General features: G+C 38.9%; 1 protein-coding gene across 1 annotated transcript; it reads right to left on the bottom strand.

The window, feature by feature from the left end:
• Nucleotides 1-30,157: 30,157 nt before the first annotated feature.
• On the bottom strand, nucleotides 30,158-43,823 carry LOC131637579 (uncharacterized). The gene is made up of 3 exons (XM_058908179.1): nucleotides 43,050-43,823; nucleotides 31,492-32,493; nucleotides 30,158-30,178 (listed from the first exon to the last, which is right to left on the bottom strand). Exons 1-3 carry the CDS (start codon nucleotides 43,821-43,823, stop codon nucleotides 30,158-30,160), a joined length of 1,797 nt encoding a protein of 598 aa, XP_058764162.1.
• Nucleotides 43,824-72,089: the final 28,266 nt, after the last annotated feature.

Below are 72,089 nucleotides of genomic sequence, written 5' to 3' on the forward strand. Positions count from 1 at the left end.
TTTATGAGCTATTTATATGAAGTAAATGTGATATCCCAAATGCTTGTTGATAGTTTTTAAAATACTCTGATTTCTCGCATGATATTTTCGGGTAGAATTTGGGGTGTTACATAGATTATACGCAATGCCTGATAAGTCTCTTCTTTCTGAAATATGAATTCTCTTTGTGTTGATATTTACTTTTGTGCTTTTATGCTTTAAACTATTGTTAAAAATCATAGGATAAGTATTTCTTTTATAGTCTATTCAAGGATTGATGCGATACTATCACCGTTCTACAATTTAGTGTATTTTGAGTTAAGGTTGGGTAAAAGTTTGGTGACATAAAATATAGAGAGTATGAAAAGTAAGTAAAGACAATAAAATAGGGTTTGAAAACGATTTGAGAAAATTGTGCCAAGATTAGTGTTCATTAGTTTTCTTCATATGTACTCTGATGATCATGTATATGAACCTATTAATGATTAATACAACCACGTATCCTCTCGATACCGTTTATCTCTAAAGCAATATCGTGATTATTATCATATTAACCGTCAGATGATCTCTCATGCCGATAATCAACGTGATAATCTTAAAAGCTTGATACAAGTGATTACCAACTCACAATAGTGATAGATGAATATCTTTTAGGTCTAGATTTGAAACATATCTCTCAATAGTGATCCAAAACAACAAATGAAACATGAATAACAAGATATTCACCATATATTAATCATCAACCAAGTTCATACATAAAAGATCAAAGAAAATACATACTTACAAACTAACTACCTCTAATCTTGACACAAGATGAAACTTAGCTCTCCATATCCATAAAAGCTTCAACAACAAGCAACAAACCAAGATTTAGTAGCATCAAACTCAAGAAGAATGAAGAAAGATGCTTAGAAATCTTGAAAATACACTTGGAATATGGTTTTCTCTCTTCTTCTCTTTGCCCTAGCTTTTTTGTGTAAAAGTAACTTATGAATGAGGCACTTAAAACCACACAAATATCATGTTTAAGTGGCTAATCACAAGATATCAAAAAGTAGGTCCACTAAGCGGCCTAGGTCCGCTAAGCGGAGTCACCAAAATATCTATTTTGTCTTCAGGGTTCGCTAAACGGAGGGGGTCCGCTAAGCGGACTCACATTTGATGTTCGCCTCTGCCAAGCTCCGCTAGTGATCCGCTAAGCGGACTTGGATTTGCAATTTTTTTTGCCAGTCTCCGCTGGTGGTCCGCTAAGTGGACCTTCTGGTGCATTTCTTCTTCTTTAAGTCTTCCAACCTCCTTGTAAGCTTGTTCCAATCATTCCTTTCATTCTAAACTTGCTAAAATGATTAATACCTATAAAATAATGTACGAAAGTCATAAAAATAACTTATATACAAAATAAACAAAATGTTATTTATTTACATACTATTACATCAAAAGGAAATCAAACTTGGTGAAAGAGTTAAGAAATACCACAAAATTTATATACAAAATATATACAAATAGGATTCTAACAACTATTCAATCCAAACTCATAACTTTGGAAACTATTGAACGGAAGTTCAATGCACTAGTCCCTGTGGAGACGATAAATTTCCCGGATAAATATTTCTAAATCTTTTGTTGCTTGTCGTTTCACCGCTTCAACACGTGATCAATAAAATCCCTAACTTTTATTTGCTTGCAGATCAAGTTACTATACCTATTGATAACATGGTTGATAACAAGATATGGATTCGTTCTAGTTCTGGTGATCTATCTCTTATAGACGCCTATAACTTCAAGTATGAATATGCTTCTTCTCACCCTTGGACCAAGCAGATTTGGAATGTTGGTATTCTTCCGTCCACGATGTTCATTCTCTGAAGGATTTTTCCCAATCACTTGCCAAGAGATAATAATATCATGTTGAGAGGTTATTACAGTCCTTTGATGCGTAGTCTTTGCAATTCTTATCAGGAACCTGCAGAGCATCTTTTCTTTCACTACACTTTTTCTTTGCATCTTAGCACTGGTTTTTCAGTATGATAAAGCTCCCTCCTGTGTCTAACTTTTTAAGCATTCTAATACTTGTGACAGGAACTGGAGCCCCCAATGTAGAATAAATATTCAAGCTTTCATTGTTCACATTGTCAGCAGCATTTGGCTGGCCGCAATCATGTCTGATTTTGCAATTACTTTAAGCATTGAAAAAATACCCTCATTCAAATCCTTATTGAGGTTGCATTCATAGGAAATATTACCACAAAAATGGCTAGTTCCTTCATTCATAAGTTCACTATTATTAAGTCCTTCAATGTTAATCTGCATCTGCCCCAGGCTCCAACAATAATTGAAGTTTCGTGAAAGCTTCCGGCTCTTGGTTGGTTGAAATGAAACACAGACGATTCCTTCTCCTCTGGTAGGGCCTCATGTAGTGGTCAGTTCAGAAATCATTTTGGTGATTTTGCTGAAAATTTAGATTGCTCTTCTTCAATCTTTACGGAGCTTTTTGGTGTGATTAAGGCTGTTGACTTTTTCATTTCTTTTGGTTGAACAATGTTTAGCTTGAAACTGCTAAGATTAGACATTTGAGATTTCATATATCTCATATTTTTAGAAAAAGTAATTAGTGTGTGGATTTGTTAGCATCTTTTAGCTTTCAATTCTCCTATTCCTTTGTCTTCGGATGTGTCGTCTGAGATCTTTAGAGCTTCCTAATTATATATTGGGAAATGATATTTTACACTTATTAATGACATCAACACCGTATTTTATACGGTTTTGTTTTCTCTATCATGTTTAATATTTATTTTTTTCCTTTTTTGTGACACAAATAACACATGCCTAAACTATATTTAAGAGGGTGTAAAGATACGGTGTTTAAATTCTGGTGTCAAAATAGCAACACTCTTATAAATTTGTTAATAATTAAGAGAATCTTGAATGTATCTTCGTTTATTCTAATATATTGTTCCTTTTTTGAAAGAAAAAAATACAAAGTATTATGAGACATGTTATTAAATGTTATTTAACGGAAAACATATCTCTCATAAGTATTATATAATAAATAAATAAAAAGTGAATATTTATTTATTTTATTTCTTAAAAGAAATTTTTAGTAAATCTTTGTGAAAATGAATAGTACATATTTTGTTTTATCTCTTAAAATAAATTTTAAGCAGTAAATCTTTGTGAATCATAAATGAATGATATCATAAAATCTTGAAAAACTAGTAAGTTTAAAGGTTTGAATTATCATTTTTTTTATTATTAATAAATAATTAAATCAATCAAATATGATTTGAATTCAAATTTAATCTTTATCACATTCAAATAATTAACATAAATCAATATATATATATATATATATATATATATATATATATATATATATATATATATATTTGAGTTAATTACAATTTTAGTTTCTCTATTTCACATGATTGTGGTTTACAATTGGGCAAAGTTAAATCACAAAGACCTAACTCTATCGAGCTCTCGCGAAATATGACCGTTAGCACACTATTCATCTCCTTCCCAAATTGGTAATTCCTTCCTTCACCATGAACGACTCTGACTTCCTAACTCTATTCCCAGAAGCAGGGAAACCTTCCACTCTTGATAACAACCTCGCTCAGCAAGCACAATGTCCTATGACCCATACTCACAAAACGTTTGCACAGGTGGTCAATAATGTCTGTACCATTCCAATGAGTCAATTTCCCACACCATGCGTTAAGGGTGATCGCATAGAAAGTTCCATTCCGGAATATGAATACTAGTTGGGGCTCGCCTCATGCAAACTGAACTTACTTGGCAGAATCATTTGACCTAAAGGAAACTCTCCACTCACGGTGGTAAGTTTAAGAGCCAAATTGAATGAACTAAGGAAGAACATCGGAAAATGGGGTATAACTTCGCTGGGAAAATGATACTTTGAATTCTCCTTTTCAAGCATAGAAGATGTCAGCAAGGTGAGATCTGTCGCAACATGGAACCTAAATCCAGGTACTCTCAAACTTTTTGCCTGGACAAAAGACTTTGTCCCTTCTAACATGAACCAGTCATCGGCTCAGGTATAGATTAGAAATCATGGATTATCCCAAGAATATTGGAGACCTAAAATTCTATTTGCTATTGCAAGTAGCATAGGTACTCATATGTATTGATTCTGCTTCCTACAAACCTTCATTTGACTGTGCTTTTGGTCATTTTGTTAGAGTCCTTATAGATCTTGTCTTACAGAAAGAGTTAACATATAAAGTGTTAGTTGAGCGTGTTGGATTTGCTTTCTTTGTGGAAGTAGATTATGAAAAAATCTCTGACTTTTGCACCTATTGTAACTGTATTGGACATTCTTTGGCTAACTGCAGAAAAAGTACCCTAAAAGAACAACAATATAACATAAACAAATTCATAGAGGTTAAGAAAAAGATTTATGTGGAGAAGCATAAAGAGGTGGAAGAACCTGATCCAATTGTCCCAAAGGAAGTACAAGGGCAAATAGAAATTGGTGAAACTAATGGTGTCCCCAAAAGCAGTGAAGAAAATATAGAAGAAGAGAAAAGAAAGCAAATTATTGTTATTAATGAAACAGAAAAAGATAAAACTGACTTTGAATCCAAATATGAATTTGTGGATGCTGCTCTTGAAATTGAAAGAGTGGAAGAAACACAAATGATTTTGCAGGGAAATACACACATTGTTACTGAATTCCTTGCTGAATCTTGGGCCAATTTGGGTGAACAAGAAGATGAGCAAAATCTTGAGGGTTTCAAACAAGTTACAGCTAAGAAGAAAACAAATACAGTGAAAGGGAAAAGAATTACTAGGCATAGGCCTGGTGTTACACATAATTCCTTATGAAGTGCATTTTCTGGAACATAAGAGGCATTGCCAATGCCTCTTCCAGACTGACCTTAAAAAGGCTTATTAGTTCTAACAATCCTGACTTGGTTTTCATTGCAGAACCTTGGATGGACTTTAAAAAATTTCCTTCCAATTGGCTCAAGAGGCTAAATCTTAAGCTTTTTTCCATGAATGACTGGCTTGATAAGCATTCAAATCTTTGGTGCTTATGTAAAATTGATTTAAATCCTTCTATTTTAAATTTTTATGATCAACATATATCTTTCACTATTGATTCTAAAAACTTGGTTCTAGGTTTCTCTGTTGTCTATGCAGCCACCAATTACATAGATAGAAGAAGACTTTGAAGTAGTCTTAATCCAATTATTAATGACACTCATTGGTGTTTCATTGGTGATTTCAATGCAATCTTAGAAGCTGGTGAACACAAAGGTGCTAGATGCCCTGCTTCTACTCCTATGAAAGAGTTTCTCAATTGGTCCGATTCTCATCATCTGGTTCATGTTCCAACCATGGGAAATCAATACACCTGGAACAATGGCAGGAAGGGTAAAAAACTTACAGAAAAGAGGCTGGATAGGGCCATTTGCAACTTCAAATGGATAGACTCCTGCATCAAAACTTCTTGTCACACCTTAACAAAAGCCAATTCTGATCACTATCCTATTCTTCTCCACTTTAATTTTAATGATATCCAACATATTTCTCAATTTAAATTTAAGAACATGTTGACTAACCATTCTGATTGCAGGGATATAGTGGAAAACCCTTGGAACACCAGAATCTATGGTTACCCTATGCATATTGTAAACCCAATTAATAATCATAAACAAACCATGAAACCCTGAGATGTCTTCGATTGATTGGAAATATTGTGACTGCCTCATTTTTTGATTTACGAGGGATGACCATTGTGGTATTGACTTTTCCTCAATATTTTGAAGGATAGCCATTGTTGTATCTTTGGATGTGTGCTCCTGATGAATGTTGAATGCTCGATCAGGTTAACTGAACACTACCCTACCCCTAGGTTAAATATGAGGGTTTTTCATATAGAAAAGAAAACTCCTACTTCAAGGCTCAAAGGGGTTGACAAGGGATTAACTTCCTTATATCTCCAGTGTTTGGGAATTTTAAACAATGCATGTACATCATCAACAGGGTTTTACTCGAAAGAACACTATTTGAGATTATGAGTATGATGTGTTCGTCATTCTCCCTTCAGAGTGATCATGCTTTATCACCGAGAGTTTGGTATCACAAACAAAGAGAAACAAGTTGGAGCGAGAGCGAATGAATTTTTTTCAAGACAAACATATTCAATGCATCATTATTATAGTTCAAAAACAAACAAGTATGACATATAAGCAATATTGAATCAAAACAAGAAAGATTACGCATGAACATGCATGATGATATAGAGATTTTCAAAGTTGAGGAGATTTTCCCCGTATGGACTTATTGCTTCAGAAGATCCGTTAAGTCGAAGGAGAACTTCAAATATGGCTTGCAGGTGCAAATGATGATAACCTTTGTGTCGATCAGGCTTTGAACCTTGTCTCAGAATGGCTGACGATCATCAATTAAATGGTCAAGTGCCCCAGAGTGGAAAACAAACTGAGCGTTAGTGGCTGAACTTGCAGTACACTTTAGATTACTTCTAAGAAGAAGATTACAATGAAGTCACACAAGATTTGTAAGAATCCAGCTTTAGGGATTTTAGGAAGAAGATGAGAAAATCATTGTCTAGTTCGCAACATTAGAACTGACTTTGGTTGCAGCTTTGTCTGAAGAAACTTTGACTTTCATCTTTGAACGTCTTTCTATGAAAATCAAGCTCACCATATCCAGTGGGTCATAGCCTCTGATTCGGGGTACGGTACTTTTGATTGTGAAGGCATATAGCTAGAGGAAAATAAATCCCATTGCCCCTTGATAGGAACTGTACCTTTGAGTTTGAAGGTATCTGGCTAGAGGAAAATAAATCCTCCTGCCCCTTGTTAGGAATTTGGCTCTTGATGATGGCACTTGGAATTTCGCGCTATAAATACTTGAGATCCATGAAAAAGGTTAGTTAGGTGATGAGGACGAGTAAGTCCTACAAATCCTGCAAGAAAACCAAACGGTTAGGGTATAAACAAATCCTGCGAGGAAACCACACGGTTAGATAATGAACACAAACAAGTCACACAACTAGCCTTAGGTTTAAAGGCTTGTATGAAGTTCATAGGTAAGTACCCTACCCACTGAAGTTAAGTTGGTTCAACCTGTCCTAGATAAAGATCGGGTTCTAGGGAACTCATATCATTGACCTTTCTCGAAGGCATTATTTCAGTTAAGCAATCGAATCGCCGACCGAAAACATCCTGAAAGTTCAGTCCATATGAGTGTAGCTTCGAGTATCAACCAACTTCAGTCGGAACCAAAGTCGGCCATCTCGCTACGTTCTATAGGCCAAGGTCAAGTTCAACTAGGGTTCTAGGGGAAAAATAGTGCTTAATGACACCACGCGGTAGCCAAATGTTTCCCCAGGCTGGATCCCGAGGAACATCAGGACAAACCAAAGCGTCACACTAACGATGGCTACCATATCAACCATAGTGGTATACGCCGTATAGTCTCCTTGGTCTCTTGCCATATACCTAAGGTACACTAGATTCGGGTGTAGGATCTTTCACACAATAACAAACCCAAGTATTTCCCTTAAAAATAAAGCACACAAACAAACAATTTAAAAACATTTATAATGAACTAAGCCCTAAGGTAAACCCCTCTTAAAGACTCCCCAGCAGAGTCGCCAGTTCTGTAACTCGGTGAACTGACTTTTATTTTAATAAGCAACAATGTTGCGGTGAGCAAGAGTCGCCACCGACTTTTATTTTGTCCAATTTTAGGAAAGGTAAAAAGTAAAGAAAAAGACCTTTTAAAAAGAAAACGGGCTCGGGGGGTAAGTTATGAAAAGGGAAGGTGTAAGCACCCTTTTCATCCGTAGTTATCTACGGGCTCTTAATTTACTTAGATCAATGTTTGTTTGATTTAAGTTGAAAGGAGACTTAAGGACTTTAGCGTAAATGCGTAGCCTTAGTTTTTTTTGAAAGAGTATTGGAAAGATGTTTTTGATTGAGCTAGGCATATTAAGAGCACTACCCTATATAGTTGGTCTTTTTCTATGCTTTTTAAAGTTCCTAGGACTAACCATACTATATAGAAGTAGGTAGTCCTTTTATATTGGACGTACGGGTCATCGAAGGGTCATCGTATGGTCGTTGAAGGCAATAAGTAGAGGTACTTTTAGCAATTTCGAAGGGGCGATCGTCACTTTTTCGTAGGCAACAGTCGAGGGTCATCGAGGGACTTAGAGTTTGTGTTTTGCAGGTGTGAAAGTGTTGTGTTGATGACAATATGTGGTTTGGTTTGTAAGAATCAGTGGGATCTTTGTACAGATGAAAGTGATGGAATGGGCGATTGTTGGTTTGTTTTTACAGTGAACGTGAGAGTGAGGGTTCTTGTGTAATGAGAAAAGAGACTGTGTACAAGGGAAACTTGAAAGAGATCAAGGTTTGTGTGAGTTTGTACGTGAAACTGGTTAGAAAAATCAGGTCCCCTTTCTTCTGTGAAGCTGTTGTTCTTTTATAGTGATATCTTTAGGTCTAAAATAATAACACAATTGTCTTGTTTTTGGAAAGGTTTGATAGAGATTTGAATTGTGTATTTGTAACCGAAACAACTTGAATGAGGATTGAAACTGATATGGAAAGATTTAAGTGAGTTTTGAAAAGATACAGTTTTTTTATTTTGGAAGAAAGAATAACCTGAATTGATCTCTCTTCTTGGCTTTTTGTTCCTTCTTTGATCTTTTTGGTTAATAACACAATAATAACAAATTTAAAAAGTTTACCTAAAATAACATAAGACAAACATACTTGAAAATTTTAATATCCTATTTTTTTATGATTTTTATTTCTAAGTAAAAAAGTATGAAATGAAAAATAAATTATTTTTTTTCTTTTGTTAATAGCATGAATAATAGCACCTAGAATACTAATCTTAATAATAATAATAATAATAATAATAATAATAATATATTAAATTTAATAATTACTAATAAACTAATCCTAATATAAAAATTAATATCCTAAAAATTATAATATATATATATATATATATATATATATATATAAGTTAGAACTAAAAGGTAAAAATGTTAGAAGTGGGATTCGAACCCGGGACCTCTCGCTCTTGTACCTTTATGCTCAAATCCTTACCAATTGGACTACGTCAATTAGTCGAAATAAAATGACATTTCCAAATGTATGAGGGCAAATTTTGGGGTATGACAACTACCTCTGTTCAGTCTTCTTAAACCTGAGGGTGTAGATTGGCCTATGTGCCGGTCGGAATCTGAAGGTGGAAGAGGATTGAACATTAGAATACCCAGAAATTTGCCCTTACTGGTACAGGGACTTACGGTGGAGATGGGCTTACAGATGCCATCTGGATGTTGATAGAAATTTATTGGAGATGGGCTTACAGATGCCATCGAGTAGGTTGACAGAGTGTCGTCAGAGATGGGCTTAGAGACGCCCTCTAACTGAGATGCTTGTCAGCAACCTGGGGGGTCATGCTTCATATGATTGATCTTCAGAATGTTTGGGGTTCAAGCTTCCAAACGTGTATCTGGCATAGAGATTCAAGGATATCTGAGGTTCGAGCTTCCGAAACATATCTATCATAGAATTCAGATCATCTGGGGTTCAGGCTTCCGAAACATATCTGTCGTAGAATTCAAATCATCAGGGGTTCAGGCTTCCGGAACATATCTGCGTAGGACATCAGAATGAGTTATTCATTAAACCATATCTGAAGAAGAATACCATAACGGGTCGTACATTAGACCATATCTGGAAGTAGGACATCAGAACGAGTTATTCATTAAACCATATCTGAAGAGGAATACCATAACGGGTCGTACATTAGACCATATCTGGAAGTAGGACATCAGAACGAGTTATTCATTAAACTATATCTGAAGAGGAATACCAGAACGGGTCGTACATTAGACCATATCTGGAAGTAGGACATCAGAACGAGTTATTCATTAAACCATATCTGAAGAGGAATACCAGAACGGGTCGTAAATTAGACCATATCTGATGAAGGATGTCAGAACGAGTCGTACATTAGACCATATCTGATGAAGGCTGTCAGAACGAGTCGTACATTAGACCATATCTGGAAGTAGGACATCAGAACGAGTTATTCATTAAATTATATCTGAAGAGGAATACCAGAACGGGTCGTACATTAGACCATATCTGGAAGTAGGACATCAGAACGAGTTATTCATTAAACCATATCTGAAGAGGAATACCAGAACGGGTCGTAAATTAGACCATATCTGTTGAAGGATGTCAGAACGAGTCGTACATTAGACCATATCTGATGAAGGCTGTCAGAACGAGTCGTACATTAGACCATATCTGGAAGTAGGACATCAGAACGAGTTATTCATTAAACCATATCTGAAGATGAATACCAGAACGGGTCGTACATTAGACCATATCTGGAAGTAGGACATCAGAACGAGTTATTCATTAAACCATATCTGAAGAGGAATACCAGAATGGGTCGTAAATTAGACCATATCTGATGAAGGATGTCAGAACGGGTCGTACATTAGACCATATCTGATGAAGGCTGTCAGAACGAGTCGTACATTAGACCATATCTGATGAACGATGTCAGAACTAGTCGTACATTAGACCATATCTGATGAAGGATGTCAGAACGAGTCGTACATTAGACCATATCTGAAAGAGCCATACTTAGGCTGCATTTAATTTTGTTGACGATAGTTGCCTGACCGATTGGTCGACCTGAAAGATGAAGTTGGTTTTATGCAATGTCATGATGTATGTATTATATGTTTTTTGAAATGAATGATATTGTTATGCATTTTCCATGAGATGTGTGATGTATGAATGCAAATGTTGTTAATGATGACAGTAAATTGTATCAGTGTTTTGCGGGGAGAATAAATCTCCGACTGTTCAGCGCCTTTGAGATATTATTTGAATCTCGACTTGACTGCCCCAGATGAATTGGAAATTAAAATGTCACGTCCCTTGTACACATTGGCATTTTAGCCAACTGAGTCAGTCGTGGGAAATCTTTCTGCTTTTTGGAGCACTTCCGAAGCATGCCTGTCGCGAGGGCTTCCTGAGATTTGTGCTATTATAAGCAACTTGCCCCAGTATCATGAGTTTAGGAACAATGCCCCTGATTGATCAACACTTCTAAGGGAGTTTTCGAGTCATGACCTGATTGCCCCAGATATATGAATTCTTACTCCAAAGGGTATTCAACTGTTTTTGTGCCCCTAAGGGTGATCAGTATTTGAGATATTCTAGCTCGAACTCAACGGAGTTCTGAAGCCAACTTGTAACTTGAGAGGATTAGACTTTTCCTCTGCAATTCATGATGGAAGCTTTCCTGGTGTCAAGTACTTGTTCATATGCACGAATGTTTATTATGAGAAATATAATTCTAATGCAAAGTTCATGTTTGTCTTGAAGTTTTTTTTTAAAAAACTTTTGAAAGGATGTCAAAACATCAATTTTTCGTGAAAGGTGGTGTAATACCAACTCAAGCGTTTTAGCAAAACTCCTAGGAGTCAGTTTACCGTATTCTCATTAAAGTATGCTTTCGAATTAACCCTGCCTCAATTAGGACTTTTGAGGGTTTTAACGTGGCCAGGTTCACGGTTTTTTAGAAAAAAAGATTTTTAGGCTCAAAATTTTATTGGTGCCCACCCCCTTCGTGATGTTCTCCAACCTAAGTTCAGTTAACTCGATGCGAGCATTCATCCTTCAAGAGGAGTTTGAGACGATTGAGGAATCGATGAGGTGTTTAGACATGGCAGTCACTCTACCTTTTGTATTTGGTGTCTGATCACATGACTTTTTTGTTAAGGATCTTTTGTTTCGCCATCCTTTCTTTTCAGGTTTATTTTCATTTTTCCTTGACTTTTGTCTGGACAAATTCTTTTGAATTTCGGGTTTGAAGTCCAGCGGGATGCCCTAATTTTTGCCTAAGTCACTTGTTTTCAACTTTGTTGACTTAGCGGGCTTTCTTTTCTATTTTCTTTTTCGATTCATTTTTTTCTCTTTTCTTTTTAACAAACCATGTGACCCTGAGATGTCTTCGATTGATTGGAAATATTGTGACTGCCTCATTTTTTGATTTATGAGGGATGACCATTGTTGTATTGACTTTTCCTCAATATTTTAAGGATAGCCATTGTTGTATCTTTGGATGCGTGCTCCTGATGAATGTTGAACGCTCGATCAGGTTAACTGAACACTACCCTGCCCCTAGGTTAAATATGAGGGTTTTTCATATAGAAAAGAAAACTCCTACTTCAAGGCTCAAAGGGGTTGACAAGGGATTAACTTCCTTATATCTCTAGTGTTTGGGAATTTTAAACAATGCCTGTACATCATTGTAGCAACCTGCCCTAAAAATAAAGATTTTAGAGTCGCCACCTATTATGAAGGGCGAATAGGAAACCCTACGCAGTATAGAGATCGGGGTAAGTTATTATAATCAGGTTGAGGGGGGGTATTAGGCACCCTCAACCCTTTCCTATGGCTTTGAATCTAAGGTAACAGTTTTATGGCTAAAATATTCAGGTTTAATAGCTAAGGAAATGAATAGGGGAAAAATGAGATTTTAGGGAAGGGGACTCGCCTTGGTTATCCAAGTGCCTACGTATCTCCTTAGAGAGAATCAGAGTCAACGTAGTTTGGGCATAGGGTTGTACGCCTTTGAATTGATTATGGAAGTGTTTAAAGGCTTTTTGAATGGCCTGTCGTAGTTTTGGAAGTTGTGATTTGAAAGACATTTTGAATTGCCTGATTGAAAAGGATGAAAATCCGTAGTATCGTGGTTTAGTGTTTTTTAGATTTTTTAGTGTTTGGGCGTACAACCCTGATTTAATATGTCACTGTTAAATGCGGTGATCAATAGATTTGATCAGTATAGCTAACGGATTAATGGGGCATTGCTGGTTACTCAGATCGATAGATTGATCGTCGCGGGCAGCAAATTAAATGATCAATAGATTTGATCAGTATAGCTAACGGATTAATGGGGCATTGCTGGTTACTCAGATCGATAGATTGATCGTCGCGGGCAGCAAATTAAATGTGTTTTGAATTTTATGTATTTTTTATCTCTCGTCTAATGCGACTAATAGCTTTAGTCGGGTCGAGAAGAGAATTATTCAAGAATTAATGTTCTTTTCCAAATGGGCGGTGGGATTGGACAAACCCTAATGTATTGGTAACTTTTATAGGACTTTTGTGATTATGATTAAATATTAATTAAATAATTAAAATTAGAATAAATTAAATCGAGTAATCGACACAATCGAGAAAAATCCTACCTAGTCATTAACCTAACCCTAATTATATTATCTCATTAAAATAAACTAACTAAATTAAATTAACTATTGATCTAAAACAAATAATATAATAAGATAAATAATAAAGTATATGAAGAAACCTGGTAGTTATTCCGTGTGATGACCCCTTGAGGGTGCATGGTGGAACGCAAATCCTTGGGCGTTGGATCAAGTCTTGTGTTGCATCCAATGGTCATGATCTGAGAGTACGCCATAATCCTCTATTGGTGCTATATGCTGGATCAAGAGACATGCCTTTTCATAAAAATATGTTTTAACCTGGTATCGAACCCAGGTTTGAACCATTACCAGGATGCACTTTACCCAAGCCAGTTGCGTGTTCAAGTTGATATTGGAAACTGGGATAATTAAATTAATAGCCAAATACAGATGATTGTTAACTATAGTCAACATTTCCAACCGTGGGTCCCAGTTTTGTCCAAATAGACAAATCACATATATGGAGAGGGAACGTTATTCTTTCTTTCTTCTTCAAGACAATTTTCTTCTGCTTCCTCACGCTATTTTCCTTAACCAACGAAAAAAAGAAAAAAGGCTCTCCTCTTCGTCTTGTTGTGCCGCCATGGTGGTGCCTACGGTGGTCACCAGATCTGAAACAATAGCATAACGGCGCCGATGTGGATTTACGGTTGAGCGTTGCTGTGGTCTTCACGTGGGGCCCTCGATGAGGTCGACGGTGGCTTCTGTGCGCGTTCCCGGCGAATAGGGGGCGGTTGAGATCGAGGCAGTTACTGGTGGCATCGCGGACGGTCGACAGTGGCTAGGTCGGCGTGATGGATGTGCATCGACGAAGACGATGATGCTGTGGAGTTTCAGATCCGCAGCGGAGGAAGGTCCCTCATCGCGCGGCCGTTGCTGTTGAGTGGTTGGAAGGCATGGAGTTTCCCGGCGGTTGTGATGGTTGTGCGTGGCCGATTGTCACGGCGGTGGTGGATTTTTGTCGAGTAGCTCGCGGTTGTCGGCTGGACATGTCGACATTCTTTCGGATTCAACTAGTTAATGTTTTTTAGAATTCTCCCGGCTGCCTGTGATAAGGTTCCTTTTTTTATATGAGAAAAACGTTTCACGTTAGTAATTGTGGTCGATTTGTAGATGGATGAGGTTTCTTTCCAGAAAGTGTATGCAAGATACAAGGTGTATGAATAGAAACTTGTGTAGAAAATTGTAAAGGCAAGGTAGGTCTGGGTTTGACTTTGAAAAAGAATTTTGTCTCTAAAATAGGGCTTGGTCTATGTACGTGAGAGAGACTTGGAAGGGTTAGTGGTAAATGGAGTTGGCCTCCCCTCAATTGTTATAATTATTCCTATTTATATTAGTCAAAGTAGGGTTTTCTTCACCCAATGGGCCTATTGCCCAATTAACTTAATAACTATAAAAAAGATTAAAAAATAAACCTAATAATAATATTAATAAAACCTAAAAAATCCTAATATTAATAAAAATTAATAGTGTTAAATACTAATAGTTAGTCAAAATAAAATAATAATAATAATCAAGACAAATGTTAGTAAAACCCAGAATACCCCAAAAAATGATAAACCCTTGTAATAATTGGGCCCAACGTTTGGGTCCTAAACACATGTTAATTATGCCCTTGTTTTAACTCAACCTGGTTTATAAGAGAGCGGTTTTGACAATAGAAATGTCAAACCCCATGACTCTTAATTTTGATCCTTGATGAATTAACAGACGTAGATTTGATTGGGCAAATTTTGGGGTATGACAATCATCAACAGGGTTTTACTCGAAAGAACAATATTTGAGATTATGAGTATTATGTGTTCGTTATTCTCCCTTCGGAGTTATCATGCTTTATCACCGAGAGTTTGGTATCACAAGCAAAGAGAAACAAGTTGGAGCGAGATCGAATGAATTTTTTTTAAGACAAACATATTCAATGCATCATTATTATAGTTCAAAAACAAACAAGTATGACATATAAGCAGTATTGAATCAAAACAAGAAAGATTACGCATGAACATGCATGATGATATAGAGATTGTCAAAGTTGAGGAGATTTTCCCCGTATGGACTTATTGCTTCAGAAGATCCGTTAAGTCGAAGGAGAACTTCAAATATGGCTTGCAGGTGCAAATGATGATAACCTTTGTGTCGATCAGGCTTTGAACCTTGTCTCGGAATGGCTGACGATCATCAATCGAATGGTCAAGTGCCCTAGAGTGGAAAACAAACCGAGCGTTAGTAGCTGAACTTGCAGTACACTTTAGATTACTTCTAAGAAGAAGATTACAATGAAGTCACACAAGATTTGTAAGAATCCAGCTTTAGGGATTTTAGGAAGAAGATGAGAAAATCATTGTCTAGTTCGCAACATTAGAACTGACTTTGGTTGCAGCTTTGTCTGAAGAAACTTTGACTTTCATCTTTGAATGTCTTTCTATGAAAATCAAGCTCACCATATCCAGTGGGTCATAGCCTCTGATTCGGGGTACGGTACTTTTGATCGTGAAGGCATATAGCTAGAGGAAAATAAATCCCCTTGCCCCTTAATAGGAACTGTACCTTTGAGTTTGAAGGTATCTGGCTAGAGGAAAATAAATCCTCCTGCCCCTTGTTAGGAATTTGGCTCTTGATGATGGCACCTGGAATTCCGCGCTATAAATACTTGAGATCCATGAAAAAGGTTAGTTAGGTGATGAGGACGAGTAAGTCCTACAAATCCTGCAAGAAAACCAAACGGTTAGGGTATAAACAAATCCTGCGAGGAAACCACACGGTTAGATAATGAACACAAACAAGTCACACAACTAGCCTTAGGTTTAAAGGCTTGTATGAAGTCCATAGGTAAGTACCCTACCCACTGAAGTTAAGTTGGTTCAACCTGTCCTATATAAAGATCGGGTTCTAGGGAACTCATATCATTGACCTTTCTCGAAGGCATAATTTCAGTTCAGCAATCGAATCGCCGACCGAAAACATCCTGAAAGTCCAGTCCATATGAGTGTAGCTTCGAGTATCAACCAACTTCAGTCGGAACCTGTAACGCCCGGAAAATAAGTATATGCTTAATTTGGACGTTTGTGACATCTATTGGAATTTTACCGTTTTTGGAGTCGTTTCAGTCGGTATTAGTTCGGGATGGCGGACTAATATTTAATTGAAGGTTTTCATATTTTTGGTACTAGAAATATCATTAAGGTAATATTCCGCGTTTTGGGGCGTTTGAACGATATTTGAGCGTAAGGGCATTTTGGTCATTTCCGCGGGATAGATATTTTCTTTATAAGAAAGAAATATTGTGAGAAAGGAAAGAGGATGGAAAGAAAAAGGAAAGAAAGAAGAGAAAGAAAGAGAAGAGAGAAAGGAGAAGAAGGAAAAGAGGAGGAAAAGTGGAGATTGGTGGATTCTCAACCGAATCGATTGCCGATCGTCTCAATAGCAAGGTAAGGGGGTGAATCTAATTTATCTTGGATGTATGATTCTTATAGTCTTGTTCTTGTTCTTGTTCTTCTTGTTCCAATTTCCACAATTTTCTTGTGTGGTATTTGTTTGATCTAAGTTTGTTTGAGAATGATTGTATGATGATTAAATGATATCCTTGTTGTGTTATGGTGATTGATCATGCTTTGTTTTCCTTTTCTATGGCTTGATTGAGTTTGTATAAAAAGTTAGGTTTTGAGATAGATTGATGAATCAACCATGAAAAGTTTGATGTTAGGTTGTCTCTATGGTTTGTATGTGTTGTATTAGTGTTATAATGATGTTTGGGAGTGGTTTTAGTGGGTATAGGGGGCTTGGAACAGTTCTGGTGCGTTCTGGTTTTTCTGGGTTTACGCAGGTCCGCTGAGCGGAGGTGGGTCCGCTGAGCGGAGGTTCTGTTGCAGAAAATTCTCTGCGAAGGTCCGCTGAGCGGAGCTGAAGCGGATGACAGCTTTTTCTGTTTTTCCAAAACTTTGAAACTTCGTAACTCTTGAACCGTAACTCTGATTTTGTCGCCGTTCGAAGCGTTGGAAAGCTAACGCAATGAACTATATTATTATCTAATTAAATGATTCATAGGATGAAGTATTCCATTATTTTTATTAGGATCAAGTGATGAGTTGTGTAGTGTGTTCAATTATCCAAACTTTGAAACCTTGTAACTTTTGATCCGTAGCTCCGTTTTGTACGCCGTTCGAAGTGTTAGGAAGCTAGTTGGATGTTCTATAGGATAGTATAGGCTTGGTTAGCTTGTTATTATTTGGTTATGAGGTGTTGTTGATGAAATCACATAATTGTTTATATGCGCGATATGATTGGTAAATAATCATAGTGCTTGGTTGTAATTGTTAATGATGTAGGATGTAGTAGTAGTTGGTTGATTTTCATAAATGGTTTTGTGAACTAGTGCATGTTAAATCATGATGATGTGTTGTGTGAATGTTATCGTATTGGTACGAGGTATGTGATTAATTGTCGATAACATGAGATCTTGTTCGTATAGGTTATGTATTAATGAATGTTCATTCTTGATATGTAACGATGTTATTAATTGGTGATGTATCCTTTTGGATAGAATATAAACGGTGTAACATGGGTATGTGACCGTGTTATATTGTTGATGATGTTGTTGTCGTGTAATAGAGTCATATATTTGCACAGCATAACATTTCATTACGTTAATGGCGGAATGCTATTAGCAGGTGGCCTGAATTGGCAATTATTACCAGTGAGGGCTTAATGCTCGGTAAAAAGGTGTATTTGCCCGAGTGGCAAGAGGTCATCAGTGGGGGCTAAATGCTCGATGACATTTAGTCGTAGCTTACTGCTCGACAAAGGTGTATTTTCCTGAGGGAAAAAAGTCCCAGCATAATGCTCGGCAAAGGTGTATTTGTCATAATGACAAGGAGGAGTTTTACTCCGGATTTGGTACCACATGCATATGCATAGTCGAGTCTCATTCATCATTGTCTGTCTGTATAATTTATGTTATCATTCATGTGTCACATTACTTATATATTGATTGTGGTTGAATGAGTGGATTACTTTGTTGTATGATTCTTGATGATACTTGTTGGCATTACTATAATTGTCATGCTTTCATTATGAATTATATTCTCACCCTTCTGCTGATTTGATGCTTGAGTGGCATCCTGCAGATTAGCCGCTTTGGGAGTCTTTTGGAAGAGGTAGTTCTCCAGTTGGTCTTGTCGGTCGCTCTGATATGTAACACTGGGTAGTCGGGAGTCTGTTGTTATTTATTTGTATATGACTCTTTTGAACATGTATATGTGATAATGTGTTGATGTGTATTGTAAACACTTTATTTTGGAAAACTCCTCTTTGAGAGTGAGAGATATATGTATATATATATATATGTTCATATCTTCCGTGTGTTATGTATCATTTTATTGGCAGGTGTGTATGCTTTTGGCATCGTTAGTGTCCGTTTATTTTCTAGGTGTTTGTTTGGTTACTTAGTGTAACATCCTAATTGTGTTGTATGAAATTTTAAATACTCTGATATTTTCTTGCCTAAATGCTTTGGGTAGAATTGGGGTGTTACAGAACCAAAGCCAGCCATCTCGCTACGTTCTACAGGCCAAGGTCAAGTTCAACTAGGGTTCTAGGGGCAAATTAGTGCTTAATGACACCACGCGGTAGCCAAATGTTTCCCCAGGCCGGATCCCGAGGAACATCAGGACAAACCAAAGCGTCACACTAACGATGGCTACCATATCAACTGATCGTACCTGATCAGAAGAATCGTCGCTGGCTGCTCGGACTGGATCTTCTAGGAAGGAGGAGGGGGTGTACCTGCAAGGTACTCCGATGCCAAAGTGAGTAGACGAGCAAAGGAGTGCAAGTACGAGCTAAAGGTTAGAAAGAAGTGAATACCTGACCCTCTAGTCAAAGAGGGTATTTATAGCCCCCAGCGCTGGGCCATGATCTCGCTATTGGGTTGGACTTCCAAGCCCAACTAGGAGGCTGCCAAGTTTCCTGAGCGGAAATATCGGAGGTGCGTGTGTGCCCTCTGTCCTGGTTAACCGCTCCGAAATTCAAGGGAGACACGGTCTTTTAGGAGCCACGTGGAACCCGTATTATTCGGAGGGTTGAATATGAAGGAGCCCTGCGCTGAGCAGGGTCCTCGGCGATGAAGGCGCTCGCGGGAAGCACCTATGCCGAGCATCATCCAGCTCGCAGGGAGCATGGTGCCGAGGGTCGACCGATTCGGGGGAAGCAGTCCTGCCGGGCGCTACATGGTCCACGAAGATGGTCTTGCCGAGCATATCTAAGATGGGTGCCTCGGACCCCAGAGATGAGTCCCCGAGGAGCTTGGGCCTCTGGAGTTTACTGGGCCGAAACTATGTTGGGCCTCCCCTCATTTAGGAGTTTTTCTCTCTCTGTTTACTTGCTCGGCTTCAGGTAGACGATCCTCGGAAGATACTTGCTCAGCTGTTCATCCTATTGTTCGTCGCGACAATCGCCGCCTGCCGAAGAGTTTCTCCCAGTCGCCGTCATCATGTCTTCAAGTAAGTTCATATCCCTCTTCGTTGCTTTATTCTTTTCCCGTAGGGTTTTAGGGATTTTACAATTTTACTTTCGCGGTCTTCGTCATCTATGTCGGCTGGGTCTTACGCGCAGTCGTTACTTCCTCCTCGGGTTATCTAGGCGATGCTCGGGGGTTAGTGTTAGTTTGTGGCATAGATGACGTTCGTGTCAGGCCGTCGCGCCTGTTTAGATCCGATTTCCGCTGTCATGTCCCTTCTGTTATTTTTGTGAGTCCTCGGCTGACGGGCGTCTTTCCTCGATGGGGGTTTAGCCGGGGGCTCTGCTTCTCCTGCTCTACCCTTTCGCTTGCATTGCGGTGGAAGGGTGGATTTGGTGAACTGTCGAATTCACTTCTCCCTTCTGCGTGCAGGTGAATCTGATTTGAGTGCCAGTTCGGGGTCCAGTTCAGAATCTGACTTGTGGGCTAGTGGGTCGGAAGATACGACGGCGAGTAGCTCCGACGTTGAAGTCGTCGAGGTTCAAAACGCGCCCTCCCTGGCCGAAGATGACCATGCTGATTCCCCCGGTTCGGACGCCGAGGGAGGGGTTTCCCCAATGCCTTTCTTCAGTTATGACTGCACGGTCGCGCTCGACTGGATAGCCGACGAACCTTTGACGGTCGTTTCTCGATATACCGAGTCTTGAGATGGAGCTTTCAAAGAAGTTGAGGTTTTGGGAGAGGGCGAAGCGCCGAATTACCAAATAGCTTGCCCGTCCCCAAACGAGCGTATATGTTCTCGGTTCAACGGGGACAGTTTTGCGATGTATGAATATGTATTCAAAGAGCTCGGTTTCCGGTTGCCCTTCTCCGGCTTCCAGACTTCGATGATGGCGTTTCTAGCTCTGGCGCCGTCCCAATTGCATCCTAATGCTTTTGCTTTTATGCGAGCATTCGAGATTGTCTGTGATTATCTGGGCATCGACGCTACGACCGCTCTGTTCGGCAGGTGTTTTCGTGTCCAAAGGCAGACGGCAGACGGGCGATATAGTTGGGTCTCGTTCAAAAATGCCGACCGAAAACTTTTCGAGATGTACATTGACTCGGTGAAAGGCTTCAAGGACCGGTACTTTGTCGTCCGTCCGCTCATTCCGACGGCTTATTCTGCGGTGTCGGATATGGTAGTTGTGCGGGATGCAGACGGGGAGATAGCAAGGGACGAGGACGGGCAGGTAGTAAGGGAATTCTGCACGGTGTTCCCGTTTTTCTGGTGGAAGGGCCACTTCTCGTCTCCCCCGAAATACTATGCTTGGGAAGACGGAGATCTGGACGAGCAGGACACAGAGTCGTACTCGGCCCTCTGCAAATATGTAGATGGTTTCACCATGTCTTAGTGGGTGACGAAGAATGGGGATCCCGTTTTGGATGAGAATGGTGTGCCGATTGTGGAGCCGCGGGCTATTAACACTAAGGCCTTGTTATCTTGTCGGACCCCCGAGGAGACTCGGGCGCTGTTAGGTCGTGTCTATTTACCTTGCTTTGCCTTTTCCGTTTGGTGTTCATTCTAACCTGTTCGTTTCCTTTTTTCAGATGCTATGCCGGAGAAGGATGACAAGCTCCTGAAGATGATGACTCAGGACGCGAAGAAGATTCGTCAGAAGAAGGCTCGGGGAACTGGTGCTGGAGAGAACTCGGCCTCGGCTGGCTCTCCTCGGGTGAACATGGACGAGAGGTCTCCCAAGAAGCCTCGTCATACCGAGGCGGGACGTCATGAGCCGTCGAATCTGGGCTCCGAGCGTGCCTTCGTACTGCCTCCTTGCTACAAAGATAGGGGTTATTTTGAAAAGTTTCTCCTGGTCACCTCTCCGGATGAAGCCCGTCGGGTCAGCGAGATGGACCCCCCGGCCCTCCAAAAACAGCTAGCGAGCGATAGCGCCGCCGTGATGAGGGTTTTGGGAATGGCCCAAGTGTTAGCCAATGGTGGCTCGGGTTCGGCCGAGGCTCTGAAGAAGGCGGAGGCGGCCAGGAAGACTGTCGAGGACAAGGTGAAGACCATGGAGGCCGATCGCGAGAAGCTGAAGAAGAAAATTGATGCGGCTCTAAAAATTTACTTATGCCCATTTAGCTTTGTATGTTCGAAAATTTATTGTTGCATGCTCGTACCCTCTGGGGAGTGATCCCAACACTTAGAATCGAAATTTTATCGTTGCATGCTCGTAAATTCCGGGGAGTGATCCCAACACAGAATGTTATTGATAATTATTGGTTATGCTCGGCCTAGGTTGATTGCCCGGGCGTGTTGTGTACTGTAACGCCCGTATAATTTTAATATTAATTTAATCAAGAATATTGAATTAATAATTAGAATTATTAAGGATTTTGTGAAAAATAATAAATAAATAATGGTTTATGGCATTTGGGCCATGTGAGAAATAGTAGAAGGGGGGGTGTGAGATAAGAAGGCCCTTTACTAATATTATTATTGTTATTTTCATAAAATAATTGGAATTGGGAAGAAAGAAAGAACGTGAAAGAACAGAAGTCTGAGGAACGAGGAACGTGAAGGAGAACGGTAGAGGGAGAGACCAAGAATCAAGAAATTGTCTAAGGTAAGGGGGGACTTATCTGATTATCATCTATTATCGGGTTAGGGGTTGATAATACTGAATAGATGTGGAATTCGGGTCGATTGAGTCATATGATAGGTTTAGGGATTGAGTCAAATTGTATGATGTTTTGACCTCTATGTGTGAATCTATGATGTCTGTGTTGTTATAGTCTCAATTGATGCGTAATTGATGCATTGTGAGACGTAATTTGTGTTGTTTTGGGCAATCTATGTATCTATGTTCGCACTGGTATGTATTGGGTGTGTTTGGAATGCATAGAATGCTGTTTTCTGCAGGTTGGGGTTCCTGAAATTACCGGTTCGCGCCGCGTGCGTAGGGTGGCGCCGCGAACAGGTGGGCAGAATGCCAGGAAGTTGTGATACGCTCAGGTCGCGCCGCGTACCTGTGTTCGCGCCGCGAAGGCGTAACTTTTTCTCGTTTCGCGCCGCGTGTGGATGTTTGCGCCGCGAACAGCTTGGCAGAGAGCCAATGAATTCTGGGACGCTCAGTGCGCGCCGCGAACGGGTGATGGCACCGCGTGCTTTTGGTGTTTTGAGATATTTTTAAAAGTTCAAAGATGCATAACTTTTTAACCGTTGGTCCGTTTGATGCGCCGTTTTGAGCTAAACGAACCTTGTAGGATAATCTACATGATGATGATTGATTGGTTTTTAGAATGATGAAAATACATGTATGCTATTCTTGTTGAGTATGATGATTGATGCAAATACGTGTATGTTTTGTGTATGATGATTATGGAATTGTAATTGAATGATGTTAATATATATGAACATACTTGAATGATGATGATGATGTTGATGATTGATGATGATGATAGAAGGAGTATGTTATATATGTTGCATTCATTCATGTTCATTGATGATACTGTATCCATAAGGGTGTGTTGGATCAGTGAAGGGCATGATTCCCATCGTGTGGAATCTGTGCTGGCAGGGCCGTATCTTGGACGATGTTGGATCGGTCATGGGTTATCCCATTTGAGGATGATTGGTACCACATGCATAGTGTCAGTTCATTCATGTGCATAATTTATAACATGATTGGATGTATTCCAGTGTTGTAAATGTTGAATGATGTGTTTGATTGTTGGTTAACTTGTTTTGAATAGCTATTTGTGAAACAATTGGGTGAATGATGCAACTATGACGTGTTATTGCTTTATAACCTTATAACATTTGTTAATTATGATGAGACTCACCCTTACATGTTGTCATTTTCAGATTGAGGATAGCGGCTGTTCGACTCGGTGAGGATTAGCTCATGAGTCAGTGTTTAGTTAGCGTCAGGTGTCATGCTCTGGTAGTTGTAACACTGGGAACGTTTGTTTGGAGTTTTGATTGTAACTCTGTATTTTAGATTGTTTTGGTTGAAGTTTGAAACATTAGCGACATAATGTTGACTTGATGAAGTATTTCCGCTGCGTAGAACATGAATTTGATTAATGAGTTATGATTTTCAGGTGTTTTCAGTAATGCATGACTTATACTGATGTATGTTTTCATTAATTATGAATTGTGATGCCTCTCTACGTGTTACTCTGATTTTAAAAATATAGTTAATTGCCGCGGGTTATTAGAGGGGCGTTATGACCAGAGTTTTAGTGTCAGTTTTACTTTCCTGTGTATGCGACTAGTAAGAGTTAACAGTCGATACTTCTGTTCTGATTAAATTGGTTGTGATTTAAGCAGAACAATGGCTGGAAGAGGAGGAAGAAACGATGATGCTATCGCTGAGGCTCTGGGCATGATTGCGGGTGTGCTGGGAGGGAATGCCAATGGAGCTGCGATCGGTGCTGACAGGCAGCTGAACAGTTTTCAGAGGAACAATCCTCCATTGTTCAAGGGCACGCATGATCCTGAAGGTGCTCAGAAGTGGCTTAAGGAAATCGAGAGAATCTTCAGAGTCATCGATTGTGCTGAGGATCTGAAGGTGAGGTATGGTACTCACATGTTGTCTGAAGAGGCTGACGACTGGTGGCTTACTACCAGGACTGAACTGGAAGCTGATGGTGTGGCTATTTCTTGGACTGTGTTCAAGAGAGAGTTTTTGAGAAGGTACTTTCCTGAGGACGTAAGGGGTCGAAAGGAAATTGAATTTCTGGAACTAGTTCAAGGTAGCATGACAGTACCAGAGTACGCTTCGAAGTTCGTTGAGTTGGCAAAGTACTACGTCCACTACAACAATGATGAAGCTAGTGAATTCTCGAAGTGCGTCAAGTTCGAGAACGGTCTCCGTGATGAGATTAAGCAGGGTATCAGATATCAGAGAATCCGAAGATTTGTAGACTTGGTGGACTGTAGTAGGATCTTCGAGGAAGATAATCTCAAGCTGAAGTCATCTCACTCTCGCGAGTTAGTTGATAGGAAGGGGAAGAAGCCTATGGATAAGGGTAAGCCATATGGTAGAGGTAATCCAAAGACTGGTGGTTGGAAGAAGCCTAGTGGGGGAGACTCCAGTGCTTTCGTCAGGTGCTATAACTGTGGTGAGGTCGGGCACCGTAGGAATGAGTGCAAGCTGAATCAGAAGAAGTGCTTCAAGTGTGAGGAAGTGGGTCATGTTGTGGCTGATTGTAAGAAGAGGGTTGTGACTTGTTACAACTGTGGTGAAGAGGGTCACATCAGTCCTAATTGTCCTAAGCCGAAGAAGAACCAATCGGGAGGAAAAATTTTTGCTTTGACCGGGTCAGAGACTACTCCAGAGGACAGATTGATTAAAGGTACGTGTTTCATTCATGGCACACCTTTAGTTGCGATTATTGATACTGGAGCAACTCATTCTTTTATTTCTTTGGACTGTGCTACGAGGTTAAATCTTGAGATATCTGACATAAATGGAAGTATGATTATTGACACTCCTGCGTCGGGTTCAGTAACTACTTCGTCTGCATGCTTGAATTGTCCGGTTGACATTTTTGGTAGAGAATTCGGAATGGACTTAGTGTGCCTTCCGTTGAAAGAACTTGATGTAATCCTGGGAATGAACTGGTTGGAGTTCAACCGTGTTCATATCAACTGTTTTGAGAAGACGGTAATTTTTCCTGAAGAGGTTAGTGCTGATAATCTAGAAATGACAGCTAGGCAGGTGAATGAGGCTATCGGAGATGGTGCAACAGTATTTATGTTGTTCGCATTGATGAATGTGAAAGAAAAGGTGGCGAGTAGCGAATTACCTGTGGTGTGTGAATTTCCAGAAGTTTTTCCCGAAGATGTGAATGAATTACCACCGGAAAGAGAAGTGGAGTTTTCTATTGATTTAATTCCGGGAACTAGTCCAGTGTCGATGGCACCGTACCGTATGTCGCCGTCTGAGTTGGCCGAACTGAAGAAGCAGTTAGAAGAATTGCTGGAGAAGAAATTTATTCGTCCTAGTGTTTCTCCTTGGGGTGCACCTGTGTTACTAGTGAAGAAGAAAGAGGGTTCGATGAGGCTGTGTGTAGATTACAGACAATTGAACAAGGTTACTATCAAGAATCGGTATCCATTGCCGAGGATTGATGATTTGATGGATCAGTTGGTTGGAGCATGTGTGTTTAGTAAGATTGATCTGAGGTCTGGGTATCACCAGATTCGTGTGAAAGACGATGATATTCAGAAGACCGCTTTCAGGACAAGGTATGGACATTACGAGTATTCGGTAATGCCGTTTGGAGTTACTAATGCACCTGGTGTATTTATGGAGTATATGAATAGGATATTTCATCCTTATCTCGATAAGTTCGTGGTGGTATTTATAGATGATATCCTAATATATTCCAAGAGTAAGGAAGAACATGCCGAACACCTCAGAACTGTGTTAGAACTGTTGAAAGAGAAGCAACTTTTTGCCAAACTGTCGAAGTGTGAATTCTGGTTAGAAGAAGTCAGTTTTCTTGGACATGTGATTTCTAAGAATGGTATTGCTGTTGATCCTACAAAGATAGAAGCTGTGTCTCAGTGGGAAGCTCCGAAGTCAGTGTCAGAGATTCGTAGTTTTCTTGGCCTTGCAGGTTATTACAGGAAGTTTATTGAAGGATTTGCAAAGTTAGCATTGCCATTAACTAAACTAACCAGAAAGGGGCAAGCTTTTATTTGGGATGCAAAGTGTGAAGAAGGATTCCAAGAGCTGAAGAGAAGGTTGACTAGTGCTCCTATCTTGATTTTGCCGAATCCGACAGAATCATTTGTGGTTTATTGTGATGCATCGCTGATGGGCTTAGGTGGTGTATTGATGCAAAATCATCAGGTAGTCGCTTATGCGTCGAGAAAACTTAAAGTGCATGAGAGGAATTATCCGACTCATGATTTGGAGCTGGCAGCTGTAGTCTTTGTTTTAAAGTTGTGGCGACATTATTTGTATGGTTCGAGATTTGAGGTATTCAGTGACCATAAGAGCCTGAAGTATCTCTTTGACCAGAAAGAGTTGAATATGAGGCAGAGAAGATGGTTAGAATTCCTGAAAGATTATGATTTTGGTTTGAACTACCATCCGGGTAAGGCAAACGTTGTTGCTGATGCATTGAGTAGGAAAACCTTGCATATGTCTATGCTAATGGTGAAGGAATTGGATTTGATTGAACAATTCAGAGACTTGAGTTTGGTATGTGAAGGTACTCCTACTAGTGTTAAATTGGGTATGTTGAAGCTGACTAGTGGCATTCTTGAAGAGATCAGAGAGGGTCAGAAAGATGATGTTGAGTTAATAGATAAGTTGACTTTGATTAATCAAGGCAAAGGTGGTGAATTTAGAATTGATGAAAAAGGTATACTGAGGTTTGGTGACCGAGTTTGTGTCCCTGATATTACTGAACTCCGGAAACGTATTTTAGAGGAAGGACACCGTAGTGGATTGAGTATTCATCCTGGTGCTACCAAGATGTATCATGATTTGAAAAAGTTGTTTTGGTGGCCGAGAATGAAGAAAGAAATTGCCGAGTTTGTGTACTCTTGTTTAATTTGCCAGAAGTCAAAGATTGAGCATCAGAAACCGTCTGGGTTTATGCAACCGATGTTTATTCCTGAGTGGAAGTGGGATAGCATATCAATGGATTTTGTGTCGGGTTTGCCGAGGACTGTCAAGAATTGTGAAGCTATCTGGGTCGTGGTGGACAGGTTGACAAAGTCTGCACATTTTATACCGGTGAGAATGGATTATCCGATGGAGAAGCTAGCTCAGTTGTACATCGAGAAGATAGTTAGTCTTCATGGTATTCCTTCAAGTATCGTGTCAGACAGAGATCCGAGGTTTTCGTCTAAGTTCTGGGAAGGTTTGCAGAAGGCTTTAGGTACTAAACTGAGGTTGAGTTCTGCTTATCATCCGCAGACGGATGGACAGACTGAGAGAACAATTCAGTCGTTAGAAGACTTGTTACGTGCTTGTGTATTAGAAAAAGGAGTGCTTGGGATAGTTATCTACCTTTGATTGAATTTACCTACAACAACAGCTATCATTCGAGTATAGGTATGGCTCCGTTTGAGGCTTTGTATGGTAGGAGGTGTAGAACTCCGTTGTGTTGGTACGAAGCTGGTGAGAGTGCTGTGATTGGTCCGGAAATTGTACAAGAGACCACAGAGAAGATTAAGATGATTCAGGAGAAGATGAGAGCTTCTCAGAGTCGTCAGAAAAGTTACTACGATAAAAGAAGGAAGACACTTGAGTTCCAAGAGGGAGATCATGTGTTTATGAGAGTTACTCCTATGACAAGAATTGGTCGGGCATTGAAGTCAAGGAAGTTGACTCCGCGTTTTATTGGACCGTTCCAAATTTCTGAAAAGGTGGGAGAATTGGCATATCGTATCGCTTTGCCGCCGAGGCTTACAAACTTGCACGATGTGTTCCATGTGTCTCAGTTGAGGAAATACATTTCAGATCCGTCCCATGTGATCCAAGTAGATGATGTACAGGTAAAAGACAACTTAACGGTTGAAACATTGCCTGTGAGGATTGATGATAGAAGACTGAAACAATTGCGTGGCAAGGAAATAGCTTTAGTCAGGGTAGCTTGGGGAGGACCAGCTGAAGGAAATGTTACCTGGGAGCTAGAGAGCCAGATGAAGGACTCGTATCCAGAGCTCTTTACCTGAGGTATGTTTTCGAGGATGAAAACTCTTTTAGTGGGGGAGAGTTGTAACACCCGTATAATTTTAATATTAATTTAATCAAGAATATTGAATTAATAATTAGAATTATTAAGGATTTTGTGAAAAATAATAAATAAATAATGGTTTATGGCATTTGGGCCATGTGAGAAATAGTAGAAGGGGGGGTGTGAGATAAGAATGCCCTTTACTAATATTATTATTGTTATTTTCATAAAATAATTGGAATTGGGAAGAAAGAAAGAACGTGAAAGAACAGAAGTCTGAGGAACGAGGAACGTGAAGGAGAACGGTAGAGGGAGAGACCAAGAATCAAGAAATTGTCTAAGGTAAGGGGGGACTTATCTGATTATCATCTATTATCGGGTTAGGGGTTGATAATACTGAATAGATGTGGAATTCGGGTCGATTGAGTCATATGATAGGTTTAGGGATTGAGTCAAATTGTATGATGTTTTGACCTCTATGTGTGAATCTATGATGTCTGTGTTGTTATAGTCTCAATTGATGCGTAATTGATGCATTGTGAGACGTAATTTGTGTTGTTTTGGGCAATCTATGTATCTATGTTCGCACTGGTATGTATTGGGTGTGTTTGGAATGCATAGAATGCTGTTTTCTGCAGGTTGGGGTTCCTGAAATTACCGGTTCGCGCCACGTGCGTAGGGTGGCGCCGCGAACAGGTGGGCAGAATGCCAGGAAGTTGTGATACGCTCAGGTCGCGCCGCGTACCTGTGTTCGCGCCGCGAAGGCGTAACTTTTTCTCGTTTCGCGCCGCGTGTGGATGTTTGCGCCGCGAACAGCTTGGCAGAGAGCCAATGAATTCTGGGACGCTCAGTGCGTGCCGCGAACGGGTGATGGCACCACGTGCTGTTGGTGTTTTGAGATATTTTTAAAAGTTCAAAGATGCATAACTTTTTAACCGTTGGTCCGTTTGATGCGCCGTTTTGAGCTAAACCAACCTTGTAGGATAATCTACGTGATGATGATTGATTGGTTTTTAGAATGATGAAAATAAATGTATGCTATTCTTGTTGAGTATGATGATTGATGCAAATACGTGTATGTTTTGTGTATGATGATTATGGAATTGTAATTGAATGATGTTAATATATATGAACATACTTGAATGATGATGATGATGATGATGTTGATGATTGATGATGATGATAGTAGGAGTATGTTATATATGTTGCATTCATTCATGTTCATTGATGATACTGTATCCATAAGGGTGTGTTGGATCAGTGAAGGGCATGATTCCCATCGTGTGGAATCTGTGCTGGCAGGGCCGTATCTTGGACGATGTTGGATCGGTCATGGGTTATCCCATTTGAGGATGATTGGTACCACATGCATAGTGTCAGTTCATTCATGTGCATAATTTATAACATGATTGGATGTATTCCAGTGTTGTAAATGTTGAATGATGTGTTTGATTGTTGGTTAACTTGTTTTGAATAGCTATTTGTGAAACAATTGGGTGAATGATGCAACTATGACGTGTTATTGCTTTATAACCTTATAACATTTGTTAATTATGATGAGACTCACCCTTACATGTTGTCATTTTCAGATTGAGGATAGCGGCTGTTCGACTCGGTGAGGATTAGCTCATGAGTCAGTGTTTAGTTAGCGTCAGGTGTCATGCTCTGGTAGTTGTAACACTGGGAACGTTTGTTTGGAGTTTTGATTGTAACTCTGTATTTTAGATTGTTTTGGTTGAAGTCTGAAACATTAGCGACATAATGTTGACTTGATGAAGTATTTCCGCTGCGTAGAACATGAATTTGATTAATGAGTTATGATTTTCAGGTGTTTTCAGTAATGCATGACTTATACTGACGTATGTTTTCATTAATTATGAATTGTGATGCCTCTCTACGTGTTACTCTGATTTTAAAAATATAGTTAATTGCCGCGGGTTATTAGAGGGGTGTTACATGTACGGTCCGGGTGCGCAGAGCAGGTGTGCGCTGATAGCGAGTACGAGACCGCGGTTGAGGCCAAGTGCTCGCGGCGTGAACGATCCCATCGCGAGCTGGGGTTCTGCCGTGCAGGTACTTCCACGGAGGGTCTAGGTGTAGAATCCGCCGTGTGGTCGGACCCTCCATTCGATGGGGGAGTTCGATCGTTGCTGTCGTGGAGCCCTCGCGTTCGTACCGATGACGCGGGTCCATGCCCGGCTACCACCTGTGTTCGATACAGGTGTCCGGGGGCGTTAGGTTGTGTCTAACTGTAATAACGTCTGAGTTTTTCAGCATTCCAAGGTCGAGCAAGTTTTTCTCCGAGGAGATTCTCGAGGTAATAGGCGCCATTCTCGGTTTTATCGTAAACTCGGTATGGGCCTTCCCAATTCGGGGCTAGTTTGCCCTCGCGCGAGTCTTTCATGTTTCTGCGGAGCACTAGGGCGCCGACTTCGAATTCGCGCTTGATAACTTTGGCGTTGTGGCGGAGAGCTATCTGTTGTTTTAATTTTGCTTCTCGGATGGAAGATCCTGTTCGGATCTCCTCGACCATATCGAGCTCTTCCCTCATAGCCTCGTCATTGAGCTCTTCTTCGAGGGGTGACTCGGTGCGCCGAAAAGGTTCTCGGATTTCCACGGGGATCACGGCTTCGGTGCCGTAGGTTAGTCTAAATAGAGTCTCGCCCGTGCGCGAATGGGGGGTTGTCCTATATGCCCAAAGTACACTGTGTAGTTCTTCGACCCAAACCTTTTTAGCTTCGCCGAGTCTCCTCTTCAATCCCCGGAGGATGACTCGATTGGCTGTCTCGGCTTGCCCGTTTGTCTGAGGGTGCTCAACTGAGTTGAAATGTTGTTTCGTGCCGAGCTTGGCCACAAACTCTTGGAACTTTCTGTCAGTGAATTGGGTGCCATTGTCGGTGACTATAGCCTGTGGTACCCCGGACCGAGCGAGTATGTTTCGTTTGTAGAAACGGAGCACGTTTTGAGACGTGATCTTGGCGAGCGCTTCGGCTTCTATCCATTTCGTGAAGTAATCCACAGCGACCACTAGGTATTTATTCTGGTACGAGCCAACCGGGAAAGGTCCGAGGAGGTCCATTCCCCAGGTGGAGAAGGGCCAGGGCGAGGAGAGAGATTTAAGTTCGTTTGGGGGAGCCAAGTGCATGTCGGCATGACGCTGACACTTGTCGCATTTCCGGACATGTTCTTTGGCGTCTTGCTGCATGGTCGGCCAATAGTAACCGGCTCTGAGAGCTTTCCTCGCTAGTGACCGGCCGCCGAGATGTTGGCCGTTGATCCCCTCGTGGAGCTCTTGGAGTATCTCAAATGCTTGCGAGGCGTCAACACATTTATGGAGAGGGATGGAGAAGCCTCGTCGGTATAGTTTGTCCTCGATGATAGTGTACGAACGGGCTCGTCTCTTAATAGCTGAAGCTTCCTTCGCGTCAGCGGGAAGCTCTTCTTTGGTGAGGAAGTTATATACCGGGGTCATCCAGCAATGGTCGTCCCCGATAGCGAATACTTGTAGAGCTTGCGCATTTTTGCTTATGCTCGGTCTGGGCAAGATTTCTTGGATTACCGACTTGTTTCCACCTTTCTTTCTCGTGCTCGCAAGTTTGGATAATATGTCAGCGCGTGAGTTATGTTCCCGGGGAATGTGCGCGACATCTGCCTTTGAGAATCTTTTCATTTTCTCTTTGACGAGAGTGAGATACTCGGCTAGTGTGTCGTTTTTGGATTGGTAATCGTCGCTGACTTGGGAGGCGACGAGCTGGGAGTCAGTATAAATCATGACCTCTCGAGCCCCTACGTCTTCAGCGAGACGCAGGCCCGCTAGGAGAGCCTCGTATTCGGCCTGGTTGTTCGACGTGGTAAAAGATAAGACCAGGGATACTTCGATGATGAGCCCCTCGTCGTTTTCTAGGATGATGCCGGCTCCACTTCCCGAGTTGCTCGAAGCGCCATCTACATAGATGGTCCACTTATTTTCGGTGGGAGTCGGGCAATTGGAAATCGAGGTCATCTCGGCCACGAAAACGGCGAGCGCTTGGGCTTTCAGTGCCTTCCTACCCTCGTACTGTATGTCGAATTCGGATAGCTCGAGGGACCATCTTAGCATTCTCCCGGCCATGTCTGGTCGGCTGAGAAGTTGTTTGATGGGTTGGTATGTCCGGACGACAATGGTGTGGGCGAGGAAGTAGTACCTCAGCCTCCTGGCAGCCGTTATTAGGGCTAGCGCGACTTTCTCTATCTGTTGATATCGCACCTCGGGCCCTTGTAGGTAGGGGTGTGCATGGATCAAAAACCAAACCAAATTGAACCATTTATATGATTTGGTTTGAATTTTAAAACCATTTTTATAAAACCGGTTTATTTTTTAAAAATCGGTTTATATGCGGATCGGTTTGGTTTTAAACCGGTTTTTAAAAAAAAAAACAAATTTTAAAAAAATTGGTTTTAAACTGGTTTGTCTCAATATCAATTCAATAGATTTTTCACATAAATTATTTTATTTATTTTGAATTAATATCAACTTTTTTAAAATCAATTAAATACTTAAAACCAATTACATTTTAATTAATTTAACGTAACACATAACATAATGTAACTTAACTTAACTTAACGTTAGTTGAAGTGGTACTGGAGAATATAAATTATTTCATATTTTTTGTGTGGTAGTAGTTATGAATAACCTTATGTTTTTTCTAAACTATGTGGATATGGAAAGAAAAAGAGATAAAGATGCACATAAACTTGAAAAAATTTATGTTTGTGAAACTGTTAAACAATCAGCTATGTCACTTGATATTATAATTTCTATATAACATAATTAGCACTTGATATTATAATTTCTATATAACATAATTAGTTATATCACTTGATATTTGCAAAGGTGTGATTTCTATAACCAGGATTTTAGTTTCTCTTACTATAAACAAGCATTGGTATACTTCAATTAATTATTAAATATAGAAACAGTATATAAACAATACTACTTTTATTTATCAATTAATTATTTAATATTAATTTAAAACAATACTTTAAACAATCAGTTTGCAAAACTAATTGGATCAAAATATCAAAAAGTATGGTTTAAATATGGATTCAAAAAGTATGCTTTGCAAATATATAAATTTAATACATAACAAAATTTGGATATCTAATAACTAAACCATATTATTATTGTGGGTACCGGTTTATATTTGGATAATAAAATGGATACCCACTATTAGATTTTAACATTTGGATTGGATTTTAAAAAGTGGAACAATTTGGATACCAATTTGGTTATGGATAACCGGTTTTTTTGCACACCCCTACTTGTAGGGCTTTGCTTGTGAAGTATACTGGCTTCTGTCCGTCTTCCGCTTCTCGGATCAAGGCCGCGCTGGCCGCCTCGTTTGAGACGGCCAGGTAGAGATATAGAATCTCGTCGCTATCTGGCCGGGAGAGGACGGGCGGCTTGGAGAGCGCTTGTTTGAGATGGGACAGTGCTTGCTCGCACTCCTCGGACCATTCGAAGGTCGCTTCTTTCCGAAGCAACTTGAAAAATGGGAGGGCATGCTGGGCGGATTTCGCGACGAAGCGGGATAGTGCCGTGAGCATTCCGTTTAATACTTGGATAGATTTTTTATTGTTAGGGGTAGGAAGTGCCGAGAATGCTCGGCATTTATCGGGGTTGGCTTCTATTCCTCGCTCGATTAGATAGAAGCCGAGGAACTTGCCCGCCCGTACTCCGAAGGTGCACTTGTAACGCCCGGAAATTCGATTATTCGCTTAATCTAGACGTTCGGAGTGTATAGTGAAGTTTTCGTATTTTGAGACTATTTAGTCGGTATTAGTTTGGGATAGCGGATCGATATTTAATCATGAGTTTTGATATTTTCAGTATTAAAAATATTATTGGAATAATATTTGAAGTTTTGGGAATTTTCTGTGTAATTAAGATTAGACTGGAAATATGATATATTGGTCGAATTTGGATTGTCGGTGTTATTTAAGGGCACATTTGGAATTATTGAATTGAAGTCGGAAAATAATATTAAGAATAATATTATTTACAAGTCGGAATTTATTATATTGTTGGAATATTAATTAAAGGTGATATAATTGATTATTTGAGTTATATATTTTATTGGGCCTAAGTTGGTTTGTGAAAAATAGTGTGAAGGCCAAACCCAATTGCAAAGAATAAAATAGGGTTTTAGAGATGGGGAAGAGTAGTGTTGTCATTTGGGAGAAAACAAATTTGAAGAGAAAGAGACAAGTTTTGGGGAAGAAGAAGAAGCTTGGAGATTTCTACCCATGGTGTCAAATGAAGATGCAATTGGAAACCCATTGAATTGCTTCCATTGATAAGGCAAGGGTGGGGTTCTCTTCCTATAATGGGGCTTATGAAACTTTGTATGAGAGGAATTGAGTGTGTAGATTTATTGCATTTGCTTGTAATTATTTGTGGCTGGAAATTAGGATCTAGACTATTGCTTTGTTGTGTTATATTATTACCGAAATGCTGAGTTTCTGTCATTACTGTTGTTGCTATTTATACTGTTTGTGTATACTGTAAGCACATGGGAAGGCCACGATTTCTTTTTAAATTTCTGGTGATGGTTCTGTGGTGTCTTCTTTTGTTTTGCTCTTTTATGAACAAAATTACTAATCTGGTACTTGATCCTTATTGTCTTTTGTTTCACCTACTAAAAGTTACATTTGATTAATTATATTGCATCTAAATTTTTTAAGGTGATAGCTAAACATGATCTATATCTTAGAACAATGAACCATAGAATTAAAGCTAGATAAACTAAAGTTCATTCGTGCTATTTAAATAGATAATTTAACTTTGTTGTTATTTTGCATTTACCGACACATGTTATTGGTAAGAAACAAAATTGTCTTTTATGCATCAGCCTAACTTCTATGGATCTATGTACTTAGGAAAAGTTTAGTCAAAATGCAAAACAGTCCCGTTTGACCGAAATAGCCGAATTAAACGGTATAATTAGTTGTTCGGAATTTGATAAAAATTTACGTGGTACCTAAAGTTTAAGTAGTAGATTAACATGGTGGTGTTATTTTGTTGAAATTGTGATATTTTACAAATCGACTGAAATTGTGTTTGGTTTAAATATTCTTTATAAATAAATTATAATAATTTAATAGAATTGTCAATAGAGTTGTTAGAGTTGTTGTTATACCCCAAAATTTGCCCGCAAAACTCCAATCTAAAAATTAGGAGTTTCATATAATCATGGATTTTTATTTCATAAATATCCTGACATATGAAATACTTAGTTTTTAGAATTGTTCTTATACAGTATTTTGGCTCGCTGTCGAATTTATTCTTACGCAAACGCCAGTTACTGTTTATTACTTCACACACGCTATTTATTTGATATTTATTTACAGATAAATAGTACTGACGCAATTGGTACAGAACTAAATCTTTTGCAGGTGCAGAGTCGAGGATTCAAACTGTACTGGTAAACAAGTAAATTATTACTAATTTTTGTTTCCCACTAACTTTTGTACTATATTCCATTATTTTCAAAATCTTTTCAAATCTCTTTTTTTAAAAATCAAATCCTAACTTTATTCTATGCATCTCTTTTTCCCAACACTATCATACACTTTCTCTCAAATCTTACTTCCACTCAAATTTTCTTTTTTGTACGAAATCACTTCATTCCCCAACGTCTCTATCCTTCTTTTCATTCTATAAATACCTCTCATTTTTTCCATAAAATCTCACATCAAATTCTAAACCATCTCTCAAATTTCTACTTCATATCCATTCTTTCTTCTTCCCCGACAAAATGGCGAAGCGGTGGGAAACGTGTTTTCTTATGGTCATCACCGTTGTGGTGGTAATCATGTCTTTCTTCTGTCTACATAGCCCTGAAAACTGTGGACCTGGGATGCTTGCACTCCCAATCATCTACATGTTATTGTTTGTAGCATGGGTTATCAATCGTCATTCTTAAAAGTTTGTCGTATCTCTTATTTCTTAAATGTACCGTTTACTCGTCGTACTGTTCAATATAGTATGTAATATTTGTACTGTCAGTATTAAATGTTGTACTATTTGTCATATTGTTGCTTAATTATTCAGATAATATTTTGTGTGTTTTCTGCCAGTCAAATATTTATTTTTCTGTGCATTAAATGTTTTTCAGGGCTATTATCGGTAATTTCGCTCGCATACAGTAAATATTAAGTTATTTATTATGTCTGTGTTTTTAACAAGTCATGTAAATAAAATTTTATCTTTCATATAAAACAAAAACAACAAAAAGAAAATTAACTTTGACTGTTGATTTTTCACTCTAACTGCTGCATTGATGCCTGAACAGTCAGTTGACAGTCAAACTGTTGACAGTACAATTCTCAGTGTTTTGTACCATCAATCAAATCAATCTTTTGCAATCCAAAATTCCAAGATTTTTGTCCTAGAATTCTTCTGAATATCACATGATTAGCAGAGACTCAGCACTGCACAAAAATCAAGTACGTTTAACTGTCTCCTACACAAACAGTCCCTAATTAGGGTTTCTTGTTTTTCCAGGAGAAACAAGTTTTTGAGACCTCAAATGGATTTCATGGACCTCCATACATCTCAAAGTACCATCATACAAATTTTCAAACTTCAATTCACTCAGACGCACCGTCAGCAGCTCAAACAGTCAACAGACGACCCGTTTGACCAAAAAAGTCAACAGACAGTCAAAAATGAAATTTTTTGTCAACATCCATATTTTGTCAAAGGATTCATCATTTGATCATTGTATGATCATAATTCATCAAGGAAAGATCAAAAATCAACAAAACCCTAAGATTCAAAATTAGGGTTTTCTCCTAAAAAGTCAACTGAACTTTGATTGGTCATAACTCTCTCATCCTTCATCCAAAAAATTCAAACCAAAGCTCATTTTGAAGGAAATTCAATTATATTTCAAATGCAATTGATCCCATGGTCATTACATTCACCATTTGAAAAATATGAACAAAGACATTACAGGTCATTTTCAAAGTTAACAAAAAGACACTTTTTTCAAAAGGACACACAAGGAGCATCAAAAATCATTTTGACATGATACCAAAGAAATTGGTTAGAGGACTCTTTGAGGTTTCCAAAAAGTGCAAGATCTCCTTCATATGACAAAAATTGAGGGAATTACACCTTGTTGAAGTTGGCTAAATTTTGGGAAAATGCATAAAACCAACATTGCTCAAAAATGTATTTTTTCCAAATGGGGCCAAGTTTTCATAGTTCAAACATGTGTGCCATGATATTATGGGCCTCCCACGACCAAGACAAAGCCCACACCATTTTTATTCATTTTTGGTTTAATTTTATCCTATTTTAAGATTAAATAAAAATGGAAAACGGAAGGATAATGGATAGCTTAGTTTCTAAGCATGAGTCATCCAAGAATCTTTAATTTTCTGCAGAAGATTGAGGTACAAGGCAAGAGCATTGAAGAGGAGCAAGAATTGGTCAAGAATTCAAAGGTTTTAATATTTAAAAAATCAAGAATTCAACAAAGGCAACCAAAAGCTTCTTGGCTTGGATTCTAAGCACTCTTGGCCTATAAATAGCTTGGCATACTTCAACAACAAAGGGGGGACACGAAATATAGCAAGAGCATAGTCATAAACTCCATAAAATTTCTCAAAAATTCCATACACTTTGTAATTTTCGAATTCTATATTCCAACCATTATTAATACAAACCAATCATTCCAATCATCTCCTGGGATCTAATATAGTAAGTTGAGATCATAATTCATGGTTACATGTACATAAAACCCATGCTTTAAAAATTACATATTCATGCATTTTTCTAACTTTCGAATCTCACAACTTAACGTGTTTTAATACCAACTAACACTTCTAACAAGTTGCTAAGATGGTTTAGGGAAGATTTGAACACTTACATGCAAGTTTTAACGTGAGAATACACATGTACCATTCTTGAAGTTTCAAACATGTGAACATTCGAATCCCATGATGCAAGCGTTTTTAGCCAAAACTAATGCCACCATCATGTTCAGGGGGTCATTTTAAGGTGACCTGGGTGCCCCTTGTTTTTGTTAATAACCATTTTTGTAGGTTTTTTGAAAGCATGGAAATCTGAAAGAAAATCCGCAGGTACCAAGGAAGAAGATGATGAATAGTGAGGTTGAATCTTTGACCGCACGCGTGGCATATCTTTCTCTTCCCATTCGCCAGTCAACTGCATGTGGACCCCACGCTGGACTCTCAAAGTCAGCATGATCTCATGCTACACCTTTATCCATGCGCCTCACGTGACTCTCAATCTGAGCCATAGATCACCTCATAATCTCATCCAACGTTCCAAAACACGCAGCCACACCATGTTCCCTCATAAATCACCACACAGGATCACTGTTTTATTTTATTTTCTATTTTTATTTTAATTTCTTTGTTAAATTAATTAAAAATAGTTTTAAAAATCAAAAAAATATAATAAAAATATTTTTAAGTTTCTAAAATAATGTTTTATTTTCTAATATAAAAATATTTTATTTTTCTTCATAGTTTAAATATTTTGTATAATTAATTAGATAATATGCATATATTTATCTTTTAATTATTTTCAACCAATCAAAAATCATAAAAAAAAATTTGTTCTTTATATTAAATATTGTTTATATATTATGAACTAATTTTGTACATATTTAGAATAATTTTCTCTTTAAGTTTTAATTATTTGTGTAATTATTTATATAATTATGTATTAATTAACTTAATAGATTTCAAATCAATTTCAAAAAACCAAAAAAAATTAGTTTTGTTTTAAAATTAATGAACAAGCATTTTGAATATATTTTGAACTTAATTTTTAGGTTTAAATTTATTTTCATCTTTTTCCTCATTTTAATTAAATTAATCATGCATTAATTATAATTAAAATAAATCATCAAAAAATCCAAAAAAAAACATTTCTTTTATTTTCTTGCAATTTAAATTCCTAAATAAATGTATAGGTTGTCAAATTCATGTAAATAGCGTAGTTTACATTTCCCGCACAATCGATGTAATAGCGTAGATTTACTTTCCGCATTTACATTTCTGCATTTTAAATTCCAGCACATATAAACTGCGTGTATGCCAAAGATAAAATTGAACCGTTAGATCACTAACTTCAAAGATAAAATACCTGAATCAAAACACAATCACATTTGCACCTCTTAAGGTAATCCCTTTCTCATTCTTTTCAAAAAATCAAAAAACCAAATTCTACTGTTTCGAGTACAAAATCGAACCTTTGTTTATATCCGGTGAAAGGATAGATTTTTAAAGGAAATAGGATAAAGACCTTATAACTCAGGGTAGACCTCCTAATTTGCTTGCTCAAATCAAAACAAACAAATATCTCATATATCATTGTTTTTTTCAAAATAAAACTTTCAAAAAGACAATACTTCGTATATATCCAAACAAGGATCATTACGAAGTTAACGCTCTTTTTTCCAAAGCATCTTTTGAAAGATAAAAACACTTTGTATACATCCGCACCAGGATCATTACAAATTCAATTTACAAAGGTATTTGAAACCACATACGAGCATTTAGAAGCAATTGAAAACAAGTGAGCTAAGCAAATTAAAGAGCCCATGGATAACCATGGATACAAAGGGTGCTAACACCTTCCCTTTGTATAACCTACCCCCTTACCCAGAATTTCTTAAAGATCTTTTTTCTGTTTCTTTTATAAACCTTTCCTTAGTTGGATAAAATAAAAGGTCGGTGGCGACTCTCTGATTTTCAAATACAAAAGCAGAAACAAAAAAGAGTCAGTTCGCGTATCTCTCCATGAGAGGTATGGCAAAAAAACGAGGGCCACAGTTGTCAATAGAGTTGTTAGAGTCGACAATAAGTTGTCAGAGTTGTTTTGAATTATTAAGAGTCATATTTTTATTTGTTTTGAGTAATTCTGACATGTTAAGAGTTGTCAGTGTATAACGTCGGTGTTTGTTTTTTTCATTGGAACTTTAACAATTCATATCTTTTGAACCGTAACTCCGTTTGAGTCTCCGTTCGAGGCGTTAGAAAGCTAGCGTGATATTCTTTTCAATAAAAATGGTTTTGAGCAATAGAATGCTAGAAATTGGAAATGGAGTAGAAATTGAAGTGAATTAAATTAATATAGTTTGATATTAATTAGTTAAATTAATAGTTAAATTAATTGCAGTGAGTTTAATTGATTGGAATATACTTGAAGTTGGATCAATTATTCGGTTTGTCGGTAAATTACGGTATTTTGAGGATTCGTCCGTAATTGTGTTTTGGCTTGAATATGTATGTTGAGAAATATATATGTATATGCCATGATGTTGTGCTAATATTGATTCTCTGTGGTTAGTTGGTTAGCATTAAATTAATGATTAATTGCTTGATTTTGAAAGTGTGTGTTTATGTATAATTGGCAAAAATGAGAATTAACATGAGATAGTATGGTTACTAGTGTTAATTGGATTGTGTGAATCGTAATTGATTAATTGGCCTCTTATATGTTAATGATGTGTGTGTTGCGAATGTTGTGTACAATTGGTGGATAATTCATAGAGTTGAATTATTGAGATATGCGGAAAGTTAAGATGGTAGAGATGATATTAATTGCATATATTTGTGATATTGTACATACATTCATATCATAGTGTGCCTTGAAACACAGGTGGATTTACTTTGAAACATAAGCGGGCTTGGATTCTAGAGTGAATCGGAAGCCGTAAACTATATGTTTACAATTGGTGGACTTTGGTCTTGTCTGGATCGGAAGTGTGGCTTAGATTCTAGAGTTATGAATCGGAGGCCGGTGAAACTTAGAATTTCACATTGGTACCACATGCATAGTGTCACATGTTTCATTGAGTCACATTAGAGTTATGTGATAGTTTATTATGTGCATTATGTTGTGATGATGTATGCATGAATGTGATAATTGATTATGTGCATTATGTTGTTGTGATAAGTGTACGAGTGAACAATTGATTATGTGCATTGATGTTGTGATGCTATGTGTATGAGGTTGGTAATTAATTATGTACACTTGGTGTTGTAGTGATAATTGTATTAGTTGATAATTGAGAAGGGGTGATGTTTGAATACGTAATTGGTTAAATGCGAGAATAGGTGATAATGATGGATTGTGTATATAATTGGAATAATAGTATTGAATCATGTGATTATTATACGATTGAACTTCGTGCATACTTGAATATGTGAAATTTATTGGATGATACTATTTACATGATTATGACTTGTTGTGCGATGAAAAGTATGAGAGATTAATGAACTGTGGAAGTATGATGTGTATGGTAACTGTTGATACTTGCGATGTAATGATTTTATATGCCTGGATCCTAATATACAATTTATCATGCGCCCACTTATATGATTTGATATCTCACCCTTTTTTCTTGTTTCGCCGTTGCCTTTATATTGGTAACGTGCAGGTATTCAAGTATGAAGATTTAGTTGTCGTTACTCGAGTCGGTTGTCGCTCTGATACGTAGCACTCTGGGGGGGACGATTTATGTCATTCATGATGTTGCTGTTTAATTGTGTTATCTTGGTTGAACAAAATGATAAATTAACTTAAGATATTTTATTGAATACTTGTTTAAGTGATTCCGCTGTGTTTTAATAAAATAAGTTATTCTGTTTCAAAGGTGCTATGTATCCGCTTTATGCGACGAGTTGATTTGTTTTGTTTTGATTATGTGACGCCTCATTTGTTTATTGAGAAATTTTGAAAATTCTGATTTATATATATTTGTCGGGTAGAAATGGGGTGTTACAGCACTTCTCTGGGTTGAAACGCATCTTGCAGGATCTGGCCTGCTCGAACACCCGTTCAAGATGTGCTGTGTGATCGGAGTCTTCTCGAGATTTGACGATCATGTCGTCCATATATACCTCGAGGGTGTCGTCGATCTCTCCTCGGAAAACCTTGTTCATCATCCGTTGGTATGTGGCTCCGGCGTTCTTGAGTCCGAAGGGCATTACATTGTAGTAATAGTTGCCCGACTCGGTCATGAATGCCGTGCACTGCTTGTCGCATCTCGCCATGGGGATTTGATTGTAACCTGAATAAGCATCCATAAATGATAACAATTTATAGCCGGCCGAGTTGTCGACCAGCCTGTCAATATTAGGTAGTGGATAAGCATCTTTGGGACATGCCCGGTTAACATCGGTATAATCAACACACATTCTCCATTTTCCATTAGATTTTTTGACAAGTACAACGTTTGAGAGCCAAGTTGAATACTTGGCCTCAAAAATAAAATTTGCCTCTAGGAGGTCTTTTACAGCTTTCTCGGCAGCCTCCGCTTTCTCGGGAGACTGCCGATGCCTACGTTGAACTATTGCCTTCACGGCTGGATCAATGGAGAGGTGGTGACAGGCGACCTCAGGGTCGAGTCCGGGCATTTCCGCTGCGCTCCAGGCGAACAAGTCGGCGTTGGCTTGAAGACATGCTACGAGCTGCTTCCTCGGTAGATCTGGGATGTTCTTGCCGATCTTTACCGCTTTGTCGGGGTTGTCGCCCAGCGGGATGAGGTCAAAGTCCCCGTCTGGGATGGGCCGGACAGGGTGAGTTACCTTTGGCCTCCTCTCTTTGGCATTCTTCAGCTCTTCATCGGTGAACCGAGCATCCAGGTCGATTGAGCTGACGTTTGGCGGATGTTGATCTTCCCGAGGATGATTGTCTTCAGCCCTCAGCTTCTTGTTTGGGTCTGATGGAGGGGCGATCAGCTGCAACCCCTTTACGGAGGCATCGAAGATCCTTCTGGCGGCTCTGATGTCTGCGTTGATAGTGGCCACTCCTCCCCGCTTTGTGTAGAATTTCATCTTGAGGTGCACAGTGGAAGGGACGGCAGTGAGCTCGGCCAGAGTAGGGCGTCCGAAGATGCAGTTGTAGAGAGTCTTGCAGTCGATCACCAAGAATCTCGTCTTGACCTGCCTGGATGCTTCCTCTTCCCCGAAAGTGACGATCAGTTCGACGTAACCCCATGGTTTGGTGGTAGCCCCGTTGAAGCCTTGGAGATCAGAACCCACATAAGGAGTGAGGTGCGAGTCGTCCAGCTGGAGCGTCCGGAAAAGATGAGAATACATGATGTCGACCGAGCTGCCTTCGTCGACCAGGACTCGACGAACGTCAAAATTTGTCATTCTGGCTCGGACGAGCAAGGGAATTGTGGCGTTCGGAGCTCCGTCGGGCAACTCTTCCAAGTAGAAAGTGATCGGATCTGATTTTCCTTTGAACTTCCGCAGAGTAGGGGCGAGATCCGAATTGACGCTGATCAGCTCGTCGAATTTTCTTTTTACTGAGCTGATAGTGAGAGAGCCGGGGTCACCGCCGTTGGAGATGACCATTGCGGTCGGGAAGTGTTCCCAGGCGCTGAAGGCAGTCGTCACGCCGACCGAAGGGATGAAGTCTTCCGGTCGAGTTATGGACAGCGCAACTTGAAGCGGTCTGCTGTCTGGTGAATTGCCCTCGTCAGAGTTCCGAGGGGCTTCTCTTCGGGGAGGTTCTCCCTTCTTCGTGTACTTCGACAGGCGGCCCTCTTTAATCAGGGTCTCTATGGCATCTTTGAGATGTATGCATTCGTCGGTCAGATGCCCGTGACTCTTGTGGTACTTGCAGTATTTGGATTTGTCCGTCCCCAGTCTGGTGGGATTCGACTTCGGGGGCCTGATGCTGGAGTTCTTGAACTCGGTGTTTTGGCAATCGGCCAGGATTTTCTCGCGCAAGACGTTCAAGGGAGTGTAGTCGTTGAACCGTCCTGCCGGTCCTCGGCGCTCTTTGGTGTCTCGGGACCTATCGTCTCTCCTTTTATCATGTCCCCAACGCGAACCTGAGTCGTCGAGGTTCGAGCTGCGAGCCTCATTGCTCCTCGAAGCTTTGATCGCGGCTGCCTCGCCTTCCTCGAAATCGATGAATGCTTTTGCTTTGCGGAGGAGGGCGTCCATAGTGCGCACCTTCTCAATTTTTATGGCCTTCTTGAAGTCACTTCCGGGGAGAAGTCCTCGTTCTAAGAGGTATCTCTTCATGTAGTCGGCCGTCTGCACTTGGACGGCTTCCTTGTTGAACCTGTCGAGGTAATCCCGAAGGGGTTCGTTGGGTCCTTGTATCACGGCCTCGAGATTGGCCTCCGATTTCGGTTGTCGTCGGGAAGCTGTGAAGTGGCTCAAGAAGACTTCCTTGAGCTCGGTCCAGGAATTGATGGAGTTGGGACGGAGGTTTCTGTACCAAGTCATTGCTCCCTTCCTGAGGGTGGTCGGGAAGATGCGGCATTTGATAGAGCCCTTGACGACGTGATAGTCCATGACTGCTTCGATGCTCCGAATATGGTTGTCGGGGTCAGTGGTTCCGCCGTATTGGTCCAACACTGGTGGTTTTTCCATCCCCCGGGGGAGGCGGGCTCTCCGGATGTTCTCGGACAAAGGGCTGCGGAAGTCCTCCTCGTCACTTGGTCCTGGTGAAGTTGAGTGTCTGCCTCGCCGAGATCTTCCCTGGTCATTGTCCGGACTAGCGCGATTGTCCCGGGGAGGGGGACGTTCGCGGGGTTTCAGCACAGCTTTGGAAGGGCCTCGATGATCCTGTTCAGGGGAGAGGCTTCTTGCTTCAGTGACTTCTGGTCTCTGATTCTTCCTGCTCTTTCTTGGTGGAGAGCGGGAATGTGATCTCCGGCGGTGATATCTTCTAGGCGGAGAGCGTGAAGAAGATGGGGAACGCCGACGGTGTTTCCTCGGTGGTGAGCGCGAGGAGGAGTAGGAGCGTGACAGATAGTGTCTCCGCGGAGGGGAGCGGTGTCGTCGCTTCCTTTCCAACTCGTGGATACGGTCGTCCTGAATTCGGAGGAGGCAGTTCGTCTTTTGCAGTTCTTTGAGCAGACGGACGGTGATGGGGTCAGCATCCTCGGGAATGTTGAGCGGCTCTTCCTCTTCTTCGTGACGGGCTCTCCGCCTATCGGAGGTGTGGGTGAATGAGGAGGCAGCATGCCCGTCTCTGGCGTCAGTCTCATTCTCATTTTGGGGATGTTCTGGCCCATTGTGGGTTCGGGCCTGCTCGTCTTCCCCGTTCTAAACGTGTCCCTCGGGAGGAACTTGTTCGACATTCTGAACCTGTTGGAGGCCCTGCAGCTGCTGGATGCTCTGGATCTGCTGCCTCCTAGGTTGCGAGGTCTCATGCCCGGGCCTTCTCTGCCCGGCGGGGGTATGCCGATTTCCTTCCTGCCTACGACGATTCGCCCCTTCGCGGGTGGACTCCTCGATCAGCTGTTGCAGGAGGAAGGGATCAGCGCTTGGGATGTTGTTGTTGTCAGCCATGACGATCGTGAAAGGATTAGCTTTGATCTTTGTTTGTTAAAGACGGGGAAGCAAGTTTCCCACAGTCGGCGCCACTGATCGTACCTGATCAGAAGAATCGTCGCTGGCTGCTCGGACTGGATCTTCTAGGAAGGAGGAGGGGGTGTACCTGCAAGGTACTCCGATGCCAAAATGAGTAGACGAGCAAAGGAGTGCAAGTACGAGCTAAAGGTTAGAAAGAAGTGAATACCTGACCCTCTAGTCAAAGAGGGTATTTATAGCCCTGTCATACCCCAAAATTTGCCCATGCTATTTTTCATACACAAAGCTCCAAGACACACTCTCCTAAACAAAGCTCAGAAACTAGGGTTTGAATTGTTCAAAGGAAAATCAGAAAATCAATGGATCAAAAGCTCCAAGACATCTCAAAGGGCTCAATATATCCCACGCTATCTCCAATTCAAAAGATTTCCATCTCAAGTATATTCATACCCATTATAAGACCCCATTCTTTTATTTCTTATCATTATTATTATTTTATTTTGGAATTTATTTATTTAAATTCTTAAATAAAGTAAATGAATAATGAAAAACATAAAAGAAATTGGTTCATTTTGTGATCAAACCTCGAGTAAATATCTGAGTTTACTATAGGAAAATTCGGGCGCTATGATCGTCACAAGTTAGGCTATTATGGAAAAAATGTGAAAGTTAAATAGAGCAATTTTGAATGTTTGATTAAAAAAGCCCAATGAGTGGGGGTGTAAACATGAAACCTCCAGGCCCATTTGTGCATCATCTTGATTTTGGTTTTATTTTTGATTTTTATCTAACTTAAATCAAAATAAATTGAAACCAATCAAATGGCAATTGTGGTGTACGTGAATATATTTTCCTGATAAATAATCAACCAAAAATCTAATTGAAGTTTGATTGAGTTCAAAAACAGCAAATTTTAATTTCCTCCAAATCAAATCTCTAATTGATTTCAATCACAAGGATTTAGACATATTTGATTCATCTGTCGTAACCTAAAATCATCTCCATATATACCTAGTCCTAATCATAATAGGAGGAGGCATAAGGGATTGGCCGCAGCAAAAGTTAGAGAACTCCAAAAAAGGTGAAGTCAAGTGCCATGGCAAACGGATGTTGAATGTAATTCAAGCGCTCCCAGGCGTCAAGCAATGATCCTCGAAGCATTTTGAAGCTAACTACATCATTCCCTTGGATCAATACGGCCGGAAACACCTCTATGCACCCTACGGTTTGCAACTTTTATTTATTTTCGATTGCATCCATTCGGGCATCATAAACGAGTTTTAATTCCGTATATGTGTTTAGACTAATGTTTACAAGCTTCCTGGACATTTAATTTGATTTTCGTTGATGTTTCACGGATCTACCATGGCTAGGGTTTCGAACATTTGATTTAGGGCCATATGGTTGGAGACTCTATCAAGCCAAATTGATTATGTTTCGTGATCAAAGGATGTTACTCAACCGATATGGGTTGTTGTTTGGTATTCATATGCATTGAATTGCAGGTTTTAATGGTGAAGGGCTACAGCCATGGAGCAAAACCGTGGCTAGAAACTTACTCTGTTTCAGAAAATCAATGAAGGAGAAGAACAGGACACGCGCGAATCTGGTTTTAAAGTTTGAGTTTCTTTTGTTTTAAATATTTTGTTTAATGTTTGTTATGTTAACAGCGAATCGAAAGTGGCTTGGTGGTAAAAGGTAGCGTCGCTGGTTTCTAAGACAGGGGTTCGATCCTCACTAGGAGCGCCTTATTTTTATGGCCTATATGTTATGATTTGATGATGGATCTAGTAGGCCTCCTTCGCGCGTGACCGTGATGCACCCTCGCCCTTCAACCGTACGATCTCCTCCTATCCCAGATCCAACGCTCATCAGAACGCAGGTGTACCATGGACCTTCAAGCTGCATCACACAAGATCGTAGCTAAGTTTTCTAATCTTTTATTTATTTATTTTTTTTTATAATAATTCCCTTTTTTGGTTATTTTCTTTTTCTTTATTATTTTCAAAAGAAATTTATTTTATTTAAACTTTTATTTATAAAATCATATTTTCATGACTCTTTAATTTATTTAATCGAACTTTCGATTTGTTTTTTTTTTAATTCTCGAAATATATTTTTACTTTTAAATTTAAACCCTATTTTATTTTAGCTTTTTCATCATGACCACTGATCACTCGTAGATGTTGTCTGTGTCTTTTCTCCTAAAACCTCATTCCCTAAAAAAAATCAGGGTTAGCAACATGATTCGCCCCAAGCGCGCGCCTTCGACAAACCCCAAAGTTGAGTAATTTATTTCTAAATCCAATTTAAATTTTATTTATGTTATTTTATTTTTAGGATTTGCCTTGCGTTCACCCTCTCTTTCTGCCATGTCTTTTCAGGGTTACCTCCGAGGTTTCCTCCGACTCTAACCATATCAGATCAAATCGAACCAAAGCTAAGTGGCCTCGCTTATTTAAATATTAATTGTTTTATTTATTTATTCTTTATTTCCTGGTTAACCCTGCCAACCCTCGAATTAGCCATACACTCACCCAACTTTTTATTTACATTCTTTTTCAGGGTTGTCAATTGCCAAAGCTACGTTGTTGGTAACCCTAAATCTTTATATTTTTTATGATTATTATTATTACTTGTGTCAAACCCTGATAAGGGATCCACTGGTTACAATTTCCCGCCCCCTTTATTGCTTTACATTATTATGTACTGCGTGGTTAGTAATTTAGGGAGTGCAAGATTGTAATTAACCTAGCATCACTAATTTACAAGATAATATAATTTGAATTGAATCACGTGATTGGTGCACACACGCACGCTTTTGGGTAACCCTCTCTGTTGCCTTGTTGCCTGTTGCCTTGTTGCCTTGTGTTTTTGCAGAATAGCCAGTCCCTCGAATATGAGGATACCTCAGCCATGTTGCCTCGATAAAAGGTCATGAGACCCTAAAATGGTGCTGCCTTCGATACACTAACATGACCTCGACCCTCGGAAGTTGCCCACGGAAAAGGCTGAGGTATCTTCTGGTTGCCTACGAAAAAGGCTATTCTGATCATTCCCTTTAGACTACCTGCCTCTCTATGGCATGGGTCAGTCTTTGGGCGAATGATATCTCGACGACCCTTCAACCTCCAAACGAAAGGCTTCCTGCCCTCTTATGGCAAGGATAGACCCTTTCATTCTGAAAGGCTAAAAAGAGACCTATCATCTGAGTTTAAGGTAATTGCCCCTAATTGCCTTGCAATGCTCATCTTTAATATTCTTTCTCACAATTCTTCGAAAACTGGCTACGCTCATTTACGAGCTAAAGTCCACTTTTTTTTCTTTCATCTACTTTTTCTAAAGACAAACGAGCAAGCAAAGCAATTAAGAGCCCATGGAAAACCATGGATGCAAAGGGTGCCTTACACCTTCCCTTTGCATAAATTACCCCCCGAACTTAGATTTCTTTAAAAAGGTTTTTTTCTGTTTCTTTTTGCCTTTCCGAATTTGTTTGGATAAAATAAAAGTCGGTGGCGACTCTTGCTTACCGCGACATTTCGATCGATAAAAAGTCAGTTCACCGTATTACAGAACTGGCGACTCTGCTGGGGATGCTTTCGAATAAAAGAGGGGTTACCTTAAAGTTTAGGATCACTTTAATAATTGTTTGTTTGCTTGCTTTATTCTTCAAGGTTGTTGTGGGTTTTGAATGGAAGATGAATCCTATACCCGGATTCGAGTGCACCTTAAGATAGGAGCGGCATAGTCATGGAGACCCCCCTTGTGCATGCTTGGGGTTGGTCAAAATGAAGTTCGCACTTGAGTTAGGCCTCCACTGGTTATTGTGTACCTCTTTTGCATGAAAGAGGTTTACGCATGTATCTTTGGGTGCGTCGGAGCTCAGGGACCTTTAGTCACCTTTAACCCATCTTGGCCTTTAGGAACGTAGTGGGAGGACTACTCTTGATGCATGTTAAGGGCATAGTCGCTACCCGATACTACAACTCAGATAGGTTCTCTCTCAAAGTATCATTGCGTGGTATGCATGTACCATGTTCGAGGGTGCTTTGGAGGGGCTGACAATTCTGAGTAACTTGGTAGAACCTGTTGCTGATATCATCCTTATCCTTAGAAGTACCTTTGGGGAAGGGTAGTCACCTGGTCATACTCCATGCAAGCCTTTAAACTTAAGGACTCTTGTGTGACTTGTTTGTTATCTAACCTTCTATTTCCTTGCAGGATTTGCTCGTAGGACAATTCGTCCTCACTACCTTATGCTTTAACCTTCTATTTCCTTGCAGGATTTGCTTGTAGACAATTCGTCCTCGCTACCTTATGCTTTAACCTTCTATTTCCTTGCAGGATTTGCTTGTAGGACAATTCGTCCTCACTACCTTATGCTTTAAGCCTTTATTTCCTTGCAGGATTTTCCTGTAGGACAATTTGACCTTATGCTTTACTTAATACATTGCATCTGCATGACATCATAACATCATAACATCACACGTAAACTAACCCTTTCAAGGATCTTAGGGATTTAGGGCGCACAATTTCATGTGCTCTTATCAAGGACGGAATTCCTATCTAGGGGCAGGAGGATTTACTTTCCTCTGGCCATTTGCCTTCCAAATCAAAAACACCGCACCTATCAAGGGGCAAAAGGATTTATTTTCCTTTGGCCTTATGCCTTCCAATTCAAAGGCTCAGTACCCATCAAGGGGCAAGAGGATTTATTTTCCTCTAGCCATGTACATTCAAATTCAGAGATATCTTGAATCAAAGGCGATGACCCACTCGATATGGTGAGCTTGATTCTCAAAGAAGGACGTCCAAAAAACGAAAGCCAAAAATCTCTAGACATAGTTGTGTTTGATTCAATGTCTAAACGTTGCAAAATAAATTTCCTAAAGATCCTTGAAAAGATTGCATTTGCATTCATAACATCACTTTTCCTTTCGGGTCGACCAACTGGTCCGAAAAATACCATCAAACATTCTGGAAGCTTGACCCCCAGACTTCTGAAACATTCCAATCAAATATACATTCTGGAAGCTCGAACCCCAGACATTCTGAAACATTCCAATCAGATGCACATTTTGGAAGCATGACCCCCAGACTTCTGAAACATTCCAATCAGATATACATTCCGGAAGCTCGAACCCCGGACATTCTGAAACATTCCAATCAGATGCACATTCTGGAAGCATGACCCCAGACTTCTGAAACATTCCAATCAGATATACATTCTGGAAGCTCGAACCCCGGACGTTCTGAAACATTCTTATCAGATATACATTCCGGAAGCTCGAACCTCGGATACTCTGAATCTCTACACCAGTTCCCCAACAACGAAGAAAGCCAGACGTACCCAAGCATCAATTCACCGAGATCAATATGTCATTGGTTCAAGCATTACAACATCTATTGAAGATCGAATGGATTACTCTGAGGGACCCTCCTAAAAATGCTAACACCTCCACTCCTGACTATAAACTCAACGCGAGGTGCGCGTACCATTCCAACAGTCCTGGACATTACAAAAACAATTGCTGGACATTGAAGAATAAGATTCAAGATCTGATCAATGATGGAGAAATCTAATTCACCCCTCTTGAGACTCCTGTGGTGATCGCCGCTCTTATGCCTAGTCATGACAAGACTGATTGAGATCTAGACGGACGAACTATTGGATCATTAGATCTACTTTCATGTGCAATTTCTATTCTGTTTGTTTAAACATTTGACTCATGATAGACATTATCTGTTTTAATAATCATCATCAGTGCATTGCATATGTTTGTCTTGAATAAATTATTTCGTTATCACTCATTTTTAATTATGTCTTTATTCCGCATATGTTTTTGTGATATTCAACTCCTGCTAAGCTGTAAGCCTTCTGAGGGAGGATGACGAAAGCGATACCGCAACCTCATACAATATGCTTTTGAACGGACTATGTTGACGATGTACAGGCATTGTTTCAATTCCTAAACAGTGGAGATATAAGGATGTTAATCCCTCGTCAACCCCTTTTGAGCCTAAGAAGTAGAAGTTTATTTCTTGTACTAATTAAAACTCTTGATCATAACCTGGGGCAGGGTAGTTCTCAGTTAATTTGGCTGTGCATTCTATTTTAAGAGAATCATTCAGTACATCTTTCAACAAAGGTTTCAATCACAAACGTTCAGCCGCACACATCAAAGAAGTGTCGGAAATGTCAATCAAAAGACAATGACGGTTCATCAATCATCAAACAAGGCAGTCAATATCTTTCAAAAAAGAAAAAAAATGAAAAAAACATATATACAAAGAAAAGCCTGCTAAGTCAAAAATCAAAAAGAAAACTTAGGCAAAAATCAAGGCGTCCCGCTGACTGTAAGCTCCAAAGAGACAGTTCAGGCAAAAATCAGGGATATCAAAAAGATGAAAAAAAGAAGTCAATAAATTCTTGAACAACTCAAAGTTGCGACTACCAAAAGGAAGAAGTGACTGCCATCTCAAAGGCTCTCTTAGCTTGCGAACCATCATCGTTATCAAAAGCGCAAATCCAAAAGTCTCTTGGAACCTGAATGCATAAGTTGAGTTGAATGAGCTTAGGACTGAAGTTCATCACGAAGAGGGGTGGGTACAATCAAATTTTGAGCCATTGTCCTTTGTTTCTTAAACCGTGAACCAAGCCACGTTACAACCCTTGAAAGTCCTAACTGAAGCATGGTTAGTTCGAAAGCATACTGTCACCAAAAAGGTATCCCGACTCCTTAAGGTTTACTAAGATGCTGAGTGGATATTTCGCTTCTGCAAAAAATAGCATGTTTTACAAATATCTCTGGTTTTAATGTTTTTTTAAAAAAAAAAAAAAAAAAAAAAAACTCAAGACAAACGTATGCATTGCATCTCATGAATTCATTATTAAACAAATTCTGCTACATAATTTCAAATGTTAGCAACAGAAAGAATTTGCACAGGGTACAACTAATGACTGAAAGTTATCCCGACAGACAATATAACTCCAAGAAGCAATGTCTCCTACGTATACAAGGGGCATGACATGTTTTGTCCAATCAATCTGGGGCAATCAAGTCAAGATTCGAAGAATCTCTCAAATGCCAAAAAGTCAACGGCATACATTCCAAGTGGATCTCAAATTATTTCCCAATCAATCTGGGGCAATCAAGTCAAGTTTCCGAGAATCTCTCAAGGATGCCAAAATAATCAGGGGCATGCATCCAAGAAGATCTAAAGCTACTTCTCAACCAACATAGGACATCATATTGGGCATATGATTACTAGGGGAAGGTCTCCTAAAGTGCACATCTTATAAAGTCCTCGCAAGGTGAATCTTTCCAAAAGTTCCTGCTAACTGGGGCAAATCTATACAAGTCCCGTTTGACATTTTAAGTGACGTGTCCTAAATCAAGTAGTAGTTACTATAATACTGGGGGCAACTTTCACCCATGTCTCCCCACAAAGCCAGGTTCACAAGATCATATCCCCACAGAGTAATCATTAAGAAGATATCTTCAAACGCTCCCGATAAAGACATGGCTGCCCAACAGAGTTTACATCTTCAACACTGTCGCTCTCCTCCAACATGATTTATCAATATCTTTATCACCAATCAGGGAACATCAAGTCACTGATCATCTCCAAGCAGAAATCATAAATTCCCAGCTGAGCATCTTCAAGACAAGATCAGACAGTACAATTACAAGGACATAAAGATCTACTTTCTTAATCAAAGACAACATAAATCATATTCACATATCATATGTCATAAACATATTCATACACTGCATACATTACCTCATAATGAACTCATACATAACATGCAAAAGCTCTCATTTATTTTGAGGGATTCATTACATAACCCATGCATCATGACATTGCATAAAGATTAACCTTACCTTTTTCAGAATACAGGTACCGACAAATGAACGAAATCTCCAACTTTCCAAGATCTAATTCAGCTACTACGAATGGTACTGACACGATCAACGCTCGAAGATCTAATTCATTTACCACGAACGGTAATGACACGATCACTTTCAAAGTCTAATTCAGCTACTACGAACAGTACTGACACGACAAAAGATCTAATTCAGCTACTACGAATGGTACTGACACGATCAACGCTCGAAGATCTAATTCATTTACCACGAACGGTAATGACACGATCACTTTCAAAGTCTAATTCAGCTACTACGAACAGTACTGACACGACAAAGGATCTAATTCGGTTACTACGAACGGTACTGACACGGTCAACTCTCAGAGATCTAATTCTATCATCACAAACGGTGTGGACACGATCACTGGCCTTCCCAGTCTAATTCAGTCACTACGAACGGTGCTGACACGACAAGAGAATCTAATTCTATCATCACGAACGATGAAGACACGATTATCTCCTCAGATCTAATTCTATCATCACGAACGATGAAGACACGATCATCCTTCCAAGATCTAATTCAAGTATCACGAACGATACTGACACGATCAATTCCCAAGGATCTAATTCATCTACCACGAACGGTAATGACACGATCAACGCGCAAACAACATCTTCTCAAAATTCAACTACCAGATGGCATCCACAAGCCCATCTCCGACAAAAGTCCCTACTTCAAATAGGGCAAATTTCTTGGTATTCTTATGTTCAATCATCTTCCACCTTCAGATACCGACTGGCGCGCAAACCACTCTACATCTTCAGGTTTAAGATAATTGAACAGGGGCAGCTGTCATACCCCAAAATTTGCCCATGCTATTTTTCATACACAAAGCTCCAAGACACACTCTCCTAAACAAAGCTCAGAAACTAGGGTTTGAATTGTTCAAAGGAAAATCAGAAAATCAATGGATCAAAAGCTCCAAGACATCTCAAAGGGCTCAATATATCCCACGCTATCTCCAATTCAAAAGATTTCCATCTCAAGTATATTCATACCCATTATAAGACCCCATTCTTTTATTTCTTATCATTATTATTATTTTATTTTGGAATTTATTTATTTAAATTCTTAAATAAAGTAAATGAATAATGAAAAACATAAAAGAAATTGGTTCATTTTGTGATCAAACCTCGAGTAAATATCTGAGTTTACTATAGGAAAATTCGGGCGCTATGATCGTCACAAGTTAGGCTATTATGGAAAAAATGTGAAAGTTAAATAGAGCAATTTTGAATGTTTGATTAAAAAAGCCCAATGAGTGGGGGTGTAAACATGAAACCTCCAGGCCCATTTGTGCATCATCTTGATTTTGGTTTTATTTTTGATTTTTATCTAACTTAAATCAAAATAAATTGAAACCAATCAAATGGCAATTGTGGTGTACGTGAATATATTTTCCTGATAAATAATCAACCAAAAATCTAATTGAAGTTTGATTGAGTTCAAAAACAGCAAATTTTAATTTCCTCCAAATCAAATCTCTAATTGATTTCAATCACAAGGATTTAGACATATTTGATTCATCTGTCGTAACCTAAAATCATCTCCATATATACCTAGTCCTAATCATAATAGGAGGAGGCATAAGGGATTGGCCGCAGCAAAAGTTAGAGAACTCCAAAAAAGGTGAAGTCAAGTGCCATGGCAAACGGATGTTGAATGTAATTCAAGCGCTCCCAGGCGTCAAGCAATGATCCTCGAAGCATTTTGAAGCTAACTACATCATTCCCTTGGATCAATACGGCCGGAAACACCTCTATGCACCCTACGGTTTGCAACTTTTATTTATTTTCGATTGCATCCATTCGGGCATCATAAACGAGTTTTAATTCCGTATATGTGTTTAGACTAATGTTTACAAGCTTCCTGGACATTTAATTTGATTTTCGTTGATGTTTCACGGATCTACCATGGCTAGGGTTTCGAACATTTGATTTAGGGCCATATGGTTGGAGACTCTATCAAGCCAAATTGATTATGTTTCGTGATCAAAGGATGTTACTCAACCGATATGGGTTGTTGTTTGGTATTCATATGCATTGAATTGCAGGTTTTAATGGTGAAGGGCTACAGCCATGGAGCAAAACCGTGGCTAGAAACTTACTCTGTTTCAGAAAATCAATGAAGGAGAAGAACAGGACACGCGCGAATCTGGTTTTAAAGTTTGAGTTTCTTTTGTTTTAAATATTTTGTTTAATGTTTGTTATGTTAACAGCGAATCGAAAGTGGCTTGGTGGTAAAAGGTAGCGTCGCTGGTTTCTAAGACAGGGGTTCGATCCTCACTGGGAGCGCCTTATTTTTATGGCCTATATGTTATGATTTGATGATGGATCTAGTAGGCCTCCTTCGCGCGTGACCGTGATGCACCCTCGCCCTTCAACCGTACGATCTCCTCCTATCCCAGATCCAACGCTCATCAGAACGCAGGTGTACCATGGACCTTCAAGCTGCATCACACAAGATCGTAGCTAAGTTTTCTAATCTTTTATTTATTTATTTTTTTTTATAATAATTCCCTTTTTTGGTTATTTTCTTTTTCTTTATTATTTTCAAAAGAAATTTATTTTATTTAAACTTTTATTTATAAAATCATATTTTCATGACTCTTTAATTTATTTAATCGAACTTTCGATTTGTTTTTTTTTTAATTCTCGAAATATATTTTTACTTTTAAATTTAAACCCTATTTTATTTTAGCTTTTTCATCATGACCACTGATCACTCGTAGATGTTGTCTGTGTCTTTTCTCCTAAAACCTCATTCCCTAAAAAAAATCAGGGTTAGCAACATGATTCGCCCCAAGCGCGCGCCTTCGACAAACCCCAAAGTTGAGTAATTTATTTCTAAATCCAATTTAAATTTTATTTATGTTATTTTATTTTTAGGATTTGCCTTGCGTTCACCCTCTCTTTCTGCCATGTCTTTTCAGGGTTACCTCCGAGGTTTCCTCCGACTCTAACCATATCAGATCAAATCGAACCAAAGCTAAGTGGCCTCGCTTATTTAAATATTAATTGTTTTATTTATTTATTCTTTATTTCCTGGTTAACCCTGCCAACCCTCGAATTAGCCATACACTCACCCAACTTTTTATTTACATTCTTTTTCAGGGTTGTCAATTGCCAAAGCTACGTTGTTGGTAACCCTAAATCTTTATATTTTTTATGATTATTATTATTACTTGTGTCAAACCCTGATAAGGGATCCACTGGTTACAATTTCCCGCCCCCTTTATTGCTTTACATTATTATGTACTGCGTGGTTAGTAATTTAGGGAGTGCAAGATTGTAATTAACCTAGCATCACTAATTTACAAGATAATATAATTTGAATTGAATCACGTGATTGGTGCACACACGCACGCTTTTGGGTAACCCTCTCTGTTGCCTTGTTGCCTGTTGCCTTGTTGCCTTGTGTTTTTGCAGAATAGCCAGTCCCTCGAATATGAGGATACCTCAGCCATGTTGCCTCGATAAAAGGTCATGAGACCCTAAAATGGTGCTGCCTTCGATACACTAACATGACCTCGACCCTCGGAAGTTGCCCACGGAAAAGGCTGAGGTATCTTCTGGTTGCCTACGAAAAAGGCTATTCTGATCATTCCCTTTAGACTACCTGCCTCTCTATGGCATGGGTCAGTCTTTGGGCGAATGATATCTCGACGACCCTTCAACCTCCAAACGAAAGGCTTCCTGCCCTCTTATGGCAAGGATAGACCCTTTCATTCTGAAAGGCTAAAAAGAGACCTATCATCTGAGTTTAAGGTAATTGCCCCTAATTGCCTTGCAATGCTCATCTTTAATATTCTTTCTCACAATTCTTCGAAAACTGGCTACGCTCATTTACGAGCTAAAGTCCACTTTTTTTTCTTTCATCTACTTTTTCTAAAGACAAACGAGCAAGCAAAGCAATTAAGAGCCCATGGAAAACCATGGATGCAAAGGGTGCCTTACACCTTCCCTTTGCATAAATTACCCCCCGAACTTAGATTTCTTTAAAAAGGTTTTTTTCTGTTTCTTTTTGCCTTTCCGAATTTGTTTGGATAAAATAAAAGTCGGTGGCGACTCTTGCTTACCGCGACATTTCGATCGATAAAAAGTCAGTTCACCGTATTACAAGCCCCCAGCGCTGGGCCATGATCTCGCTATTGGGTTAGACTTCCAAGCCCAACTAGGAGACTTCCAAGTTTCCTGAGCGGAAATATCGGAGGTGCGTGTGTGCCCTCTGTCCTGGTTAACCGCTCCGAAGTTCAAGGGAGACGCGGTCTTTTAGGAGCCACGTGGAACCCGTATTATTCGGAGGGTTGAATATGAAGGAGCCCTGCGCGGAGCAGGGTCCTCGGCGATGAAGGCGCTCGCGGGAAGCACCTATGCCGGGCATCATCCAGCTCGCAGGGAGCATGGTGCCGAGGGTCGACCGATTCGGGGGAAGCAGTCCTGCCGGGCGCTACATGGTCCACGAAGATGGTCTTGCCGAGCATATCTAAGATGGGTGCCTCGGACCCCAGAGATGAGTCCCCGAGGAGCTTGGGCCTCTGGAGTTTACTGGGCCGAAACTATGTTGGGCCTACCCTTGACCCAGTCCAGAACATCAACCATAGCGGTATACGCCGTATAGTCTCCTTGGTCTCTTGCCATATACCTAAGGTACACTAGATTCGGGTGTAGGATCTTTCACACAATAACAAACCCAAGTATTTCCCTTAAAAATAAAGCACACAAACAAACAATTTAAAAACATTTATAATGAACTAAGCCCTAAGGTAAACCCCTCTTAAAGACTTCCCAGCAGAGTCGCCAGTTCTGTAACTCAGTGAACTGACTTTTATCTTAATAAGCAACAATGTTGCGGTGAGCAAGAGTCGCCACCGACTTTTATTTTGTCCAATTTTAGGAAAGGTAAAAAGTACAGAAAAAGACCTTTTAAAAAGAAAACGGGCTCGGGGGTAAGTTATGAAAAGGGAAGGTGTAAGCACCCTTTTCATCCGTAGTTATCTACGGGCTCTTAATTTACTTAGCTCAATGTTTGTTTGATTTAAGTTGAAAAGAGACTTAAGGACTTTAGCGTAAATGCGTAGCCTTAGTTTTTTTGAAAGAGTATTGGAAAGATGTTTTTGATTGAGCTAGGCATATTAAGAGCACTATCCTAAATAGTTGGTCTTTTTCTATGCTTTTTAAAGTTCCTAGGACTAACCATACTATATAGAAGTAGGTAGTCCTTTTATATTGGACGTACGGGTCATCGTATGGTCGTTGAAGGCAACAAGTAGAGGTACCTTTAGCAATTTTGAAGGGACGATCGTCACTTTTTCGTAGGCAACAGTCGGAGGTCATCGAGGGACTTAGTGACGATTTTGTATTGAGGGACCTTTGCTAATTGGGTACCTCTACATTTCGAGGGACACGGCCTTATATTCGAAGGCAACCAAGAGGGGCGTACCCTAGAGGTGAGTGAGTGCGATGTGTGTTAGTTTCAGATATGTTATCTTGAAATTAGTGGGCTTGCGTTCAGTTAATTTATCTTGCCATACATGCCTAGTTACTAACAGTTAAAAATATACAAAAATTTAAAGTGCGGAAATTAAATCATACGCTATTAAATGGCTTCGGGATGGGGTGTACATAACCAAAAAAGGAGACTAAATTACATTACAAACCCGAAAGCAAAATTAAAGCGAAAATAAAATATGTGTGAGATTAATAAATTATAAATGTCTATAGGAAGTGTCACGAGTTCTCAATGATAGTAGTACCTCATATAGACAATAAAATGTTAGTAACGAATATAGAAAATTATGCATAAAAAAAATTTACAATTAACTAAGAAAATAACAAAAAATGTTTAAGAAAATATTAAATTTTAAAGGGAGAATTAACTAAAGTATTTTTTGATTTTTTTTATTTATATAAGTAATAAAACTTAACTGTAAATCTAAAATAAAATGCCTTTTTTTTTAATTAATTTTGATAAAGAAAAGGAATCTAATTTTACAACACTAACACTAATGTTCTTTTTTGTGTTTTTATTATGTTTAGTATATATTTTAGTAAATTAAAGTGAACAAGCAAAATATCAGGGACGGTACACCCCTTATTTCCCTATTTTGACTTTTCAACATACTAAACCAGCCACTAGATAATTGACACATGGCAAGCTATAATTTAAACACCATAACAACCATACATTAACATAGAGAGTATCAAATATTCAGATTTCTTTTCTTCTTCTTCGTTAAATCTCTCTCTTTCTTACTGTAAAATTTTCCAGATCCAAAACCAAATACAATCAAGCAAACCAAATACCCCAAGATCAATGTTAATCCCGCATAGATAGTGTCTAACAACAACGAAAGTACTTGAATCGGAACACTCGCGGTGGCCACGTGGGGATGTCGACGGTAGTGCACGGCGGAGATCGATTCTGGCGGCCGTAATGGAGGCGCGACGGTCTTCGCGGTTGCGTCAAGGAGGACACAGTGGCGTCTAGTCGGTGCTGCGACAGCTTTGAATCGGTACGAATCAACAGCGGTGCTTCTTCGGCGCATTAGATCTGGTTTCGCGAGTGTTGTACTTCCGAATCTGTTTTTATTTGTCTCCTTCTACTTTCTACAAAAAAAGAAGCATAAACTACATTGATATTGTTAGTTTGTAAATGGTTAGAAATATGGTTTATTATTGCAAGTTGATGATGATGGCGGAGTGGGATCTTTGTACAGATGAAAGTGGTGGAATGGGCAATTGTTGGTTTGTTTTTACAGTGAACGTGAGAGTGAGGGTTCTTGTGTAATGAGAAAAGAGATTGTGTACAAGGGAAACTTGAAAGAGGTCAAGGTAAGGTTTGATAGAGATTTGAATTGTGTATTTGTAACCGAAACAAATTTTTTTTTATAGAGTGGTATCCTTCCTTCCGTGCCGACTAATCTACCCGAAGGGAGTTTTTTAGGCTCCCCACGTAGCCTCCGAAAGTTGGTCCTAGGCACCTTCGAACTCAGGACCTCAAGGAAGCAAACCCTTGAGACCCAAGCATACTCCCACTCGGCCAACTTGAATGAGGATTGAAACTGATATGGAAAGATTTAAGTGAGTTTTGAAAAGATACAGTTTTTTTATTTTGGAAGAAAGAATAACTTGAATTGATCTCTCTTCTTGGCTTTTTGTTCTTTCTTTGATCTTTTTGGTTAATAACACAATAATAACAAATTTAAAAAGTTTATCTAAAATATCATAAGACAAACATACTTGAAAAATTTAATATCCTATTTTTTTATGATTTTTATTTCTAAGTAAAAAAATATGAAATGAAAAATAAATTATTTTTTTCTTTTGTTAATAGCATGAATAATAGCACCTAGAATACTAATCTTAATAATAATAATAATAATAATAATAATAATAATAATAATAATAATAATAATAATAATAATAGATTAAATTTAATAATTACTAATAAACTAATCCTAATATAAAAATTAATATCCTAAAAATTATAATATATATATATATATAAAAAAAAAGTTAGAACTAAAAGGTAAAAATGTTAGAAGTGGGATTCGAACCCGGGACCTCCCGCTCTTGTATATTTTACGCTCAAATCCTTACCAACTGGACTACGTCAATTATTCAAAATAAAATGACATTTCCAAATGTATGAGGGCAAATTTTGGGATATGACACTAGAGAATGATGAGTGTGTGAAAAGAGTAAACAAGATTATGAGAGGTGTTTAACTAGGCACGGATTTGAAACAAAATGCAATTAAATTCTGAGAATGAACAGTTACAGAATGCAGAGAATCAAATGCATTTAATGTTTAGTGACGTTAGGAGAAAACGTGATATTTGATTTGCACAGTTACCTAGGGCGGCGTCTCATCAGCTGCACGCATGCTTGTCCCTTCAGAATGAACACGTGTCCATCATCTGGAATAGCTGGTGACAACTGTTTTGCTTTAAAAGAAATACTAAATCAACTTAGACATATGAAACGTTAGCAATAACAGAATCAGAATATCTAATTGTTAAACAAGTTCAGAATATCTGATAAGAAAATAAATAAGCATTTCAAATCTAATCCATATATCAAATCTTCTCATCCTTTCATTCTGGGCATAAATCCATATTGATATTCTTCAGAATGAACTTAAATTTATCTTCAGCAAGGGGTTTTGTGAAGATATCAGCCCACTGATGTTCTGTATCCCCAAAGTTTAAAGAAAGAACACCCTTCTGGACATAGTCCCTAATGAAGTGATGTTTAATCTCAATATGTTTAGCTTTGGAATGTGTAACACGGTGAACTGACTTTTTATAATCGAAAATGTCGCGGTAAGCAAGAGTCGCCACCGACTTTTATTTTATCCAATTTATAGAAAGGCTAAAAGAACAGAAAAAGACCTTTTAAAAAGATTTTGAGTTCGGGGGGTAATTTATGCAAAGGGAAGGTGTAAGGCACCCTTTGCATCCGTGGTTATCCATGGGCTCTTAATTGCTTAGCTCACTTTTTGTATTGTTTGAAATGTTTGAAAAGGAGGTGTGAAAAGTAAAAACTTTGAAAAAAGAACTTTAGCTTGTAAATAAGCGTAGTCTTTTTAAATTTTGATTTGAAAAGAGTGGGAAAAGAGTTTTGAATTTTAGAGCAAGCAATTAATAGCAACTACCCTACGTTTAGAAATTTGTTCTTTTAGCTTTTCGAGGCGAAAGGATCTATCCATACCATGAGAAGGCAGGAAGTCTTTCAATTGGATGTGAAGGGTCATCGAGAAATCGTTCGCCATAAGACTGTCCCTTGCCATAAAGAGGGCAGGTAGTCTAAGGGAAAGATATAATAGTCATTTTAGGCATCACGCGAGGATACCTTAGCAACGGGGACAATTATCTTTATAAGGCAACCTCGAGGGAGTTTCAATAACTTTGAAGGCAACATTGCTTTAGGTATCCTCGGAATCGAGGGACTTGACTATTTAGTACACTTTAAAGGCAACAAGGCAACAGTATAAGGCAACAGGCAACAAGAAGGGCTACCCTAAAGGTGTGTGGGTGCAACAATCACGTGATTCAATTCGATTATATTTATCTTGTATCGTTAGTGATTCTACGTTCAGTTCATAGTTGCACTCCCTATTTTACTAACCACGCAGTTTAAAATAATATAACAATTTTAAGTGCCTTTAAGGCCACACAATACAACCAGGGAACAGTTACATAATAATATGGGGAAGGGAACAATGAAACCAGCGGGTTTGACATAAGTAATAACTGAGATAGAGTTTAGGGTTACCAACATTCGTAGCTTTGACAACTTGACAAATCCTTTGATTAATGAAGGTTGATGGGCAAAGATTTGCCTTGAGCATGAAGCATTGACCCTGACCATTAAAGAGTTGACAAAAGAAAAAGAAAGCAGTGAGTGTATGGCTAATTCATTAACGTATGAAGTAAAACCCAATTGAACCTACAAGGCAAAGATAAAAAATAAAATGATATTTAAATAAAAGAAAGGGAGTTAGAACTTAGCTTTTTTGATCTGACTGCGCGTAATCGGAGGACTTTTGATTAAACCCTGAAAATTAAAACAAAGACAGAAAAAAGGATTCAGTGTAGGAATGATCTAATTAATTAAAAATCTATAAATCCAAGAAAAGGTTTACGAACCCTAAAAGTTTAAAAACTTAAAGTGTTATTAAGAAAACTTATTGTGACCCAGAAGGTCTACCAGGATTAAAAATGCCGTTAGTGGACAACACCTACCTGAGGATTTCTAAGGTTTATAAATAAATGGAAGTTAACAAACCTAAGAATTTTAATTGATAAAAGATACGTACAAAAATAATGATTTTATTTGTTTAAAAACAACTATTGATAAAATGACAAAAAAAGTCGAGTTCTGACAATTATAAAACTAACATTTATTTAGCAAACGAAAAATTTTGGCAAAGTAATTTTAATAAGAAAAAGAACAGGAAATAAAATAAAGAGAGAAATAATATTATTAAAAGAAAACTAAAAGAATAAAAACTGAAAATAAAAAGAAAAGAATAAAAGGACTTAGCTCTGGATCTGGTGTATTGCTTCCTTGAGGGTCTATGATGGAGCTGCAATTTCTGGGCGTAGATATGAGTTTACTAGAGATCTGATGGTTGACAATTGGAGATGCATTATGCAGTTGCATGTGGTAGGCGTATAGGATCTGTGAGCAAATAATTGTGAAAATAAAATGACAGGGGGGAGACTCGAACTCGCGCACCAACACACCAACGCCTTTTCACGTACATTGCTACCGCTTGGCCATTACATCCACGGTGTTAATCAATCGCCAGAGGTCAGTTATGAACGAAAACGCTTCCCCTGCAAAGCCACCGCGCGCGGCCACTTCGTCTTCTCCGACGGGATCTATTTTTCAGTCCTGCAAAACAGCAAAAAAACAGAGACAACAAGGACCCTTGTCCACTAATTCGGACCCCACGAATCCAACGGTGAGGTCCATTCGTCCTAAAACATCCCGTAATTATCAATACGAACAAGTTTTTTGTTTATGCCATAGTTACGGTAAACGTGACTATTCACGTGGAAACGCCAACCTGAATGCTCAAACCGCTCTAGCACATTATCAGGATCTCAATCACATTGTTATTTTACGTTAAAATCGCAAGCATGCATAAGTAAAAAACAATCAAAATATTCAAGAACCTGTTGATCATAGCGTACCGTTCTTACGCATTAAATCTTCTAGTTTTTGCTTCATTCTTAATCTTTGATGTCTTCAGGAACGAATGGAATGGCTGAGAGGTCCTGGAACGCGTTGTAATGAAGAATCATGGATGCCCTAATTCTTGAAAAAATTTGCAATTGTGAGAGGGATCTTTGAGGCCAAGCAATCCGTGTCTTTTTTTGGTTAAATTTGTGAGAAGGTTTTTTGACGGGATAATGTATACTGTGAGTGTTGTTAGAAAAGTAAGGGAATATGTACATGCAGAGAAAAGAGTTCGTAAGTGAATTGTGGCCAAAAAGAATAAGGATTAATAGGTTCTCTACTGTGTATGTGTATTGGTATGGAATAGGTTTGTGAGAAGATTTCTGGACGTGTAAAGTTATGAAAATAGGGTTGTCCCTCCTCCCCCTAGGTTAGGATTTTCTACCTATTTATAACATAAAATTAGGTTAGAAATAATTAATAAAGAATAAAGCACATAATTAACAAAAATAATAAAAAGCCCAAAAATCAATTATTTTTTATTGGGAATGTGACAAAGATCTATTTTGAATAGTTTATGAATTTACGATAAAAATGCAAAAGGTAGAAAAATGTACTATGCATGAAAATATTAATTAATTACATAAAAAAACTACTTTTGTTATTTTTGAATGTTTTATGGATTTTGATAAAAATGAAGTTAGAAATAGAAAACTAATAGAAGGGAAAAAGTGTTAGAAGTGGGATTCGACCCCAGGACATCTCAGTCGTGTGTCTTTTGCCCTCAAATTCTTACCAACTGCACTATGTCAATTATTCGATATAAAATTGACATTCGCAAATATAAGAGGGCAAATTTTGCGGTATGACAGCTGCCCCTGTTCAATTATCTTAAACCTGAAGATGTAGAGTGGTTTGTATGCCAGTCGGTATCTGAAGGTGGAAGATGATTGAACACTAGAATACCAAGAAATTTGCCCTATTTGCAATAGGGACTTTTTGTCGGAGATGGGCTTGTAGATGCCATCTGGTAGTTATTGGAGTATGGATTGTTGCGAAATTTCTGCTTTTGCCGTCTTCTCTTTTTTGTTTGAATGTTGAGGAACCGTCAAAGGTGTCGACTCAAGTCTGTGTTGGGTTATTTAAGGAACCGTCAAAGGCATCGACTTAAATTTGAAATACGTCGTTAAGGAACCGTCCAAGGTGTCGACTTAACTCTTGATGTGGGTTGTTAAGGAACCGTCAAAGGTGTCGACTTAACTTTGAAGCATATCATTGAGGCACCGTCAAAGGTATCGACTCAGATATGTAGATAGATTGTATAAGGAACCGTCAAAGGTGTCGACTTATATCTGAAGCATATCATTGAGGCACCGTCAAAGGTATCGACTCAGATATGTAGATAGATTGTATAAGGAACCGTCAAAGGTGTCGACTTAACTCTTGATATATTAAGGAACCGTCAAAGGTATCGACTTAATACTTGAAAATAGATTGTTAAGGAACCGTCAGAGGTGTCGACTTAACTCTTGTAAATGGAGATAGTGGTATCCTGAAAATGAGAAACTTTATATGTTATGGATTTGTTATGCAGTGATGTATATGATGTATGAATATGTTTGTGTCATATGATATGCAAATATGATTTAGTCGAGAAAATAAACTTCCAGGTCTTTGTGATTTTGATGTTTGATTTCGTCTTGAAGATGCTCAGCTGGGGATTTATGGTTTCTGCTTGGGGATGATCAGTAGTTTGATGTACCCTGATTTAGAGATATTAATAAACCATGTTGGAGAAGAGCAAAGTGTTGGAGAACCGGTAGTGTTGAAGATGTAAACTCTGTTGGGGAGACATATCTTTGTTGGGACGAGTACGTTTGAAGATATCTTCTTAATGATTACTCTATGGGGATATGATTTTGTGAACCCGACTCTGTGGGAAGACGTGGATGTCCTGAATGTTGCCCCTAGTATTATAGTACCTGCCATTCCTGGATTTTTATTAAGACATTCCACTGAGTATTGATCAAGATGTCGAACTGGACTTGCATAGATTTGCCCCAATTAGTAGGGACTTTGGAAAGATTCGCCTCGTGAGGACTTTATGAGATATGAACTATGGGCGACATGCCCCTAGTGATCGCTGGTCCAGGACAATGCCCCATGTTGATTGGAAATAGGTTAAGATTTACTTGGATGCGTGCCCCTGATTACTTTTGGCATCTTTGAGAGATTCTCGGAATCTTGACTTGATTGCCCCAGATTGATTGAGAAAACGTGCCATGCCCCTTGTATACGTAGGGGACGTTGCTTCTCGGAGTAACCTTCTCTATCGGGATAACTTCCAGTCATTAGTTATACCCTGTGCAAGTTCTTTCTGATGCTAACATTTGAAATTATGTAGCAGAATATGTTTAATAATGAATTCATGAGATGCAATGCATATGTCTGTCTTGAGTTTGTTGAAAAAGCCTTAAAATTGAAGATGTAAAAGCATGATGTTTATAAAAACGTGTTATTTGTAACAATGTGATGTTTGTAAAAACAGGATATCAACTTAGCATTTTTAGTAAACCTAAAGGAGTCGGGATACTTTTTTGGTGACAGTATGCTTTCGAACTAACCATGCTTCAATTAGGACTTTCAAGGGTTGTAACGTGGCTTGGTTCATGGTTTAAGAAACAAAGGATAATGGCTCAAAATTTGATTGCACCCACCCCTCTTCGTGATGATCTTCAGTCCTAAGCTCAGTTAATTCGACTTATGCATTCCGTTTCCAGGAGACTTTTGGATTTGCACCTTTGATAATGATGATGGTTCACAAACAAAGAGAATTTTTTGAGATGGCAGTCACTTCTTCCTTTTTGTAGTCACAACATTGTGTTGTTCAAGAATTTATTGACTCTTCTTTTTTCATTTTTATTTTGATATCCCTAACTTTTGCCTGAACTGTCTATTTTGAGCTTACAGTCAGCGGGATGCCTTGATTTTTGCCTAAGTCGTCTTTTTGATTTTTGACTTAGCAGGCTTTTCTTTGTATATATGTTTTTCGTCATTTCATTTTTTTTGAAAGATATTGACTGCCTTACTTAATGATTGATGAACCATCATTGGCTTTTGATTGACTTCTCCAACACTTCTTTGATGTGTGCGGATGAACTCTTGTGATTGAAACCTTTGTTGAAAGGTGTAACGAATGATTCTCTTAAAAACAGAATGCACAGCCAAATTAACTGAGAATTACCCTGCCCCAGGTTATGATCAAGGGTTTTGATTAGTACAAGAAAGAAACTTCTACTTCTTAGGCTCAAAGTGGTTGACGAGGGATTAACATCCTTATATCTCCACTGTTTAGGAATTGAAACAATGCCTGTACATCGTCAGCATAGTCTGTTCAAAAGCATTACTGTATGAGGTTGCGGTATCGTTTTCGTCATCCTCCCTCAAAAGGTATACCGCTTAGCAGGAGTTGAATATCACAAAACATATGCAAAGTAGAGACATAATTCAAAATGAGTGATAGCGAAATAATTTATTCAAGACAAGCATATGCAATGCACTGATGATGATTATTAAAACAGATAATGTCTATCATAATTCGAACATTTAAACAAACAGAGAAGAAACATGCAAATGAAAGTAGATCTAATGCTCCAAAAGTTCGTCCGTCTAGACGTCAATCAGTCTTGTCATGACTAGGCATAGGAGCGGTGATCCCCACAGGAGTTTTCAGGAGGGGTGAATTTGATTTCTCCATCATTGATCAGATCTTGAATCTTATTCTTCAATGTCCAGCAATTGTTTATGTAATGTCCAGGAATGTTGGAATGGTACGCGCACCTCGCATTGAGTTTATAGTCAGGAGTAGAGGTGTTAGCATTCTCAGAGTAATCAATTCGATCTTCAATAGATGTTGTAATGCTTGAGCCAATGACATATTAATTTTGGTGAATTGACGCTTAGGTGCATCTGGCGGCTTGCGTCGTTGTTGTGGAACTGGTGTAGAGATTCAGAGTATTCGGGGTTCGAGCTTCCGGAATGTGTATCTGATGAGAATGTTTTAGAATGTATATCTGATTGGAATGTTTCAGAAGTCTGGGGGTCATGCTTCCAGAATGTTCATCTGATTGGAACTTTCAGAATGTCCGGGGTTCGAGCTTCCGGAATGTATATCTGATTGGAATGTTTCAGAAGTCTGGGGGTTAAGCTTCCAGAATGTTCATCTGATTGGAACTTTCAGAATGTCCGGGGTTCGAGCTTCCGGAATGTATATCTGATTGGAATGTTTCAGAAGTCTGGGGGTCAAGCTTCCAGAATGTTCATCTGATTGGAACTTTCAGAATGTCCGGGGTTCGAGCTTCCGGAATGTATCTGGCGTAGGACATCAGAACGAGTTATTCGTTAAACCATATCTGAAGAGGAATGATCAGAACGAGCCATACATTGGACCATATCTGATGAAGGATACCAGAACGAGTCGTACATTAGACCATATCTGGAAGTAGGAAATCAGAACGAGTTATTCATTAAACCATATCTGAAGGAGAACAATCAGAACGAGCCATACATTAGACCATATCTGATGTAACGAGTCATATATTAGACCATATCTGAAAGAGCCATACTTTAGGATGCATTTAATTTTGTTGATGATAGTTGCATGACCGGTTGGTCGACCTGAAAGGTGAGATTAGTTTTTATGTAATGTTATGAATGCAAATGCAATCTTTTCAAGGATCTTTAGGCTTTTAGTTAGCAACATTAGAAAATGATTTGGTCGCGTCTTTGTCTGAAGAAATCTGAACTTTGTCTTTGAACATCTTTCTTTGAGAATCAAGCTCACCATATCGAGTGGGTCATCGCCTCTGATTCGAGAACTTCTGAATTTGAAGGTACATGGCTAGAAGAAAATAAATCCTCTTGCCCCTTGATAGGTACAGCGTCTCTGAATTGGAAGTTATGTGGCCAGAGGAAAATAAATCCTCTTGCCCCTAGATAGGAATTCAGTCCTTGATAAAGGCACCTGAAATTGTGCTTCCTAAATTCCTAAGATCCTTGAAAGGGTTAGTTAATCATGTTATGCTTATGATGTCATGATGTTATGCGAATGCAGTTCATTAGACATAGTGTGAGATAGTAAGGGTAAACCCGTCCTTTAACAAAACCTGCAAGGAAACAACAATTAGTATGTTATGTGAATGCAGCTCATTAGGCACAACATAGAATAGTGAGGGCAAACAAGTCTTTTAACAAAACCTGCAAGAAAACAAAGGTTAGTAGCAAACACAGACGAGTCACACAAGTGTCCTTAGGTTTAAAGGCTCGCGTGAAGTTCGTAGGTAAGTACCCTCCCCACTGAAGTTTAGTTGGTTCAACCTGTCCTAGATAAAGATCGGGTTCTATGGTGCTCATATCCTTGATCTTTCTCGTGGGCATTGTCTCAACATAGCGCACAATCGGCCAGCCAAAAACATCCCTTGAGTCCAATCTCAATGAGTGTAGCATCGAGTATCAACCGACTTCAGTCAGGAATCCAAAGCCAGCCATCTCGCTACTTCCTATAGGCCAAAGTCAAGTTCAACTAAGGTTCTAAGGGCGAATTAGTGCTTGTGACACCACGCGGTAGCCAAATGTCTCCTCGATCATATTCAAGGGCCATCAGGACAAACCAAAGCGTCGCACTAACGGTGGCCACCAGTTCAACCATAACGATACATGTCGTACAGCCTCCCTGGTCTCATGCCACATACCTAAGGTACACTAGATCCGGGTGTAGGATCTTTCACTCAGCAGAATACCCAAAACAACCTTTGAAGTATAAATCAAACAAATCAAACAATTTAAAGTGATCCTAGCTTTAAGGTAACCCCTCTTTTAATCGAAAGCATCCCCAGCAGAGTCGCCAGTTCTGTAACACGGTGAACTGACTTTTTATAATCGAAAATGTCGCGGTAAGCAAGAGTCGCCACCGACTTTTATTTTATCCAATTTATAGAAAGGCTAAAAGAACAGAAAAAGACCTTTTAAAAAGATTTTGAGTTCGGGGGGTAATTTATGCAAAGGGAAGGTGTAAGGCACCCTTTGCATCCGTGGTTATCCATGGGCTCTTAATTGCTTAGCTCACTTTTTGTATTGTTTGAAATGTTTGAAAAGGAGGTGTGAAAAGTAAAAACTTTGAAAAAAGAACTTTAGCTTGTAAATAAGCGTAGTCTTTTTAAATTTTGATTTGAAAAGAGTGGGAAAAGAGTTTTGAATTTTAGAGCAAGCAATTAATAGCAACTACCCTACGTTTAGAAATTTGTTCTTTTAGCTTTTCGAGGCGAAAGGATCTATCCATACCATGAGAAGGCAGGAAGTCTTTCAATCGGATGTGAAGGGTCATCGAGAAATCGTTCGCCATAAGACTGTCCCTTGCCATAAAGAGGGCAGGTAGTCTAAGGGAAAGATATAATAGTCATTTTAGGCATCACGCGAGGATACCTTAGCAACGGGGACAATTATCTTTATAAGGCAACCTCGAGGGAGTTTCAATAACTTTGAAGGCAACATTGCTTTAGGTATCCTCGGAATCGAGGGACTTGACTATTTAGTACACTTTAAAGGCAACAAGGCAACAGTATAAGGCAACAGGCAACAAGAAGGGCTACCCTAAAGGTGTGTGGGTGCAACAATCACGTGATTCAATTCGATTATATTTATCTTGTATCGTTAGTGATTCTACGTTCAGTTCATAGTTGCACTCCCTATTTTACTAACCACGCAGTTTAAAATAATATAACAATTTTAAGTGCCTTTAAGGCCACACAATACAACCAGGGAACAGTTACATAATAATATGGGGAAGGGAACAATGAAACCAGCGGGTTTGACATAAGTAATAACTGAGATAGAGTTTAGGGTTACCAACATTCGTAGCTTTGACAACTTGACAAATCCTTTGATTAATGAAGGTTGATGGGCAAAGATTTGCCTTGAGCATGAAGCATTGACCCTGACCATTAAAGAGTTGACAAAAGAAAAAGAAAGCAGTGAGTGTATGGCTAATTCATTAACGTATGAAGTAAAACCCAATTGAACCTACAAGGCAAAGATAAAAAATAAAATGATATTTAAATAAAAGAAAGGGAGTTAGAACTTAGCTTTTTTGATCTGACTGCGCGTAATCGGAGGACTTTTGATTAAACCCTGAAAATTAAAACAAAGACAGAAAAAAGGATTCAGTGTAGGAATGATCTAATTAATTAAAAATCTATAAATCCAAGAAAAGGTTTACGAACCCTAAAAGTTTAAAAACTTAAAGTGTTATTAAGAAAACTTATTGTGACCCAGAAGGTCTACCAGGATTAAAAATGCCGTTAGTGGACAACACCTACCTGAGGATTTCTAAGGTTTATAAATAAATGGAAGTTAACAAACCTAAGAATTTTAATTGATAAAAGATACGTACAAAAATAATGATTTTATTTGTTTAAAAACAACTATTGATAAAATGACAAAAAAAGTCGAGTTCTGACAATTATAAAACTAACATTTATTTAGCAAACGAAAAATTTTGGCAAAGTAATTTTAATAAGAAAAAGAACAGGAAATAAAATAAAGAGAGAAATAATATTATTAAAAGAAAACTAAAAGAATAAAAACTGAAAATAAAAAGAAAAGAATAAAAG

The sequence above is a fragment of the Vicia villosa genome, unplaced genomic scaffold (genome assembly GCF_029867415.1).
Source record: "Vicia villosa cultivar HV-30 ecotype Madison, WI unplaced genomic scaffold, Vvil1.0 ctg.002032F_1_1, whole genome shotgun sequence".
NCBI classification, from domain to species: Eukaryota; Viridiplantae; Streptophyta; class Magnoliopsida; order Fabales; family Fabaceae; genus Vicia; species Vicia villosa.

What these genes read in the sequence shown, in the direction of transcription:
- LOC131637579 (XM_058908179.1), bottom strand. Translation starts at nt 43,823, where the DNA reads ATGGTCATCTCCAACGGCGGTGACCCCGGCTCTCTCACTATCAGCTCA. An exon ending in CCAAAGAGAGGAGGCCAAAG is followed by an intron (nt 32,494 to 43,049) that starts GTAACTCACCCT and finishes TTCGACATACAG; the next exon opens with TACGAGGGTAGGAAGGCACT. An exon ending in ACCTCCTCGGACCTTTCCCG is followed by an intron (nt 30,179 to 31,491) that starts GTTGGCTCGTAC and finishes CTAATGTTTCAG; the next exon opens with ACTTCAACCAAAACAATCTA.